This window comes from Thalassophryne amazonica, chromosome 8, assembly GCF_902500255.1.
Source record: "Thalassophryne amazonica chromosome 8, fThaAma1.1, whole genome shotgun sequence".
In the NCBI taxonomy this organism is placed as follows: domain Eukaryota; kingdom Metazoa; phylum Chordata; class Actinopteri; order Batrachoidiformes; family Batrachoididae; genus Thalassophryne; species Thalassophryne amazonica.
The window spans coordinates 57,648,893-57,720,981 of NC_047110.1; the positions used below are offsets into that span (position 1 = coordinate 57,648,893).

Here is a 72,089-nt window from a genome sequence, read left to right on the forward strand (position 1 = left end):
TGCAGCAATTAATCCACAATCCATGGCACACATCAAAAATAAAGACAACACATATACATTTGACATCGTTTATGTGTACTAAACTTGAAGCAGTCCGTCATCCGAATTGAGGCAAAGTGGGTGAAGGCTGCTGCAACTGGAGTTGCGCCGCCCAGCTTGGGGGGAACGGGGACCTGCCGCAACTTAAAAACCGCACAGCCCCTGGAGGGGGAAGGGGTGGCGTGAGCGGTGGCCGGGATGGGGTAAGTGATGGGGGGAGCAGGAAGGGAGGTAAAGGGAAAAATGGAGCATGCTTCAGTCTTGTCCATGTGTAAGTCTGTCAGTTTATTGTCTTTGTGGGTTGAGATAAGGAGGAGCCGAATAATCTCACCAGAGCCTGAAGACATTCCTCTGGAGGAAAATATTGGGCAATTTGTCCTTGAGGCTAGATAAGCCTGGAGTGTTGTGGTTGAGCATTAAAAACACTTTTAACAGTTCCACTTGAACAACCAAATCCCAATTACGAATTAAGAATATTCCCAATTATGAATTAAGAATATTCACCGGCCTCCAAAACCTTCAGCTTCAACTGCAAGGCAGGTAAGTATATCTCATCTACATTAATTCTAAAATTTACCAGTAATAAAATTACAAAGATAGCTGAAGTTTTAAGAGTGGCCGTAATAAATATTTAAGAAACTTAAAGTTTATGAGCAACTTCACCTGTTATTGCTCAAGCACATTGTAAATATTGACACGATGGAGTTTGATGCGGAAGAGTATTGGAATGGTTTGATTACCATTTACAGTTGGTGAGGAAAGACTTGGGTGTTAACTTCGTGTTAAAGTCAGAACAAGAAGCTGCACTGAAATCTATCTGGAAAGAGACACATTCTGTGTGTTGTCGCACACTGAGCAGGGGGTGGGGTGGTGGTTTTCATCGGGCTGCCAGTCGCGGAAGTACGAATTCTCGCCTTCGGATTGGCCACTTCGCCGGATGGCTGCGCGTCAACCAGTTTTTTTTTTTTAATATAGTTTTCCGCTTGTGTTTGAATCACTGAACTCTACACTACGGTAGTGTAGAGTTCAGTGGTTTGAATGATGTTTTTTTTTTTTTAATTTTGAGTGGTTTTCCCACTTCCGTTTTGGTGTAAAATATGAATAAAGTTTATTCAAAATTACGTATTTTATTTTAACCATAATATATATATATATATATATATATATATATATATATATATATATATATATATATATATATATATATATATGTATATATATATATGTTACAGTCTATTTTTCAAAAAAAAAATCACATTATATATACATTACTAAATTGCAATTTATTTACTTATTTATAATTATTGCATTTTTTTTGGCACTTTTGCGATACACCCCCCCCCCCCACACACACACACACACACACACACACACACACACACGAGGACAAAGAAGAGTAAGCAGCGCCACCATATGGCCGAGCAGGAAGTGACAGTTACTGCACTGTGGCGAAAGTGCTCGTCCCGTCCTGAATTGAATCTTTGGCGGCGTTGGCAAACAGGCGCTCGTTCTGTTTACAATAGCAGCCGGAGAGGCGGGGTTTCAACATTGTTGATAAAACAGAAGAGCAGCCTCTTCCAGCCGGCGGACAGAGTAGAACAAAACGAACGCGCTGTCATGGGAATAAGGAAGTCATCTACAGACTGGACCGAGACCAGGACGGCTCGGAGAAGCAATTCTGGATTATTTTAATGTCCGTTTATGAACCACAGAGGTAACGTTATTATATTGGGATTTCTCAGACACCCAGATACTATTTAATGTTAAAATACTGAGACTATTTCGTAGCTACTGTGATCTGTTAACTGTATGTGGCTTCATGTGACAATGAAGGTCCTGAGCACGCGTTCATCACGCAGAGTCTGGGGTCCAAAGTGGACTAGAGGGATATTATCAGCTTCCATCAATGGAGAGAGACCGTGAAGAGGAAGCAGGCGTGAAAGAAGAGGATGGAGATGAGCCAGTCTGCTGGAGGAGAATCAGACTCTTCCATGGATGGTCTGGCCTGTGGAATCAGGAATGGACATCTTTCTTCATGTGAGGAGGAGTTAGGGATAAAAACACTGAATCGTGCAGAGGTTGTGGAGCCAGATGAGAGTTTGGTTGCTCCTTCTAGCCTTATGGACACCTTTGGTCCTTCATTATCAAGCCTCTCCTCCTCTCTGTCCTCCACTCATCATCATAGTACATTTTCTTCATCGTCTTCCTCTTCATTATCTCTGTCTCCACCGTTGCCTCCCTCTGTGGAGCTCTCGGCTGTGCTGACTGATACCAGGCTGACCCTAGATGTGTACCAGGGAGGGACAGCAGCCGTGCCGCTGCTATGGGAGTCCATCCCCGGCCGGCTGAAGGCCCTTCAGTATGTCAGGCTGGGCTCTGAGGAGAAAACCGGGCTCGATGGTGCACTGGAAGTCATACCACATCTCACACAACTCTGCTCGCTGGCTATTCGAGGTTAGTGTTGTTCATTTTCCTTAACCATTCCATTATGTAATTTTCTTAGTAAATACTGTACTTTTTTTCCTCTGATGTCTTCCAACTTGATGCTAATTTCTTTGCTTTTGTCTGTGTTTGCCTTTTGTAATTCAAGGTCACCGTTTTTACAGTGCACAAGGTGACCCTTTACCTGGACTCCTCACCACTTTACCTGGGTCCATTTCCTCCCTTTCTCTTCTGGTGCACCTGGACCTCTCCTTCAACCAACTCACCTGCCTGCCTCCCTGCTTGCTCAGATTGCCAGTGCTGTCCTCCTTGCTTCTCTGTCACAACTGCCTCTCTTCTTTGCCTCCTGATCTGGGACAGCTGTCCTCCCTCACAGATTTCTCTCTCCTTGGGAACCAGCTGGTCTGTCTCACTTCAAGTGTTGGTCAGCTGAAAGCGCTGCAGAAACTCGATGTTTCATATAACCTCCTTGAGCACCTACCTGATGAAATTGGATGTCTGGGAGATCTTATTACACTGGAGTTGTCTCATAACAAAATGAAGCGGCTACCAGAGACCATGGGTAAGTGTGTGAGGGTGAGTAGGAAGAAAGTTCACTGCTTGGTTGCGAAAGTCCAGGGAGGACTTGTATGGAAATTTACCAAAGTCAGTCAGTGATTCAGATTCTTTATTGTCATTGTAACAAGTACTGCGAAAGGTAAGGTGCAAGCCTTTCAGTGCAAATGTAAACCACACGGAGACTTAAAAGGTCTGGGGGAGAAAAGAAAATAAACATAAAATTTAACAGAGTGAAAAGGTGTGTTCAAAGCGCAAATAAAAAAAAATATAAATACATAGTAGCAAAAAAGAGATCGTATATAAAAAAAAATGAAAAGTATGTACAAAGCTGTGGATATTTCTGTGGCAGTGATTGATTGTGTCCACAAAATTTTCATCATTAATTCTGTAAAATCTATTGCACTACTAGTACTTCACATTAAAGTCTAAAATTTTGGATTTGGAATCTGATAGATACATGACATAATAATTTGTAGTTATTGTATGATATACATACATTTTCAACTGCTTATGTGGGATTGGGTCGTGGGGTATTGTATGATATATTTGTTAAAAATAGGAATCTTGGCACAGTGGCACATGTCTGGGCTTGTTCAGGAACATGTAAAGTAGTCCTTTTCTTTGCATATGATTTATGGCCATTGTTGCTTGTCCCAAGGTCATGGTAGCCATTGGGCCGTTGTTGTTTGTTTTGTAATTACCTGTACAATTACACATGTTCTCTTTAATTGACCAGTTTGTTACTTCATATACTTGTATATCATCACAAAAGAATTACTACCACCAGTATATAATATATGCAAACAACTAGTATGGCAAAATGGGGAGTTTGTGGGCTTGTTTGCATATCTATTATTTTGTATGACGTTATTAATGCAGCATTTATTATATGTTGTGCAGGCTCTCTCCTTTCCCTCAGGGAACTCATTGTCCACAGCAATGACCTGCGCCTGATGCCACAGTGCCTGAATAAACTGCCTCTGCTGAAAATAGACATGCGTAACAATCCTTTGGGACAACCCCCAACCCCTCCTCCTCTCCCACTCACATCAGGTGTGCATACAAAAAAAAAGGCATTATAGGTTAAGTAATTATCTTATGCAGTATTGATATTAACTTTAGCATACTTTCAATTACATTATTATTATTTCTTATATATGTATATTTTACAGATAAAACAGAGACAAAAATCCCAGAGTTGCATCTTGGGTTTAATCAGCACAGGTACAGTACGACGTTTTGTAAGGTAGCACGTATTTTTCTAATTGGTTATGAATCATGGCAATGAAGGCTTTGATTAGATTGAGATTAAAGACGTCATTCATCTTTTGCTCCTTAGTTTCTCTGTTTCGTCTGCTGGGTGTCATGTGTTTCTCCCAGGGGGGGCTGAGCTGCTGTTCCCCCCAGGGTGCCTGCTGACGACTACAACGCTGGCATGGGTTGAAAAAACGCCAGAACGGAAGTGGGTGCGACTAGAGGAGCATGACATCTTACTGAGTCGTCCACTGGAACTTCGTCCTCATGGAATTACATTCTTAAAGGTTAAAAACAATATTATAGCATATTTGTTGCAGATTTTCCACATCAGTTTCAATTAATTACATGATATATTTATTACAATCACTATTGTACATATAACGTTGAGCAGCTGTTGCAGTGATTAGATAATTCATTGACAAAGATTAGGAAAAAATCTTTCATTTTAAAGGATTTATCTTTGGGGTTTTGGACTGTTGCTTGGAAAAAACACTAATTTGAAGATGTCAGTCTTGACTCTGGGATATATGTATGCTACATAAATAATAGGTCTGCAACTAATGATTATTATTGTAATTGATTAATCTAATGAATATTTTCTTGATTGATCACTTAGCTATGGATTTTTAAAAAGCTATTCTATTAATTATTTTGTGATTTGTCATTTATCTTTTAGTTATTTACCAGTAAATCATAACCATAAATTCTAACTTTCAGCTTTCCTTCAAATGTTTTGTCATAAAAAGCATTTATTTTAGAAATTAATACCAACATTCCCAACATAAGGGATATGTATCGCAAAAAAATGAAAAGGCAGTGATGGAAAAAATATGGCACAAAATCTTGCATGCAGCTTTGCATTTTCCTGAGACACAAAAAGACAGAAAATCTGACTGGAACATTTCACCAGGCTCCAACTAACAGTCATTTTATCAATTAATCTGTTGATTATTTTCTAGATTAATGCATTAGTTAAAATGTCATAAAATGGTGAAGAATATCAATCAGCATTTCTAAAAGCCCTAGGTGCCATCATCAATGTCTTCTTTTGTCCACAGACCAAAGTTATTCAGTTTACCATCAGGTAGAAATAAATAAACCAGAAAATACTCACATTTAAGCACCTGAAATCAGAGAAATTGGAGATTTAAAAAAGACTCAAAATGATTAATCGAATACCAAAATAGTTGGTGATTAATTTAGTCATTTATTAAGGTAAATCATCTTAACGTTGTAATCATTACAGCCAGTGGAGGTGTGTGTGTCGTATCATCGGACCAAAAAAGGAGAGGTGGTTGTGCGGAAATTTGATGGCCAGTCATGGAACACCCTTCCCACTGTGCTCAGGAGAGGAAGTCAGAATCATAGCTGCCATCCAGGAGGACACCCGGCCAGGGTGAGCATAAAACCTGTCATATAAAGCATTTAGTGCAATACCAGTGGATCTTTTCATTGACAGAACGAATGGAAATATTGGACATGATGTTCATGCTGAAAGAAATAAAATCACCTACTTTGGTTTACAGCTGGCCTGCTGCTCGGTGACCCAGTTCTCATGGTTTATGGCAGTGTCCCGCCCAATCAGGGACAGTTGCTCTGTTACACCTTCGGGGGCATTGCTGGTGTCCAGCGCCGATCCTGGTATTAAACTTCACTTCCCTCCACATGCTACTGTGCAAACGCGTGTTATAACTTTACAGGTAAACAATGATAAGCACGACTGTACCTTTACAGTGTCGGTCTGTTGTTGTGAATGCTGGTCTGCAAAGCTTTGCATGGATTTTCTCCAGGTGCTGTGCGTGTCCCTGTCAGAGGTACAGTCGCTGTGCGGCGATCCTCACGCTAGTGTTAGTCCTCTACTCTGCCTCTCTCAGACTCCCAGCATACATTTCCTGCAGCCTGTCAAGGTTCAGGTGCCTTTGCCGTCTGGAGTCACAGGTAAAACATGCTGTCTGTCCTCCAACGTGTTTCTGGCCAAAGGTATAAGCGTGTTCTTGACATGCATGTTGATTCTGCAGGCCATACAGTTGATAAGTCCTGTTTACGTCTTCTACATGGTGACCCCACTGCCCAAACCTGGACTGATATCACATCACAAGTGTCTCTCTACATCACCCACTTGTATGCCATTTTCTACATTACACACTTCTCCTGGTAAGATTCTCTTTTTGGCTCCTAAGGTACAGTACCTGTGATGTATATTTGACATATCCATAGTATTACAGTGTGGCATTGCGTGTCCTCTTATACAGGTACTGGCTGTGGTACACCACTCAGCGCTGTGTTAGCGGGGCTGTCAGGAAGGTTTATCAAAGGCTAAAACAGTTTAAAGTCCAGTTTGTTGTCCTCCAGCGGAAAAGTGATCCTGCACAAGTTCTCCTGCAGTGTTTACCTGCTAATAAGGTTTGTAACAATTAACAAACAGGCAACACCTTTACAGCAAAGTTTCTTGATGACTCAAGATAGTACATTGAAGAAACAGCATTAATGATTGTGAGATATTTAGAAAAAATCAGTACTGGAATCTAGTGATTGCTGGAAGCTCTGTGTAACACAACAGAAATTTCAGCGGGTTCCCTCCCTCCTTTTCTCATGGGTCCATTCATGTGTCTTATGTTGTCATTGGTGTGAAGGGAAAACATTTCCCCAACTTTGGCGTCAGCCCAATTACCAGCCATTACAAAAACCTGTGCACTACAAAGTTTGATTATATTGGAAACATGCACAATGCATGTTATTAGGTTGTCTGTACTTTTACCAGCAATGTCAGTGGGTTCATACAGAACATACATGTTTTGGACATGATGGTTCTGAAGCATGTTCTTGAGGGTAATAGTTCAAACATGTGATGACCAGGGTGGGATGAGGCTCTGAGGTTGCTTTGGGCTCTCCTGAGGCAGTGGGTGCAGTAAATGGCCTCGAGAGTGGAGAGGGCAACCACTGAGGTTTTGGGTGATGTTCATGATCCTTTGGAGTGCTTTCCTCTCAGCAGCAGTGCAGCTGGTGAACCACAGCAAAATGCCATAGCTCAGGACTGATTCGATGGAGCACTGGTAGAAAGACACCAACAGCCTCACTGACACTTTTTTCTTCCTGAGAAGTCTCGTTAAGTACAGTCTCTGTTGAGCCTTTCTCAGGAGTGCAGTGGTGTTTGCTGTCCAGGTCAGGTCCTCCTTGATGTGGGTACCCAGGAACCCGAAGTCTGAGATCCTCTCCACATATTCTCTGTTTATGCAGATTGGCTGAATATCTGGTTTATTTCTCCTGAAATCTATTGTTAGTTCTTTGGTCTTAGAGGTGTTGAGGATCGGGTAGTTCTCTGCACACCATACCGACAGCGGCTGGACCTCCTCCCAGTATGCAGTCTCCTCCCCTCCTGAGATAAGCCCTACCACAGTTGTGTCGTCACCAAACTTCATGATGGCATTACTTGGGTGGGTGGGGGTGCCGATGTGAGTGTAGAGTAGGGGGCTCAGCAGACAGCCCTGGGGGGATCTGATGGTGAGGCTCGGTGCTGAGGAGAGATGGGGTCGTACTCTGACTTGCTGAGGGCGATCTGTCAAAAAGTCTCTGATCCAGTAGCAGATATGTTGAGAGAGTCTCAAGTCCAGAGGTTTTGTGACCAGTCTCTTTGGTATGATGGTATTAAAAGCAGAGTTGAAGTCTAGAGCAGTCTGGCATAGCTCCCCTGCTGTTCCAGGTGTGTTACTGTGGTGTAGAGGGCTGTAGCTGTTGCTTCCTCTGTGGACTGGTTAACTGATGTGGGTCAAGTGTGGATGGCAGGCTTGTTGTGATGTGACTGTGAACCATGAAGGAATTATGGAAATTTTTACATCCAGTTCTTCCATTTTCAGAGGCCATATGTAATTGGATAAACAAAATATAAAGACTGTTTTTAATACAAATTATTACTTTTACAGCCAGGTATCATTAGACAACTCAGGGGATGTCTATCTGAACATTTCTGCAACTATGTCTTTTACTTCATTTACACCAATTCACCAATTATTAAGATTAAGGTATGGTAGTGTTTAGAAAATCTGGATGGAGCAGGCACATCTCAAAAAGCTGAGCGATTGTGCAAGAAGGAAACTACTGAAGGAAGACAGCCATGACAACTCTGAAGGAGTTACAGGCCTCTGTGACTGTAGGAACTGTGTGTAATGCAACTTTTGTCTGTTGCATCAACAATGTGGTGTATAGAGGAATGAAGAGGTAAGTCCTTGAGATGACAACACCACCTAGAGGAGATTCCAGTCTGACTCTGGTTAGTTCACCAGCCAAGGCTAGTACCCATTTACAGTTGGGTGGACTGAGACAATAAAGATTGTCTTGTTCAAGGATGCAGATGGGTAATGTGAGTGGACTTTGAAACCAGCTCCTTAGCCACTGTTCTACCTTGTCATTGTCCAAATACTTATGTACCTGGCTATGCTTTTATAAAATTTTGTCCACAACTTTTGCAGACAAACAGTGGCCTCAGTGGCGACTAGGACACTGCAATTAGCAGCAACTTTTCACAAGTAACATGATAGGCCTGTCTGGCTTTATGTTATGTTATGATGATTTTGCATACTGCATGCCAACATGGCAAAAAATTAAATAAAAAAAAATAGTCTTTCATTTTCACTTTTTCCTATCATAATCCAAAATGTCAGAAGTGAATATGGAGTAGTTTTTCCAGTTATTTAAGGAAATTTTGCAGACCCACTCTGACTGACATATTGATTAATGGAGGTTGTCATTGACAACCTCCATTAATCCTATACTTATCTTGCTGATCGCAAGGAAAAAGTTGCCTCTAACTTTCAGGTCATTGGGTAGTTCATTAAGTACATCTCTGAAAGGGGTTTGGTCTTTGGATTCAAGCGGTTGAATGCTGGAGCAGCTAATGCGATGCTTCATGTCCAGGTGGACACCAGAGTGCAGACTTTATCAGCGCAATATGATGGACCACAGCCTTCTGACCTGTGTGACCTGCTAGAAGGAGAGCAGTTCTTTGCTGGATTTGAAAGGGGTTTAGATATCAGCGCAGGTTTGTAGTAGTCCTGGGGGATGTATCGTAAATTTAATTTCATCCTCTGCACACTTGTGATTTGCATTTTGTTATACATTTTATAGATTAAGTAAGAAGTCTTGAGATGATATCCTGTTTTCTCCAGACAGACCCGATTGTGTCGGGGGGAGACTGTGTTTTGTGTTCTACTCCAGACTGAAGAATCTGAAGGAAGTGTACATTTGTCCAGCTCAGGGTCAGAAGGTTCCAGTGAGGGGACAAGTAAGAGACACATTATATTAAATGTCAAAATATCAGAAAACAATGGCTTCTGCAGCATTGTTTGTGTATGTATATGGTGTATGTATGTACAGTGTCTTTTATACGTAGGAACTAATAACTGTCATTGCATAGTATGAATAATAACAATAGTAATGTAATAATTATGAATTATTACATTATAATGTTTATAATGTATATAATTATTATTACATTATAATAATTATTATAAATATGTGTATACCTCGGATTCTGGAATTGGCAAGAGTTCATGACTCCCGCTGGATGGGGTGCCATCCATTGCAGGTTAGTTCCCCAGCCAAGGACACTACCTATATATAGGCCAGTGGACTGGGACAAAGCAGATGGAGTGTCTTGTTCACCGACACAGATGGATAGTGTGACTGGAAATTGGATTCAGGTCGACATGTTGGTAGCTCAACTCCTTATCTCACTGCGCTACCTGCTGTGCAATAATAAGTAATTAAGTAACTAAGTGACCAAAGGGGTGCACACAAAGTAGATAAAATAGTAAAAGAATTAAAAACATAAAATGGATCATAAACACAATAATATTAAAAAGAACAAGAAGGCACAAACACAAAACCACAGAATAGGACAGGAAATGAAAAGATTAGGGGATTGGAAAGGGCAGAGAATACAAATAGATTTTAACCTAGATTTAAAGGCAGAAATGGTGGGGGCACATCTGACAGCTGGAGGCAGCTGGTTCCACAGTCGTGGGGTGGCGACTGCAAAACCTCAATCACTTCTCTGAGCCATGACCGTGGCGCATGGAGAAGACCTTTGCCTGAGGAGCTGAGAGACCTGGGGACTGAGTGGTGCTGGACAAGTTCAGAAATATAACCAGGGGCCAGTCCATGAAGAGCCTTAAATACAATTAATAAAACCTTGCGCTAAATTCTAAAAATAACAGGGTGCCTGTTGAGAAAGTGAATGCACGGACCCACGTTAGGGGGCGTAAATGAGCGGTCAATAGGAATACCAATAAATAATTTATTATGCAAAAGTGCAAACAGGTTACAAATATGCTGAGTCCAATTAATAACAGAAAATGGTGACACGTGGGCAGGCCCGAGGGTAGGAGACGCCTATCCAGAGAAGAGCCGGAACCCACGAAGTTCCACTGCCAGCCGGAGGCCTGCAATACACCAGAGCCACCAAGTCCTGGTACCCCAGGTAGCCACCGCTCGAGGCTGTTGGACCGGTACTGCTGGCAGGAGCAAAAACAGATTAGGTGGGTGTGTGTACACCCAGCAAACAGTCAGCAAAACTCAGTAATCCTCCTGAAGGAATAAATCCAAATACTCCCAGAGTGCAGAGGAAAACTGGAAAACGTGCAGTGTCAATTGAAATACTTAGCAAGTAAGAAGTGAGGAGTGGAGACGCCAATTCCTCCAAACTTCCCACAAACCCGGCTATGAGCTGTAAGTATATAAATCACAACTGCAAAGATTTCAGTAGCAATGAATGTGCGTACGGCACAAAACGGCTGAGTAGGTTTACCTGTGTGGTAAGCTGATAACTCGGCAGAGTTATGGTGTCTCTCCCAGGCTTTTATGGATGTGGTGATGAGTGATGACAGACAGCTGATGACGGCCTAACGGGCACACCTGGTGATACCAAAAAGGCCAGTGCCCCCTCTAGATGCCCAAATGCTGCCAACATGGCAGAGCGCCATCTGGTGGTGGGCCAGCAGTACCTCCTCTTCAGCGGCCCACACAACAGAGCCATTGTAAGGGGCCAGGATGGGGGGGTGATATGTTCCCATTTCCTACCACCAATCAGCAGTCTGGCAGCAGCGTTTTGTACGATCTGCAAATGTGTAGGTAGGGACTGAGGAAGGCCAAGGTAGAGAGAGTTGCAGTAATCCAGCCATGATGTAATAAAGGCATAAATTACTTTCTGTAGATCATTACCTCCGCCAAGGAGATTATGTTTTCGGTCGAGTTTTTGTCTGTCTGTCTGTCTGTCTGATTGTCAGCAGGATAACTCAAAAAATTTTGAACGGATTTTGATGAAATTTTGTGGAGTGGTTGGAAATGACAAGAGGAACAAGTGATTAAATTTTAGTGGTGATCCGAATCACGATCCGGATCCAGGAATTTTTTAAAGGATTCTTCACCATTGTGGGATAGGGGGAATTTTGACATTCTAGTTTCTAACTCCATAAAAAACAAGGCAGAAAGGCTTGAAAAAAATTAGGGCATAACATAGTCAAATATTCTATCAAACAACAAAGTTTGGTGACGATCGTATCCGGATTCCGGATCTGGTAGTCCAGAATATGCAAAAATATAGGGAAAATAGAAAATGTGTCAGTGTGAGGGGACGAATGAAGCTAGAGATGCACAACTAACACCAAATTGTAGCTGAATCTGTACTGATTCAGTAAGGTGTCATCAGATTTGATGTAGCTTCAAATGTTATGGAGCTAGATCCAGAAGAACACCGGCATTACCGAAAAATCGTTTTTATACAATAACCTTTGAACTAATAAAGACATAAAAGTGATTCCAAGTTCTAGTGGTATGTTTTCATGGTCAAGGATGTCAAATATAAAGGAAAGAAAAGTGTATGTATCATAGTTTTGGTTGTAACACTGAATTGTTGAATAGATCACTGTGCCAAGGAAGGAATCTCTTTAGGGTCAGTGACCCTATGGCCTTGTGTAGCACATGCAACACTTAAAAAATAGTTCTATTTCAGAATTTACTGTTATTTATTTAGAGAAGTGTTTCATAAAAGTTAAAAAATTAATATATTTGCAGTTTTGTTGAATAATAAATTGAATTTTGTCTCTTATTTGTTTTTGTCTATAAGCACATGCAATATCAATATCAGTGCTCAGATGACAGTAGCTTCTGGGAAAGGTGCAAGTTGCAATAAACTGTGATGCCAAGCGCTAAGGATACATGCTATCCAGTCACAGCAGATGAAAGTTTTTTACTCATGAGCAAACATCATTGTTAGACTTTTTTAGGTTCAATGATTCCACGGTGTGTAGATGTTATGGCGTCAGTGACCCCATAGCCTTGGCGGAGGTTTGCACTCTCCGAGTGCTTCTAGTTAAATAATCAGAAGGTTTCAAACGAGAGATAATTCTTAACTGATAAAAACTGTTCTTAACAACAGTTTATATATCTGTCAAAACAGAGCACCGAGTCAAGAATGACACCCAAGTTTTTTGCATAAGGTTCGACGTACGAGGTGAGTTGAGCTAATTTATCAGTAACAGTGCTTCTGGATTTTGGAGGACCAAAAATGATAACTTCTGTTTTATCACTGTTTAAGTGGAGGAAGTTACTTGCCATCCAGCTATTAATGTCTTCAAGACAGTTGAGAAGAGACTGGAGTTACTATATTTTAGGGGGAGGTACAACTGTGAGTCATCTGCATCATCTGTGAGACATTATACTTTCTGATGATGTCCCCTAATGGGAGCATATACAGGCAGAAAAGGACTGGACCCAAGATGGACCCCTGAGAGACCCCATAGGAGACAGGAGCAGAAGGTGAGGAAAGTGACCAGTGGACACGGAAAATGTCCTATGCTTCAGATAAGAGCAGAACCAGAGTAGTGCTGTCCCCGTAATGCCAACCCACTGCTCAAGGCGGTCGAGGAGAATCTTGTAATCTACAGTGTCAAATGCGGCGCTAAGGTCCAATAAAATCTGGACAGTGTTATCAGTATCTAAAGTGAGTAGCAGGTCAGTTGTCACTTTAAGCACGGCTGTCTCAGTACTGTGGACGGCCCTAAAGCTGGATTGAAAAGTATATATAGTGAGTGGACAGGAAGGGAAGCAGCTGTAACAAAACAGCTTTTACCAACACAGTGGAAATGAAGGGAAGCCTAAAAATGGGACGGTAGTTATTTAGGCATTTAGCATCCAGGTTGTGTTTCATAAGCAAGGGTTGGACAACTGCATGCTTGAAACATGCAGACCCGGTACCAGGTGAAAGACATGAATTTATCTTTACTTGAATGCTGTGGCCAACCACATCAAAGGCACCCTTTATGATGTGGTAGGGGACATCAAGAGGAGATGATGTAGGTTTCATATGCAGTACTAAGTCCTTAAGACCAGTTAGAGAAATAAGTTGAAATTGGTTAAAGGTGGTTGTAGCACCTGAGCAGGTGGTTGTAGCACCTGAGCAGACAGGTAGAGTGACAGGTTAAGTGGAGCTAAACACAAATCTGATATTTTCAATTTTATTAGTTAAAAAAACTTCAAAAATTTATCAGGTGTCGATGGAAACTTCAGCTACTGGGGAAACTGAAGGGTTGATGAATGAGTTTTTTTTTTTTTTTTTTTTTTGTACTAAACAAAATTTTGGGTCTATCAAAAATGTTTACTGATTAAATCAGACAAATATTTGACTCTGGCCTTTTTGGCTGCTGCCTGAAAGGAAACTATAGAAGATTTAAAAATTTTCAAGGAGACTGTAAGCTTAACACCAGGCCTGCCTAAGTGAGTGTGTAGTCTCATCTAACCAGTACTGAGATTTGAGTTTAGGGCTTTTGTATCTAAGAGGAGCTACAGAATCCAGTATGGATAAGCGGGATGAATAGAATAGGACAATTAATTCATCAGGATGAGAGGTAAAGTTGATGAAATTGCAGTTTCAACAGCCTTGCTCTGAAAACTGTCAAAAAACTAATGCAGTAAGGGAGTTAACATGATGGGGATAGCAGTCTGAGGCTCTGGCACTATGCAGGGGGTTGGAAAGAGTGACATCAAATATAATAGTACTAACAATAATAACGCCAACAAGAGCAATCAGAGATTTCTGATGTCCACCAGTCGTGATCTGGATCACCTCCAAAATGCAGTGGAGTCTTGAGAATCCATGAAGTGGTTTTGACGAAATCCTTCAAAACATATATGAAGTGAAATCTTGATCCAGAATCCAGATCCAGATCACCTCCAAAATTCAGTGGAGTCTTCCATACCCTAATATGTGTCTGGTGCAAATTTTGTGAGTAGTTTTGAAGTAATCCTTCAAAGTCTATATAAAATGAAATCTTGATCCAGAATCTGGATTGGGATCACCTCCAAAATTTAATGGCGCCTTCTTTGGGCTAATATCTATCTGTGGTAAAAAGTTTGTCAAAATCCATGCAGTAGTTTTGATGTAATCCTGCTACCAGACAGACAGACAAATAAATAAACAGAGATGATTTTATTACGTCCTTGGCAGACGTAATTAAAAAGAAGACTACACACTTTTTCACTGCTTTAGGGCAGCCTTTCTCAAAGATTGGTCGGTGGACCATGAGCAACTCCTATTGGTTTGTGAGCATATTGGTAAAATATCGCATTTTAAAACTGATATCATATTCCTCTCATTTAAAGGAGAAACAGATATAACAGAACAATGCTATTTGTTTGTTGTTATTAGGTTGTAATTTGTAATAAGTTGGAGTGGTAAGGAGAACTATTGTTTTTAGATATTTGGGAAGTTAGATGGTCTACGAGATTTTTTTTTTTTTTTTTTTTTAATTGGGGCAGCACAGTGGATTAGTGGTTAGCATTGTTGCCTCACAGCAAAAAGGTCATGGGATTGATTCCCACCTGTGACCTTACTGTATGGAGTTTGCATGTGGCCTTGCAATAGACTGGCATCCTGTTCATGTCCTGTAACTGCTGGTATATGCTCCAACCCCCCGTGACCTTTAATTGGAGTTACCGGGTATAGAAAATGGATGGATGATCCTTGGTGTGAAAAAGTTTGAGAAACACTCCCTTAGGGATGTTCTTCTCTGCAGTTTACCTAAACAAGTCACAGTTATACAAAGGAGCAATATGCAGCCAGTGAGCAGTCCCCTGGTCCCAATTTCAGATCTTCACATGCTCTCATGGTCATGAGCTGTGGAAGGAGCACAAACCTAATGTGCATATTTTACTGGTGGGAGCAAGCACACACACAAACATAGGAGGACTTGCAAACTTCATGCTGAAAGGACCCAGCTGAAATCAAACCTGGGCCCTTCTTGCTCTGAGACAAGAGAACATACCTTGTTACACATTCTGATGCCTTTCATCCTTAGACTTAGATGACTTTATTCATCCCACCAGGGGAAATTGGTTTCAGCAGCTTGCGTACTGACACACAAAAACACAGTAACCACCCAATACAAAAATACATAGAAAATAAGTTAGCCAAAAAAAAAAAAAAAAAATAGAATACCATGGGATACATTGTCATCACAACCATTTAATATATATATTAAAAAAACCTTACAAAGAGTTAAAGAGACGAATAGCAGAGGGAATAAAAGATTTTAACAAATGGTTCGTCTTGCAGACAGGTGAAACATAGCAACGACCTGAAGGCAACAGGGAGAATTCACCTGCCAGCACATGACCAGGAGAAGACAAAATACAATTTACCTGGCCAAGGGGAGGATTTTCCCTTTGAGCCTTGATCTTTGATCTTGCTTTCTTTATTTCTTATTCTGCGTGTGTGTGTGTGTGTCTCAGTTGTTGGATTTTAAGTAACTTTATGTCAGTAAATAGGGTAACAGTGATTTTGAGTAACTGATAGATTTCAAGAAATACTAACTGTTTAACTTGACAGTAACTGACTGTAACTAGGTACCTGTAGTGGAGAAAATTATATGTAGAAACTGAATGACCAGCTTGACATAAAAGTAACAAATTCACTAACTTAGTGGTTGTAGGTACAGTGGTATGTAAAAATCTGGGCACCTCTGATGATTCCAGTGATTTTCCTTTATAAATCATTGGTTGTTTGGATCAGCAATTTCAGTTAAATATATCATATAGCAGATGAACACAGTGATATTTGAGAAGTGAAATGAAGTTTCTAGTATTTACAGAAAGTGTGCAATAATTATTTAAACAAAATTAGACAGGTGCATAAATTTGGGCACCCTTGTCATTTTATTGATTTGAATACATTTAGCACTCATTATTGGAACACAAAATTGGGTTGCAAAGCTCATTGACCCTTGACCTCCTTACACAGGTGAATCCAATTATGAGGGTATTTAAGGTGGCCATTTGCAAATGTTTCTCCTCTTTGCTTCTCTTCTAATGAGTGGCAACATGGGAGCCTCTAAACAACTCTCAAATGACCTGAAAACAAAGATTGTTCAACATCATGGTTTAGGGGAAGGAAACAAAAAGCTATCTCAGAGATTTCATCTGTCAGCTTCCACTGTGAGAAACATAGTGAGGAAATGGAAGACCGCAGGCACAGTACTAGTTAAGGCCCGAAGTGGCAGGCCAAGAAAAAATTCAGATAAGCTGAAGTGAAGGATGGTGAGAACAGTCATAGTCAACCCACAGACCTGCTCCAGAGACCTACAATCTGATCTTGCATTTTGCACAAAGAGATGCTGTAATGCAGAGGAAGCCTTTTCTGCGTAGACGCCATAAACAGAGTCACTTGAGGTATGCTAAAGCACATTTGGACAAGCCAGCTTCATTTTGGAATAAGGTTCTGTGGACTGATGAACTAAAACTGAGTTATTTGGACATAACAAGGGGCGGCATGCCACACCATTCCAAGAAAAACACTTGCTACCTACAATAAAATTTGGAGGTGGTTCCATCCTGCTGTGTGGCCAGTGCAGGTACTGGGAATCTTGTTAAAGTTGAGGGTCACATGGATACCAGTCAATATCAACAGATTCTTGAGAACAATGTTCAAGAATCAGTGACAGAGTTGAAGTTGCGCTGGGGCTGGAATTTACAGTACGACAATGACCCTAAACACTACTCAAAATCTACTAAGGCATTCATGCAGAGGAACAAGTACAGTGTTCTGGAATGGCCATCTCAGTCCCCAGACCTGAATATTATTGAAAATCTGTGGTGTGATTGTAAGCGGGCTGTCCATGCTCGGAAACCAACAAACTTGAGTTGTTTTGTAAAGAAGAATGGTCCAAAATACCTTCAACCAGAATCCAGATTCTCATTGGAAGCTATAGGAAGCGTTAGGAAGAGGCCATTATTTCTGCAAAAGGAGGATCTACTAAATATTGATGTATTTTTGTGCCCAAATTTATGCACCTGCCTAATTTTGTTTAAATAATTATTGCACACTTTCTGTAAATACTAGAAACTTCATTTCACTTCTCAAATATCAGTGTGTTCTCAGTGTGTTCGTCTGCTATATGATATATTTAACTGAAATTGCTGATCCAAACAACCAATGATTTATAAAAGAAAATCATGGAAATCATCAAGGGTACCCAAACGTTTGCATACAACTGTATCTTGGGAAATAACAGGTACTGAGTGACCTACAGTAACTAAGGGACTTAGAGAAACAGAAACTGAGTGACACAAACTCTGTACTCTTCACTGAATTACAGTAAAAGCCTCCATTGATTGTGATCATGGGGTGGATAATGTCTTTGATCTTTGAGCTTTGCTCTTTTGTCCTGATTCAGTTGATCCCAGTTACACACTCAAAGTATTTAGGATATAAGTTCGGCAAAAACAATAAAGGAATGATCTGCCTCTTGATTCTGATTCATTGATCATGATTACAGGATCAAAGCAAGACAGACATAGAGAAAGAAAGGTGGTAAGAAAAACAGCATCTCCTTAATGAAGTTCAAAGCTCGGGATTAAATGTTGGCTATCAGGATAAAAGGCCACCAGTCAGAAACAAATATCAAGATTAAACGTCAATGATCAGGATTAAAAAAAAAAAAGATACAGCAGGCATCAGAGATAATTGACTCACCATACAATAGAAAAGGGTAAAACCAAAATGTAAACAGCTGTAAGCAGAGGAATTTGGCAAAGATGCATTCTGAGTGTCCTTGTAGTTTGCTAGATTATTTGCTGAGTTGCTCAGACCACATGATGTAATGATTTTTTTTGTCTGCCTTTCCCTCAGGTGTCATTCTATCGAGGTGAAATTCCAAGTAATTTACCACCAGAAGTGGCAAGAAAGAGGAAAGGACTGGACAGCCAGTGGTTTGCAACCCTACCGCTGAGACTTCCTGTCAGTTGGCAGTCCTTCATGTATAAATATAAAAAAATGTGTGTGTGTATGTGTGTATATATATATATATATATATATATATATATATATATATATATATACAGTAGTGTTCAGAATAATAGTAGTGCTATGTGACTAAAAAGATTAGTCCAGGTTTTGAGTATATTTCTTATTGTTAAATGGGAAACAAGGTACCAGTAGATTCTCACAAATCCAACAAGACCAATCATTCCTGATATGCACACTCTTAAGGCTTTGAAATTGGGCTATTAGTAAAAAAAAAAGTAGAAAAGGGGGTGTTCACAATAATAGTAGTGTGGCATTCAGTCAGTGAGTTTGTCAATTTTGTGGAACAAACAGGTGTGAATCAGGTGTCCCCTATTTAAGGATGAAGCCAGCACCTGTTGAACATGCTTTTCTCTTTGAAAGTCTGAGGAAAATGGGACGTTCAAGACATTGTTCAGAAGAACAGCGTAGTTTGATTAAAACGTTGATTGGAGAGGGGAAAACCTATACGCAGGTGCAAAAAATTATAGGCTGTTCATCTACAATGATCTCCAGTGCTTTAAAATGGACAAAAAAAAAAACCAGAGACGCATGGAAGAAAACAGAAAACAACCATCAAAATGGATAGAAGAATAATCAGAATGGCAAAGGCTCACCCATTGATCAGCTCCAGGATGATCAAAGACAGTCTGGAGTTACCTGTAAGTGCTGTGACAGTTAGAAGATGCCTGTGTGAAGCTAATTTATTTGCAAGAATCACCCACAATGTCCTCTCTGTTAAATAAAAGATGTGCAGAAGAGGTTACAATTTGCCAAAGAACACATCAACTGGTCTAAAGAGAAATGGAGGAATATTTTGTGGACTGATGAGAGTAAAATTGTTCTTTTTGGGTCCAAGGGCTGCAGACAGTTTGTGAGACAACCCCCAAACTCTGAATTCAAGCCACAGTTCACAGTGAAGACAGTGAAGCATGGTGGTGCAAGCATCATGATATGGGCATGTTTCTCCTACTATGGTGTTGGGCCTATATTTCGCATACCAGGTATCATGGATCAGTTTGAATATGTCAAAATAGTTGAAGAGGTCATGTTGCCTTATGCTGAAGAGGACATGCCCATGAAATGGGTGTTTCAACAAGACCATGACTCCAAGCACACTAGTAACCAAGCAAAATCTTGGTTCCAAATCAACAAAATTAATGCCTCGCAGATGTGATGAAATCATGAAAAACTGTTGTTATACAACTAAATACTATTTTAGTGATTCACAGGATTGCTAAAAAGCAGTTTGAACATAATAGTTTTGAGTTTGTAGCGTCAACGGCCGATGCTACTATTATTGTGAACACCCCTTTTCTACTTTTTTTTTTACTAATAGCTCAATGTCATAGCCTTAAGAGTGTGCATATCATGAATGCTTGGTCTTGTTGGATTTGTGAGAATCTACTGAATCTACTGGTACCTTGTTTCCCATGTAACAATAAGAAATATACTCAAAACCTGGATTAATCTTTTTAGTCACATAGCACTACTATTATTCTGAACACTACTGTATATAAATATCTACACACAACCCCAATTCCAATGAAGTTGGGACGTTGTGTAAAATGTAAATAAAAACAGAATACAATGATTTGCAAATCCTCTTCAACCTATATTCAATTGAATACACCACAAAGACAAGGTATTTAATGTTCAAACTGATAAACTTTATTGTTTTTGTGCAAATATTTGGTCATTTTGAAGTGGATGCCTGCAACACATTTCAAAAAAGATGGGACAGTGGCAACAAAAGACTGGGAAAGTTGATAAATGCTCAAAGAACACCTAATTAGAAAAGGTGAGTGTCATGATTAGGTATAAAAGGAGCATCCCCAAAAGGGTCAGCCATTCACAAGCAAACATGGGCCGAGGATCACCACTTTGTGAACCACTACGTGAAAAAATAGTCGAACAGTTTAAGAACAATGTTTCTCAAAGTCCAATTGCAAATAATTTAGGGATTCCATCATCTATAGTCCATCATATAATCAGAAGATTCTGAGAATTTGGAGATCTTTCTACATGTAAGCGGCAAGGCCGAAAACCAACATTGAATGCCCGTGACCTTCAATCCCTCAGCATGCACTGCATTAAAAACTGACATCATTGTGTAAAGGATGTTACCGCGTGGGCTCAGGAACACCAGAAAACCATTGTCAGTTAACACAGTTCGTCGCTATAGCTACAAGTGCAAGTTAAAACTATACCGTGCAAAGCGAAAGCCATACATCAACAACATCCAGAAACGCTGCCGCCTTCTCTGGGCCAGAGCTCATTGTAAATGGACAGACGCAAAGTGGAAAAGTGTGCTGTGGTCTGAGTCCACATTTCAAATTGTTTTTGAAAACCATGGATGTTGTGTCCTCTGGACAAAAGAGGAAAAAGACCATCCAGATTGTTACCAGCGCAAAGTTCAAAAGCCAGCATCTGTGATTGTATGGGGGTGTGTTAGTGCCCATGGGATGGGCAACTCGCACATCTGTGATGACACCATCAATGCTGAAAGGTTTTGGAGCAACACATGCTGCCATCCAAGCAACGTCTTTGTCAGGGACGTCCCTGCTTATTTCAGCAAGACAATGCCAAGCCACATTCTGCATGTGTTACAACAGCGTGGCTTCGTAGTAAAAGAGTGCGGGTACTAGACTGGCCTGCCTGCAGTCCAGACCTGTCTCCCATTGAAAATGTGTGGCGCATTATGAAGCGCAATATACGACAATGGAGACCCCGGACTGTTGAACAACTGAAGTCGTACATCAAGCAAGAATGGGAAAGAATTCCACCTACAAAGCTTCAACAATTAGTGTCCTCAGTTCCCAAACACTTATTGAGTGTTGTTAGAAGGAAAGGTGATGTAACACAGTGGTAAACATACCACTGTCCCAGCTTTTTTGAAACGTGTTGCAGGCATCCATTTCAAAATGAGCAAATATTTGCACAAAACAAAGTTTATCAGTTTGAACATTAAATATCTTGTCTTTATGGTGTATTCAGTTAAATATCGGTTAAAGAGGATTTGCAAATCGTACTCTTTTTATTTACATTTTATACAACGTCCCAACTTCAATGGAATTGGGGTTGTGTGTGTGTATGTATGTGTATATATATATATATATATGTGTGTATATATATATATATATGTGTGTATATATATATATATATATGTGTATATATATATATATATATATATATATGTATATATATAAATTACACAGTGCATCCAGAAAGCGCTGCACTTCCACATTTTTTATGCCACAGCCTTATTCCAGAATGGATGAAATTCTTTTTTTTTTTCTTTCTTTCTTTCAAAATTGTACACACAATACCCCAGTTTTTTGGTGATTTTTGTAAATTTATTAAAAATAATAATAATAATAAAAAAAAACTAAGTAATCACATGTGGATAAGTATTCACAGTTTTTGCCATGAAGCTCAAAATTGAGCTCAAGTGCATCCTGTTTCTACTGATCGTCCTTGAGATATTTTCACCGCTTAATTAGAGTTCATCTGGGGTAAATTCAGTTGATTGGATATGATTTGGAAAGGCACACATCTGTCTACATGTATGGTCCCATAGTTGACAGTGCATGTCTATTTACATAGACATTTTTATTAACATTTCTGAAAGTAGATAAATGTTCAAATACTTTACTTTGTTCATGGCAGTTTTAAATTGCCACTCTATGAATATTCAAAATTAGAAAATGCAAGCCTTCCTTCACATTCTTAATTTATTTTGTTCCTTCTTAAACTCATCTGTCAAAATATTTTTTGTGCATGTTCCTTTGGATATAAACCTATTTTAGTAAAGCACCAGCTTAGGCTGCCTATTGGTACAATGAACAAACGGCACTGCAGTGATGTACTTGCTCTGCTGCCTCCTACAACTAATGTCGCTGCCTTACCACTGCAATTGTTGCCTCATTGTTTTTGCCTTTAGGCTGTAAACACTGACAATAGTTACAACTTGGAAGAGCTTCAATATCCTCCTCTGAACCTGGGTGACCCTGAGAGCGGCTACCTAACAGAAGCCAACTTGCTGTCCATCTCTCTTCAAATAGGACAGGACTGGCGCATCATTGGCATCAATCTTGGTTTAAGCTATGAGGAGCTGGACCGCATCCAGTACAAGTTCAGGTAGGTGTAACAGACAATGTAATGGTCATTGAAAATGGTTTGATGGAATCCATACTGATTTGCTATTCATTGATCTGAAATATATCTTTGGTTTGCCTTTTTTTAAACAGTTGTGTTGTAATGGTCTCATGCCATAAGAACTAGAGCCTGACCAATATAGAATTTTTGAAACATTAATCATTTTTTTCATTAAAAACAAAAAACAAAAAAACAAAACGTCTGCAGATCACTTACAAAGTGCAAACATAAAGAGAGTGCAATCAAAATACATAAATTTGTCACACGTGAACCTTAACAAATACCCAACACCAATATACCAACCATAGGCCCTCCAAAATAATAATTAAAATAAATAAGGAAATAATAACAATAATTAAAAATCATGCTCCCATGACAATCATTTTAATCAGGTCCATGATTAAAAAAAATGCATGGCTGCCACACTTTCACAAACCCATCAGCTCTCCCACTAAGACTAAACTTGATTGTTTCAAGTTTTAAGAAAAACATATCTTTCAACCATAAAGAAATAGATGGTGGATATGGAGCTTTCCAGAATAATAATATTCAGCGACATGCTAGCAATGAGGTAAAGACAGTTGCATCCATCTGTGAGTTAGTAAAGGACACAGTGGGGACTCCAGGAACTCCAAAAACAATGATCAGCAGACAGGGCTCCAGCCTGATGCCAAGAACGTTTAGAGATTAAATCAAAATACAAAATCCAATATGACTCACATTTGGGCCAAAGATAAAGCATATGACTTAAGTCACAAGGAGAGGAGTTATATCTATCACACAAATCAGAAACAATGGGCTAAATCTTGGCTAATTTGGACTTTGAAAAGTGCAGCCTGTGTGTTACTTAAATTGAATTAGGGAAAGTCTTGCACAAGATGGTGACGTACAAATTCTATCAACAACCTTGTCCCAGAAACCTTCCCCAAACTCCAGACCCAACTCGTGTTCCCAATTACAGATAGTTTTATTGACTGGATGATTGTCCATTGAAAGAACAAGACGATATATCAGTGACAAAAGAGCTTTCTTATGGGGCATAAGTTCAAAGAGGTCCTCCCATGGATGTTTAGGGGTCTGAGAGGGGACTCTGGAAAAATAGTAGATTCACAATGTCTAATGTGAAAAACTAAATAAATGAGATGAGGGTAGGCCATATAAGGAAGACATGTCAGTAAAATTCAGAAAAATAGTATCCCTAAAAATATCACAAACATTTAATGCCTTTCTTATCCCATAGATGAAATGCAATGTCTAAGAAGGAGGGAGGAAAGAGGTGATTATTACATAATGGGCTAAGAGCAGAAGCAAAAACACATTTGAAGTAACGTGGAAATTGATACCGTATTTTCAGAGATGCAAGTACAACAGGATTATCTGTGTACTGAGACAGGGACACAGGGAGAGACAAAAATAATAAGGATGAGACAGAGGTAGGCAAACAAGACTGAGCTTCTAACTGACAGCAAGTTGTATTGGGATCTATTGACCAATAAATATATTTTTGAATGTTAGCTGCCCAATAATAAAGCATCAAATTACGTAAAGACAGCCCTCCACTAAGTCAACATTTTTGTAGTAATGATTTACGAACCCTGGGAGTTTTACCTCCGCATATAAATGAGAAAATCATTTGATCGATAGGGTTTTGGGTAAGAACAGAGGAATACACTGAAAAAGGTATAAAAACTTGGGTAAAACATTAATTTTCATTATAGTAATCCTACCTAAAAGAGATACTGGTAAATTAACCCATCTTTGAAAATCTGACCTTATATTTGACAATAAATGAGTAATATTGCATTAATAGAATCAGTTGAGGAGATTACAAACGCCATAGACCACAAATTAGATTCAGTTGGAATATTTATAGACCTTAAAAAGGCTTTTGATACAATTAATCATGACATATTAATCAATAAACTTGAACAGTATGGGATTAGGGGGTTGGTGTTGCACTGGGTGAGAAGCTACTTAAGTAACAGAAAACAGTTTGTGAAGTTGGGGGAATATACATCATCATGCTTGGACAATGCTTGTGGCGTCCCACAGGGGTCGGTATTGGGTCCAAAACTGTTTCTAATTTATATAAATGATATTGTCAATGTTTCCAAAATATTAAAATTAGTATTATTTGCAGATGACACGAGCATTTTTTGTTCAGGGGGGGATTTGCAGGAGTTACTGAGGAGGATCAGTATAGAAATGGGAAAATTGAAAATATGGTTTGACAGAAACAAATTATCATTAAACTTAAGTAAAACAAAATACATGTTATTTGGCTATTGTAATACAGACATACAGGTTCAGTTACAAGTCGAGGGGGTAGATATTGAAAGGGTACATGAAAATAAGTTTCTGGGGGTGATAATAGATGATACGATAAACTGGAAGACTCATATAAAACATATACAAAGTAAACTGTCAAGAAGCATTTCAGTTCTAAACAAAGCGAAACATATTCTGCACCACAACTCACTCCGCATTCTTTACTGCTCACTGGTTTTACCATATTTACAGTACTGTGCAGAGGTATGGGGTAATACTTATAAAGGTACAACACAATCACTATCAGTAATGCAGAAAAGAGCTATAAGAATTATTCATAATACTGGCTATAGAGATCATACAAATCCACTATTTTTACAATCCAAATTCTTAAAATTCACAGACTTGGTTCATTTTCAAACAGTACAAATTGTGTATAAAGCAATAAACAATTTACTTCCAGCAAATATTAAAAATATGTTTTTTAACAGATCAGGGGATTACAGTCTGAGGGGGAAATTTAATTTAAAGCATCAGTGGGCACGAACAACATTAAAAGGTTTCTGTATTTCTGTCTGTGGGGTGAGGATGTGGAACAGATTGGGAGTGGGGCTCAAGCAATGTCCAAGCATGAACCAGTTCAAACAGCGGTACAAAAATATGTTTTTTTCTGGGTATAGGGAGGAGGAAGGGTAATGAGGGTTAGGGTGTTTTTGTTTTTTGCTTCGGCTTGTAAATATATAGTATTTTGTATGTAAGTAGGTATGTGTAGGTGTATATTTATGTTTGTGTATATATATGTGTATATATGTATATGTGTATATATGTGTATGTATATGTGTATGTATGTTGATGTGTGTATGTATATATGTATGTATATGTGTATGTGTATGTATATATATATATATTGATATCGGTTTAGGTGTGTAGGAATCTATGTGTATATGTGGCAAAGGGTATTACTGGTTGTGGGGAAGAAGGGGTAGGGATAAATAAGCTGATGCTTCACCCTACCCCTTTTCGGACATGTTGGGTACACAGTAGGAACTTTTTTGTTGTTGTCTTTACTGATCTATCTTGTAATTGTTGTTGTATCAAATGTTCGAAATAAACAGTTTTCATTCATTCATTCATTCAAATATTTGCAGCACGCAGAGCCTGAGGTGAATCAGTTGCATTCAGTCCCAAATACCTAAAACCAGGATGTGTCTGTTTCTTTTTAATTAGCATTTATCTCCTATTATATATATACCAGTATCAGCAGTGGCATGGTGACCCAGTGGTTAGTGCACTTGCTTTCAAAACAGAAGGTGCTCTGTTCAAGACTACCCATACCCATTCTCGTTGTACTGTGGAATTGCATCAGGAAGGGCATCCGGTGTAAATTCTGTGCCAAATCCAAATACAGATTTGTACTGGATTCACTGTGGCAATCCCACGAAATTGGGAGCAGTTAAAAGTACAATAAAAATATATATATATACAGATAGCAGTTTATCAGCAAGTAGCTCATATCGGCTGATTACATTGGTTTGCCCAATTATTGGTGAGGTTCTAAAAAGTACAGTCAGATTTTCATACAAGAAAATAGATCAACCCTAGGTTTGTGTCTCACATGTGCTTTCAGAGAAAGTAGCTTAAATTTCATGTCTTCTTTTGAAGAAAAGCCTTCTCTCTTCTGTTCCAATATGATGGATTCTGTATGCAGAACGGCACCTCGCGCAAAAGAGCGATTTTGCAGAAATAAACGGACGAACACAAAGTTAAAAGTGGGATCACGGTGTAAAAATGACTGTGTTTAAAGCCAGGGAAAAAATAAAGCCAGCAAGCCATGGATGGAAAGGAAGCCAGTGAAAAGGAGCACAGAGGCGGTTGTCCAGGAATGGAGAACAGCAGTGCGCACGCAAAAGAGCAGTTTTGCAGAAATAAACGGACAAACATAAAATCTAAAGTGGGATCATGGTGCGTGTGTTTAAAGCCAGGGAAAAAATAAAGCCAGCGAGCCACGGAGCCAGCAAGGAGCACAGAGGTGACTGTCCAGGAGCCCTTGGTTCAGTTCTAGCTGGTCTGGTGCATTACAGGTGGACAGCAGCCTGGCGCACAGCGCACAACTGCGGGACTGTCCTGGAGCGTCTATTTTTGGACTGCATTTAAAAAATGTGACATCTTTAAATGCTGCTGTGAATCTGTGAATTGAAAACCCAAACTTTAAAGGGACCAGGTGCTCATTAGAATTAAGGGCTAGAGGTTTTGACCAAACCCATCATGCCTAAACATGCGCCAGCGTCGCATTATCATGGCGCTATCACTGCGTTACGTGGCTTAGCGTGGCTGATGCGAGCCATTCGAGGCTCTAATGACAGGTCGGTCATGGCTCACTAGAGGCTGCTACATGGCACATGTGGGGTACAGAGAGGCACATAGAGGTACCTTCATAGCGGATACATGATAGATGAAAATGTGGGTCATTCGAATAATCGCTGACACACCCATGCGTGGCTCATTATTCATGGCTTATTATTCGGTGGGACCCAGGCTTAAGAAGAAAACTGGCAGTAAAATGTATTCATTCATTTTCTATCCTCGTTTATTCCACTTAAGGGTCATGGGGCGGGGTGGCCAAGAGGTGGGGTACACACTGGACAGGCCACCAGTCTGTCGCAGAGCTGACACATGTACCATACACACGTCACCATTTCACCAAACTCGCATGTCTTTGGAAGTGGGAAGAAGCCGGAGCACCCGGAGGGCATCCACACAAAACCAGCGCAAACATGCAAACTCAACATAGAAAGGACCAGGTCAGATTTGAACCTGGGACCTTCTCACTGTGAGGCAGCAGTGCTAACTATTAAGCCACCGTGCTACCCTGTAAATGTGATTGAAAATAAATTGTATATTTAATTTGTTCAGTTAACTGTGCACTCAGAAATGGACAAATTGTGTAATCAGTGTCCAATTACTTATGGACATCTGTGTTCATTTTTACATTTTCCCCATAATTTCCTTATCACATCACAGTGCAAGTTGTAACGTAAGTGCCCCTAAAGGTGGATTGGAAGTTTGTGAATAGCTGGGTCATACCTACAGTATAAAGAAGTTTCATTGCCATAGTGAAGTTGGTGGAGTTCTTTTACATGTTTGTGATAACCCGGCAAGTCTGTCCCTGTCATCCATGAGTTTACATAGCAGCTGTTTAATAGAATAATCGCTCCAGCTGCACACATCTGCCTCTTTGTCCACAGATGGCATTGACCCATGTGTCTTCTTCAGGGGTATTCAACCTCATTCTTCCTCATTCATACACACCTGACCTCCTTAATCTACCAGGAACAGTTTAAGACAGAAGGAATGGGACACTACAGTACAGTTATATGAAAATTGTTGCTCCCTGACAGTAGAATCACTACTTGAGTAAATGATGTTATCTGTGTGTTCACACATTCATTAGCATATTTAAGGTCTCTGGTACATGATGGAGTGAAATCTAACATCAGTGAAGCAAAACGCAGCCGGAGAGAGCTGGTAGAGCATTTTGATGGTTTTAATCTGCACTGTCAGCCACCGCTGATCCATCTGGGACACTGCAGGAGATTATACACAGATTCTCATCTGGCCCTCTCCCTACTGCTCATGCATGGAAAACATCTGTGCAGAAAAAAATACAGTCTATGATGTGCATACATATCGGGCAGATTATTTTCTGTTTTAAGAGTAGGAATACACAGTCACAGCAATAGAAATCACTGCATTAATTCTAATGAGGATGTTTGATGGATGAAAATGTTTTCTTTGGGAAACAGGTGGTATTTTTTAAAAATCTTATTTTTGATGCATGGCTTTCCAGAACCAATACAAGGTCTGGCTTTCAGCTGCAGGGAGGTTCTCAGCTGACTGTTTTGTAAAACACATCTTGGTACAATATCTTTAGGTATTTTGAATTAAAATGTAATTAAAATATGCAGTATTCTGTGTTTTAAATCAGTACATTTACGTCATTTATCTGTGCATGTCTGTGTAGGTCGCTGTGAGTGGTAGTAATTTTTTGATGCAAAAGTTGTTCCATTGTCTCCATCAGGGACAACCTAGGAGGATTGGTTCTAGACATGCTGTTCCACTGGGCCCGGGGACAAAGGGATGCAGGAGCAGTATCAAGACTGGTGGCTGCAATGAAGGAGAGCGGCAGGAAAGACCTTGCAGATGAGATCGAGGACATAATTAGTCTAGGACGGAGAAAGTACACGGAGTCATTGAAGAGAGTGGGTCTGGAATCTCAGAGCTCTGCCCTGTGTGGAACACAGCAGGAGATAAGCTCATGTTTAATGCACGTGGCTGACTAAACACTTGAGTGACCTGTTTACGGTGTGTCCCCATCATCCCAGTTTTCTATAGAACTGTGTCCTGGAGTATTAAATAACCAAAACAAATTAAAGGCAACGTTGTTGTGATTTGGCGCTATGTAAATTAAATAAATTAAATTAAATCCTCGATCAACACAGTTAATAAGTCTCTTGGGTGTCATCATCTGGCAGTTTATTCCTGTGTTCTCTTCATCCCACAGCACCAGTTCTACTTACCAAAAGTGGCCCACTAGGCAGTTTGCATTCCACACCTAGCTCCAGGCCAGTGGTGGGCACCGTTCCGCTAATTCGCTAACTGCTAATTATCGAAGCTAATGTATTCATTATCGGATTAGCTTTTCAGATAACTTTGAAAACCATCATTGGACCAATTATCTTCCGATAAGTTTTGGTCCGATAACTTTAAGCTGCTAACATATTTTTGCAGGCGTGGTGAACAAAGTTGAACAGTTACAGTTATCTAGTAAGTCTAACATCAGTTGAGTACCTACCTGTTAAATGTTTTGTAGCAGATGTGCAATTCTGTCTTCTGCAGGCAAAGGAGAACTGGTCACAGTAAAGAAAAAAGCTCATTTCTTTTGACCCCATGCTGTTACACTGGCAATATCACCCAAGTTATCCAGAGGCATACAGTTTTAACTTTAACTAATTTTAGTTTTAACTAAACCTAATTTCAGACAAGTTATTTAAATTAACATCAGGTCTGAAGTTTTCTAAAATGAAAATATCAGATATTGTTTTAGTTTTAAAATAATGCACTAATTTTGAAGGTTTTAGTGTGGACATGCTGTGTCCAGGTGCATTATGGGTAATCGCAGTACATTCACAACAGAAGAAATCCATTTGAGACACTCTGATCAGGCTCCACATGGACAACAGCATTAAACTCTTTGTATATTGTGCCTAAAACTCTCATGAATATATTCTCTGGGTTTATAGATGTTATTGTGTTTGTTTTATGTAAAAATGCCAGAAGAAACCCAGGTTGCTTCTCCATTTTCAATTGGAATCATTGCAATTGATTCCTGTTTGCTCTTTAGAGTCCTGCTTATGTCAAACACTGTCTGTCGTCTTTGTTCCAGAGGAATATATATAAGATGTGTGAAATTCAGTTTGTGTTTATTAAATTCCACACATCTTAAACATAGCAGACACGGATTACCTGGAGTTTTGTTTTGGCAAGTTTTCACAGTCTCTACTGCCATCTACTGACCAGTAGTGTTCATGGCAGTATGAGTGTCTGGACGCCAGTAGATGGCAGTGTTCTATTTATTTTGACCCCGGTTATATCAGACGGTTGTCAAATCAGTTCACAACTTGACTGTCTGGCTTTTTGCAAATGGCTTTTTTTTTACCAATAGAAAAAGGCATATTTTACAAAAGCACATTTATATGTAAACACCAACACACACACACACACATACACCTCACATTAATGTGTTGGTTTTTACATAGAGTGTTTACAATCAGTGTTAGCGAAGGCACCTTTTACCCATAATCCCTTTGGCATCTGGCTGTGTTTGTTACAAAACTCCAGAATTAGTGCATTATTTAAAATGAAAAGATATGTTATATTTTAACTTTGTGCAAATGACAGAATTGACATTAATGGAGTTATTCTATCAGTATTAATTTTATTTATAAATCAAAACCATAAGTCAGCACTGCTTTATTTTCCAAGACCTCCACCTCACGACGACACTATTGAGTAGAGAGTTGAGCTTCGCTGCTCCTCTGAACATTGCTGCAAGTTATGTAGTAAATGGGAGCTTCCAGCAGTGGGCAGGGCGCTCAAAGAAAGAAAGGCTGACTCAATGTTTGGGTCTGTGGTCGCCTTTGATGCTGCCAGAAGTGACCGTGATGTTAAAACTCAAAATCAGCTTGTTAGTAGTTGTAAGTGTACCGGAGACAATACTAGAAGTTATCGGTTAGCTGTAGCTTCCGATAAATTTTGGGATGGTTTATAGGATTAGCTTTATAAAAGATAGATTTTCAGTTGGCCGATTATCTGTTATCGAAGCTAACTTTTTGGTTAGCTGTGCCCACCACTACGCTAGGCTAATGAACCAAGCTTTTTAACAACCATTTAAAGTGGGAGCATTTGTTGCAACTATGTGAACCCCAAGACCTTAGATTATTTGCCTTACCCGATAAAACTGAGCATCAAATATGTAGAGAGAAACAAAGTCATGATAAACACCCACATGATGGTAGTAACTCTGAAACAACCTGGGCCGGTTTCATAAAGCAATCTAATTTTTCAGTTTGTTAAACTTAACTTAGTCAACTACAGTTAGTCGCCCAACATTATCCGTCTAATCACCGTTTCACATCGACAGCTAAACTTGTAGATTAGCCATCTTACCTTAGTTGATGGTTTTCACAGGCATAACGGCCTCGCACATGCCGTTGCCAAGAGACGGCTCCAATGTGCAACCATTTTCTTTACTTCCAGGTTGGCCGTTGTCATGAATTATCCAGCCTTTGTTTCATTAACTGGCTTTATTAACATTTACGGACCCATACGAACAGCAGAATGACTTGCTTAAGCCCCTTTCACGCTGGCGTATTCATAGAGCTGCGTATTGTGGTGTATTGTCTACGCTGAGTTGAGCAGCTCTCCGCCCACTTTTAGCAGCTCTACGTCGAGTTTTTGCTCCCTACACAGCAGTATGTTAAGGGCTGCACACGTAGGACGGAAAAAATGAAATGTTTAATTTTCTTTGGCGTAGAGCGCTGGACACAGTTTTAAGCAGGTCTGCTGCATCCAGAATGATTCAGCTGGAGAACATGAGAACAGGATCACACTGCCCACAGCGCCTGTGTGTGCTCAGAACAGGGAATCAAACGTCAACTCAGAAATCCAGAAACAGCAGGTCGGTCGCTCTCTCTGTCTCTCTGTCACGCTTTCTCACTCTGTCTCTCTCTCTCTCTCCCCCTCTGTCACTCTCTCCCTCACTCACTCTCTTTATTGCGCTCTCTCTCTCTGTGTGTGTGTCTGATCAAACAATAAGCACTGTGACTTTAAAATAAAAGCCTCGTTGCTGCATGTCGGTGCGATCATCAAATGCCCTGATCGATCAGGTCTGATCAAACCTGAAAAGAGCTGTGACTCTTTAAAATAAAAGACTCATTGCTGCATGTCGGCGCAATCATCAGATGTCCTGATTGATCAGGTCTGATCAAATCAGCGGACCTGATTGGAGCAACCGGAGCTTTAAAAGTTTAGAGTCACAGCGCTTCATTCACAGCAGCTTTTACCACAGCCAGCAGCATCTGTACACAATGAAAATGATCCACCAAGACAAATAATAAAATAAAAAAATAATAACAATGTTAAATGACTGTGTTTCTGACGTGCACCACACCGTGCAGTAGAGAACAGAGTGCACTTCCACAGGGGCAGAAAATAGCGGCTTTGGCTACATACGTGGCAGTAATGCAACTGTAAAAACCCTCATGATACAGTCCACTGTTTTCTAAGTGCAGTGATGTGTTCTGCACAGCCAGCAGGAGTGAACTGGGTTTAAATAGCAGCAAGGAACACGCGACTGTGCACACATTAAAAAGCGAACACACGCGGCTGCAAGCAGATCTACAAACACAGAAAAAGGCTGAGTATGCGTGCATTTCGGGCGTATCCATCCATCCATCCATTTTCTTCCGCTTTATCCGGAGTTGGGTTGTGGGGGCAGCAGCTCAAGCAAAGCCGCCCAGACCTCCCAATCCACACACACCTCCCCCAGCTCCTCCGGGGGAACCCCAAGGCGTTCCCAAGCCAGCCGAGAGATGTAGTCCCTTCAGCGTGTCCTGGGTCTTCCCCGGGGCCTCCTCCCAATGGGACGTGCCCGGAACACCTCTCCAGCGAGGCGTCCAGGGGGCATCCGGAAATGATGCCCGAGCCACCTCAACTGACTCCTTTCGACGTGGAGGAGCAGCGGCTCGACTCCGAGCTCCTCCTGAGTGACCGAGCTCCTCGCCCTATCTCTAAGGGAGCGCCCAGCCACCCTGCGGAGGAAACTCATCTCGGCCGCTTGTACTCGCAATCTCGTTCTTTCGGTCATGAGCCAAATCTCATGACCATAGGTGAGGATCGGAATGTAGATCGATTGGTAAATCGAGAGCTTTGCCCCCCTACTCAGCTCTCTCTTCACTACGACGGTCCGATACAGTGACAGCATCACTGCAGATGCTGCACCGATCTGTCTCTCGATCTCACGCGCCATCCGTCCCTCACTCGTGAACAAGACCCCGAGATACTTAAACTCCTCCACTTGAGGCAAGGACACTCCACCGACCTGAAGAGGACAAAGCACCTTTTTCCGGTCGAGAACCATGGCCTCGGATTTGGAGGTGCTGATTTTCATCCCGGATGCTTCACACTCGGCTGCAAACCGCCCCAGTGCACGCTGAAGGTCCTGATTTGAAGAAGCCAGCAGAACCACATCGTCGCAAACAGCAGAGATGAGATTCTGTGGTTCCCAAACCAGACCCCTCTACACCCTGGCTGCGCCTAGAAATTCTGTCCATAAAAATAATGAACAGAACCGGTGACAAAGGGCAGCCCTGGCGGAGGCCAACGTGCACTGGAAAAAGGTTTGACTTACTACCGGCAATGCGAACCAAGCTCCTGCTGCGGTCGTACAGGGACCGGATAGCCCTTAGCAAAGGACCCCGTACTCCTGGAGCACTTCCCACAGGGCGCCCCGAGGGACACGGTTGAACGCCTTCTCCAGATCCACAAAACACATGTGGACTGGTTGGGCGAACTCCCATGAACCCTCGAGCACCCGATGGAGCGTGTAGAGCTGGTCCAGTGTGCCGCGACCAGGACAAAAACCACACTGCTCCTCCTGAATCTGAGGTTCGACCATCGGTCGAATTCTCCTCTCCAGTACTCTGGAATAGACCTTACCGGGGAGGCTGAGGAGTGTGATCCCCCTATAGTTGGAACACACCCTCCGGTCCCCCTTCTTAAACAGAGGGACCACCACCCCGGTCTGCCAATCCAGAGGCACTGTCCCCGATCGCCACGCGATGTTGCAGAGGCGTGTCAGCCAAGGCAGTCCCACAACATCCAGAGACTTAAGGTACTCAGGACGGATTTCATCTACCCCAGGAGCCTTGCCACCGAGGAGCTTTCTAACCACGTCGGTGACTTCGGCCTGGGTAATGGATGAGTCCACCTCTGAGTCCCCAGTCTCTGCTTCCTCTTCGGAAGACGTGACGATGGGATTGAGGAGATCCTCGAAGTACTCCTTCCACCGCCCGACAACATCCCCAGGGGCATTTCGGGCATATTTAAATGAAATTCAATGCCACAATACGCAGCTCTACGAATACGCCAGTGTGAAAGGGGCTTTAGGTCTTAGCTTAGCAGTTTCACTCTTCAGTTTCTTCTTCTACACTTCCTTCAAGTGTTTTTGCGCACACAACATTGCTCGTTGTAACGACGCCCAGTGGCTCATGTGAGAACTGTCACAAACACATCATGACAGTCGTCTGTTGCAACCATGACCAAAATTAGAGGAAGCACTCGTTTTGGAGGAATATGAGTGACATAGGGGTGCGCTTGAATGTTCCAGCAAGTGGTGGTATATGATAGCTGCCGTTTTTGAGGTAAGACACTGATGTTTTGTAGACTAAAATAAGCTTAGCCTCATCTGTGCCAGGCTGATAACTTTAGTTGTGTAATGTGAAACTTTATCCAACTAAAAGCTTTGTGCAATGACTAATGTAAAAAAATCAGTCAACTAAGTGAGTTTATTCGACTAAAAAAGATTAGATTGCTTTCTGAAACTGGGCCCTGCTGATGAAATGGTGAATGAACTTTATAAAGGCGACTGCATCCGTGTCTACCTAACTAGGTTGATTCAGGTCAGGGGGACTTTTAGTTCTGATAGACTTTTCACCCTCCATCCAGAAATGCTTAATCAGTTCTGATCAGAGCTGGTGGCTGATGTTCAGCTTCCAGTTGATAGTCCAGTCAAGTTATTCAATTTAAGGCTCCAACCCACCACTAACTGCAAAAAAAACAAAAAAAAAACAGTTTCATGTGCGATTCTTCTCTGATATACCCCAGCAATAACATTAAAAATAGAGAACAATAGAAGGGGTGAAAATGCCCAAAATATGCTAATTTATGTTAATTAGGTACAAACATCTAAGGAACCACTTGAATAACTGGAAATCTTGTATCTGTCATCAACAGAAGGAATGAAATGCTATCCAAATTCACCTGTGGTGTTGTTAGAAATACTAGAAACTGAAATTGGGTGCCCTTTTGGATAATTAGCTATTTATGTAGCCATACTTGTCACCCCTGTTGAAAAAAACAGCAATTTTACCATAACTTTTAGAACTTCACTGAAACCTAAAAATACGAGGTCTATTAGAAAAGTATCCAACCTTATTATTTTTTCAAAAACCATATGGATTTGAATCACGTGTGATTGCGTCAGCCAAGCTTGAACCTTCGTGCGCATGCGTGAGTTTTTTCACGCCTGTCGGTTGCGTCATTCGCCTGTGAGCAGGCTTTGAGTGAGGAGTGGTCCACCCCTCTCGTCGTTTTTTTTCATTGTTTAGTAATGGCTCAGAGACTGCCGCTTTGCTTGATCAAAATTTTTTCAGAAACTGTGAGGGACATCAAAGTGGACACCATTCGAGAAATTCAGATGGTTTTTGGTGAAAATTTTATGGGCTTCAAAGAGATTACGGAGCGTTACTGTCGCTTTAAGGACGGCCCAGAGCGACTGGTGGTGCTCCGTGCTCCGAAGCCGCCATCGACAGGCTGAGCGACCATTTCATTTCTAAACGGATGGCTGTATGGATCCATGACCATCGTGTGCAATTTCTCTGGTTATCACAAGAGCTGGACATCAACAATTTTCCGGCAGATTTCACTTTTAACAAGAGATTTTGTCATGGAAAACCGAGCGGAGGCTTCATGCGTCGCGATGGATTCGCTACTGGAGTAAGACAAAACCACCTCCGTTTTGGTCTCACAGGTTGGCTTTGAGATGGCGTTCAGACAGCTGTTGGTGGTTTTTCCATCGAGTGATTATCCGAGAAATTGTGGATGTGCCTGGACATGCCAGAACATGTCCTGTGAGGCTTCATCACGGCGTTGCTTTGCACCATGCGGCACCGCAGCGACGCGCGGAATTCCTCCGCACGTCTGTCTCAATGTGCCGAAAAAGTGCTGATGTCCACGTCTTTTCACAATTCTTGTGCTAGCCAGATGACATCCCGGATAAAACACAGCGTCCAGTTTGGAAATGAACGGCACATTCCACTGTTACAGGAGTTTTTGTCATGGAAAGAGGAGCGGAGGCTTCGCGCGTCGCAGCGGTGCCACATGGCGCAAAGCAACGCCGTGATGAAGCCTCTTGTGATAACCAGAGAAATTGCACACGATGGTCATGGATCCATACAGCCATCCGTTTAGAAATGAAATGGTCGCTCAGCCTGTCGATGGCGGCTTCGGAGCGCGGCGCACCACCAGTCGCTCTGGGCCGTCCTTAAAGTGACAGTAACACTCCGTAATCTCTTTGAAGCCCATAAAATTTTCACCAAAAACCATCTGAATTTCTCGAATGGTGTCCACTTTGATGTCCCTCACAGTTTCTGAAAAATTTTTGATCAAGCAAAGCGGCAGTCTCTGAGCCATTCCTAAACAATGAAAAAAATGACGAGAGGGGTAGACCACTCCTCACTCAAAGCCTGCTCACAGGCGAATGACGCAACCAGCAGGCGTGAAAAAACTCATGCATGCGCACAAAGGTTCAAGCTTGGCTGACGCCAATCACACGTGATTCAAATCCATATGGTTTTTGAAAAAAATAATGAGGTCGGATACTTTTCTAATAGACCTCGTAAGCCAATTTGATCCTGTTTTATATCCTTTCTTCCATGTCTTGTAAAGGCAAGTAAAAGATGAAAACGAGTTTTCTTACATTAGTAGAGTCCATTATTTCCAGATTGATTCCTGTAGATCACTCTTATTTGATGCAGAATTTTGTATGGTGAATGTAGCTATTTGTAGCATATGCAGGTGAGTTCTTAGAAACTAATTATCTATATCAATCCCAATTGAGCCTGCGTGCCTGTGTAGGCCTTCTGGCATGTGCTTCTGCGGGGTGCATTTATTAAAGTAACTGATCAGATCAATCAAGAAAGGTGATCTTTCATTTTCACAATGCTATGTAACATTAACTGATGAATAAAAAATGTATTTAGTACATAGAGATGCAAAACCTCTTGAAAAAGGCATTATCTCATTTTCATTATTGAGCAGGTCTTAATGCGCAGTGTGAAAAGTTGTGGTGGTCTTACTCATGGAAGAGGGTTCACTGAAAGCCAATGAGCACAGTGGTTGCTGTCAATGCCAGTCTGTTCAGAGGTAAATTTTGCCATGCAGACACTCTCAGGGGTCACATATGTCACAAGAACAGCATAAGGATGTAACCAAGGCGTGACAGAGTAAAGATGTTCATGACATGTTTAAGTTACTCAACACACTGACGCAGCTGGATCCTTTTGGTGGTGACATGTCATTGCGTAGCCTAGTTAGTGGAGTCGTCGCAAACAAGTTGGTTAATGTTGACAGTGCCAAACAAGCAGGACAGGCAATACTTGACAGCATGGTTGGAATGAGCATCAGTGACTTATCTTTTAAGTGAAAAACTGAAGCTGTCACCCTTGCTGTCAAGACATCGACGACAACTAAGGATGATCTGTTGGGAAAGTGTAGGTACACGGACCCACAACAGGGGGCGCAAATGAACGGACAATGGATGAGGTCAAATAACACTTTACTGTTGTGAATGGGCACAACAAATACAATCAGATTACAACAATAGACAAAAGCCAAATCACAAAAGGTGTCGTGTGTGCAGGCTCGAAGATAGGAGACGTCTGTCCAAAGCAGAACCGGAACCACACGATTTCCTCCGCCACCAGACCCCGGGAATACTGGAGCCGCCAAGTCCCGAACTCCCAGGTGGCCACTGCCTTCGCGTGTCGGACCTGGTACTGCTGGCGAGGAACAAAAGAACAATTAAATGTGGGTGCGTCTGCACCCAGGAATCCGCACGGCAGGAAAACTACCTCCACCACTCGTTGGAAAAGGAGTCAGCTAAACAACTCACAAAAGTCACAAAAGATCACTGTTAACCAGTCAGCTGAGCACGTTACCTTCCAGGTAGAACGATATCTCGGCAAAGAGGTGGAGGCGTTGTCCTGCTGATATTCCCCTGCTGATCAGATGATGGGTAACAGCTGTTGCAGGTGATGCGTGACAGCTGTCACCCTGGCTGCTCCTGTGAGGCGACTGCGCCCTCTCGTGCCTGAAGCCCGCACTTCAGGCAGGGCGCCCTCTGGTGGTGGGCCAGCAGTACCTCCTCTTCTGGCGGCCCACACAACAGGACCCCCCCCTCAACGGGCGCCTCCTGGCGCCCGACCAGGCTTGTCCGGGTGGCGGCGGTAGAAATCGGCCAGGAGGGCCGGGTCCAGGATGAAGCTCCTCTTCACCCAGGAGCGTTCTTCGGGGCCGTACCCCTCCCAGTCCACCAAATACTGGAAGCCCCGGCCCATCCTACGGACATCCAAAAGCCGGCGTACAGTCCAAGCCGGCTCGCCATCGATGATCCGGGCAGGAGGCGGTGCCGGACCCGGAGTACAGAGGGGTGAGGTGTGATGTGGTTTTATTCAGGACACATGAAACACAGGATGGATCCGCAGTGAGGCCGGAAGCTGAAGCCTCACCGCGGCTGGACTGATGACCTTAAGGATCTTAAATGGGCCGATGTAACGGTCCTGTAGCTTGGGGGAGTCCACCTTGAGGGGAATGTCCTTTGTGGATAACCACACCTCCTGCCCTGGCCGATACGCAGGGGCCGGGGCCCGCCGACGGTCTGCATGGGCTTTTGCCCTCGTCCGGGCCTTTAGCAAAGCAGAACGGGCGGCACGCCACACCCGACGGCACTTCCGTAGGTGGGCCTGGACCGAGGGCACACCGACCTCTCCCTCAACCACCGGAAACAACGGGGGCTGATACCCCAGACATACCTCAAAAGGGGAGAGGCCGGTGGCTGAAGACACCTGGCTGTTATGAGCATACTCGATCCAGGCCAAATGGGTACTCCAGGCCGCCGGGTGCGCGGCAGTCACGCAGCGCAAAGCCTGTTCCACCTCCTGGTTTACCCGTTCTGCTTGCCCGTTGGTCTGAGGGTGGTACCCGGACGAGAGACTCACCGTGGCCCCCAGTTCCCGGCAGAAGCTCCTCCAGACTTGCGAGGAGAACTGGGGACCGCGATCGGAGACGATGTCTGTTGGAATCCCATGCAGCCGGACAACGTGGTGGACCAGGAGTTCCGCTGTCTCCTGGGCTGTTGGGAGCTTCGGGAGGGCCACGAAGTGGGCCACCTTGGAGAACCGGTCCACTATCGTGAGGATGGTGGTGTTGCCCTGGGACAGCGGGAGGCCCGTGACAAAATCCAGGCCGATGTGGGACCAGGGGCGATGAGGCACAGGCAGCGGCTGGAGTAGGCCTGGTGCCCTGCGATGGTCAGCCTTGCCCCTGGCGCAGGTGGTGCAGGCCTGGATATAGTCCTGGACGTCGGCCTCTAGGGACGCCCACCAGAAGCGCTGCCGGACAACTGCCACGGTTCTTCGCACCCGTGGATGACAGGAGAGCTTGGAGCCGTGACAGAAGTCCAGGACTGCAGCCCTAGCTTCTGGTGGGACGTATAGTTTGTTCTTCGGCCCAGTTCCGGGGTCCGGGCTTCGTGCCAGGGCCTCCCGGACGGTTCTCTCTACGTCCCAGGTGAGGGTGGCCATGATAGTGGACTCCGGGATGATGGGTTCCGGTGGATCCGACAACTCCGCTTTGACTTCATCTTCATGTACCCGGGACAAGGCATCCGATCTCTGGTTCTTGGTCCCGGGACGGTAGGTGATCCGGAAGTCAAAACGGCCGAAGAACAGTGACCAGCGGGCTTGCCTGGGGTTCAGCCGCTTGGCGGTCCTGATATACTCCAGGTTCCGGTGGTCAGTGAAAACCGTGAATGGCACGGACGTTCCCTCCAACAGATGTTTTCCATTCTTCAAGAGCCTCTTTCACCGCAAGGAGTTCTCGATTGCCGACGTCATAGTTCCGTTCGGCCGGGGTCAACCTGCGGGAAAAATAGGCACACGGGTGAAGGACCTTACCGGTCTTCCCGCTCTGGGAAAGCACAGCTCCTATCCCTGAGTCCGAGGCGTCCACTTCAACCACTAACTGGCGACTAGGATCGGGCTGCACCAGAACCGGTGCAGACGAGAAGCGCCGTTTCAACTCCTTGAACGCGGCATCGCAACGATCCGACCAGGTGAAGGGGACTTTTGGTGAGGTCAGGGCTGTCAGGGGGCTAACTACCTGACTGTAGCCCTTAATGAACCTCATGTAGAAATTTGCAAAGCCGAGGAACTGTTGCAGCTTCCTACGGCTAGTGGGTTGGGGCCAGTCTCTCACCGCCGCAACCTTGGCCGGATCAGGAGCAACGGAGTTGGGGGAGATGATAAACCCCAGGAAGGACAAAGATGTGCGGTGAAACTCACACTTCTCGCCCTTCACAAACAGCCGGTTCTCCAACAACTGCTGCAGGACCTGACGTACATGCCGGACATGAGTCTCAGGATCCGGAGAAAAGATGAGTATATCGTCTAGATATACGAAGACGAATCGGTGCAGGAAATCCCGCAAGACATCATTAACTAATGCTTGGAACGTCGCGGGGGCGTTTGTGAGGCCGAACGGCATGACCAGGTACTCAAAGTGACCTAAGGGGGTGTTAAATGCCGTCTTCCACTTGTCTCCCTTCCGGATCTGAACCAGGTGATACGCATTTCTAAGATCTAGCTTAGTGAATATTTGGGCTCCATGCAGGGGCGTGAACACTGAATCCAACAGGGGCAACGGGTATCGATTACGAACCGTGATTTCGTTCAGTCCCCTATAATCAATGCATGGACGAAGTCCGCCGTCTTTTTTACCCACAAAAAAGAAACCTGCACCCATCGGGGAGGTGGAATTCCGGATCAACCCGGCGGCTAAAGAGTCCCGGATGTAGGTCTCCATTGATTTGCGCTCAGGTCGTGAGAGGTTGTACAGCCTGCTGGACGGGAACTCAACGCCTGGAACCAAATCAATGGCACAATCGTACGGACGGTGGGGGGGAAGGGTGAGCGCCAGATCCTTACTGAACACATCTACAAGGTCGTGGTACTCCACCGGCACCGTCCCTAGATTGGGTGGGACTCTGACCTCCTCCTTAGCCTGGGAACCGGGAAGAACCGAGGAACCTAAACATACCCGATGGCAGGTCTCGCTCCACTGAACCACTACCCCGGACGGCCAATCGATCCGGGGATTGTGTTTTAACATCCAGGGGAACCCTAGTATCACGCGGGAGGTAGCAGGAGCCACAAAAAACTCGATCTCCTCCTGGTGATTTCCTGACACCACCAGAGTTACTGGTGGTGTCTTATGTGTGATTAGAGGGAGTAGGGAGCCAATGTAGTGCCCGCACCTGCACAGGCGAGGTAAGCGCCACTAGAGGGAGCCCTACCTCCCTGGCCCATCTGCTGTCTAACAGATTCCCTTCAGAGCTCGTGTCCACCAGTGCTGGGGCCTTCAGGGTTAAATCCTCATAAAGGATTGTCACTGGGAGTCGTGTGGCAATATGGGTATGTCTCACGTGAATGTTTTGGCCCACCCCTAACCCAGTGTCTAGGGGCGGGCGTTGGTGTTTTAACCGCTCGGGGCAGTCCCTCACTTGATGCTCTATTGAGCCACAAACAAAGCACGCTCCGCGGACCAGTTTCCTCTGTCTATCTGGTGCCCTAAATGTGGCCCTGCTCGTGTCCATAGCTTCGTCAGGAGGGGGAGCTGTCACCACACGGAGCGTAGAGGCCGTGGAGCGTGGGGAGGGCGGAACTCGGTCGGAACCGGAAGGGAGAGGAATGGCGCGTGCCCGGCCACGCCCTTCGTCTCGTTCCCGACGGCGTTCTTCTAACCGATTGTCTAATCGTATAACGAGATCAATAAGCCCGTCTAAATCCCGCGGTTCGTCCTTGGCCACCAGGTGCTCCTTCAGAACTAACGACAGTCCGTTTACGAAGGCGGCGCGGAGGGCAGTGATATTCCAGCCGGACCTCGCAGCCGCGATGCGGAAGTCGACTGCATAAGCAGCTGCGCTCCGGCGCCCCTGTCTCATTGACAGCAGCACGGTTGAAGCGGTCTCTCCTCTATTTGGGTGATCGAACACAGTTCTGAACTCCCTCACAAACCCATCATATATCAGAAGGAGCCGCGAATTTTGCTCCCAGAGCGCTGTAGCCCAAGCGCGTGCCTTGCCGCGAAGCAGATTAATCACATAAGCTATCTTACTAGCGTCAGTCGCATACATAACGGGACGTTGTGCGAAGATGAGCGAACACTGCATAAGAAAGTCCGCGCATGTCTCCACACGCGCATGTCTCTGGAGGGCTTTTGTATGCTTCAGGGGAAGGTGGGAGGGGTCGTTGAACGACCTGTGGAACGTCACTGTTGCGCACAGGATCGACAGGAGGGGGAGCCGCAGCAGCGCCCTGAGGACGCGCTTCCACCTGCGCGACGAGAGCCTCCACCCTGCGGTTAAGGAGGACGTTCTGCTCGGTCATCTGATCCAGCCGAGCCGTAAAAACGGTGAGGATTCGCTGCAACTCACCGATCATTCCTCCTGCAGACGCCTGTGCGCCCTGCTCTTCCATTGGCCGTTCAACAGCCGGTTGACACCCCTCGGGGTCCATGACGTTGGCCGAGATATCCTGTTGGGAAAGTGTAGGTACACGGACCCACAACAGGGGGCGCAAATGAACGGACAATGGATGAGGTCAAATAACAACACTTTACTGTTGTGAATGGGCACAACAAATACAATCAGATTACAACAATAGACAAAAGCCAAATCACAAAAGGTGTCGTGTGGGCAGGCTCGAAGATAGGAGACGTCTGTCCAAAGCAGAACCGGAACCACACGATTTCCTCCGCCACCAGACCCCGGGAATACTGGAGCCGCCAAGTCCCGAACTCCCAGGTGGCCACTGCCTTCGCGTGTTGGACCTGGTACTGCTGGCGAGGAACAAAAGAACAATTAAATGTGGGTGCGTCTGCACCCAGGAATCCGCACGGCAGGAAAACTACCTCCACCACTCGTTGGAAAAGGAGTCAGCTAAACAACTCACAAAAGTCACAAAAGATCACTGTTAACCAGTCAGCTGAGCACGTTACCTTCCAGGTAGAACGATATCTCGGCAAAGAGGTGGAGGCGTCGTCCTGCTGATATTCCCCTGCTGATCAGATGATGGGTAACAGCTGTTGCAGGTGATGCGTGACAGCTGTCACCCTGGCTGCTCCTGTGAGGTGACTGCGCCCTCTCGTGCCTGAAGCCCGCACTTCAGGCAGGGCGCCCTCTGGTGGTGGGCCAGCAGTACCTCCTCTTCTGGCGGCCCACACAACATGATCAACAGCTTTGAAGTATGAACTCTACAGCTACCCAGCAGCTCTGTTCGAGTCAACTGTCTTCCTCAGAGAAGCCAACAACCCTGGCTTTGCAGATGCAATGTGGGAATATGTGAAAGAGTCGCAGCCAGATTATCTGCCTTCTTCTGTCCTTAACTATGTGCTCGATAGGGGATCCTCATACAGAGAATTCCTTGGCCAAGACAGGATTTGATTGATCAAATCTGTCAATTACACGTGGTCTATGTTACTCAAAGGTACTCAAAAGCAACCATTGTATTTGATGGCTCCCCTGCAGGACTGTCAACTATGGATGTTACTCACTTGCGCAGGACAAAGGGTTGCTACAGTCCTGAGGTACACTTTTCTGGCACCACTGCTATTTCCTTCAAGGAAGTGGACTTTTTGTCAAACCCAGTAAGCAAGCAGAGGTTCAGAAACATTTTGAGTGATAAACTGGAGAGAGTAGGAAGTGTTGTCCATCATGCCAAGGGAGATGCTGATACACTAATTGTCATGACTGCAGTGAAATTGCCTCAATTTGTTGACACTGTTCTAGTTGGAGAGGACACAAATTTATTGGTTCTGCTTTGCTATCATGCAAAGAATCTCCCAAAGGCAGTCTATTTTTGACCAGAACTGAAGTTAAATTCAAAGAGCTGCAGAGTATTGGACATACAAAAGGCAAGGGATATCCTTAAGGAACCTGTATGTGAAAACATTCTATTTGCACATGCCATTTCCGGTTGTGACACAACCTCTAGACTGTGGTGTTGGGAAATGTGTTGTGTTCAAAAAGTTGCTCAATTCCTCTGAATTCAGGAAACATGCAGAAATTTTTCTGACTGGCTCAGATACCGAATATGATCGAATTATTGATGCTGGGGAGAAGACAATTGTGTCCCTCCACCATGGAGTTAAAAATGACAGCCTCGACAAAATTAGATGACTGCGAGAAAAGATTGTCAGGTGTTCAAAAGACATTCGGGCAGAGGTTTTGCCACAAACTTCAGGTGCAGCAAAGTACCGCTCACTACATGTCTTCCATCAAATATGTGAATGAAAAGGAGAAAGCCTAAATGCCACTGAATATGGGTAGAAGCTGTGGAAACCAAAATGGTAAACATTGCTTTTCTGTTAACTAAATGTTGTTTGATCGCTTGTAACCCCATGCTTAGTATGAAAGGCATCTGATAAGATATTCCTTCAGCATTGCAGCACATCTGATAAAACATCACACAAATCACCTCTGAGTGACACAACCTGCTGCAAGCAACTCTGATCAGTCAATACAAGAAAAGACACTGTCTTAAATAAAGACAAGTTTCACAGTTGGACATTGGTCATAACCTCCAAATGACCCCTGATCCGCACCATGATAAAAAACATATGCGCTCAGATGAAAGGGACTCTGATCATCATAGCACTGTGAACCACAAACACTGTGACAAAATCCATCATTCTTGGTCTTTGTTTTAACAACCTGTTTCTTTTTAATTAACTCTGTGTTTATGTTTGACAGATGCATTCTTTAGATACTGTACGCGGAACTGCCCTCACGCCCCTCTGCCCTGACATGTGGATAAAAGCAGAGCCCAGAAAGCCACACTTTACACTGTTCCAATCAGAACACCCTGTTTGGTACAGTGTCCAAAGCTTTGTATTAACGAGCCTGTTATTTGACAAACGGTCAATGTCTTGATTCTTTCTTTCCATAGACAGCCTGAAAATCCTTCCACCTCGACAAGTTGGTGTCAGAAGTGGGATTCTCTCGACCAGTGGACCAGATCAGACAAATGGCCAAACAGATCCAGTGATCTGCCTCGTACCCTGCTTAGGCTTTAACGGACGGAGGAGGACCGACCGGTTGAATCATCAGTGTTGTGTGGGCCGCTGAAGAGGAGGTACTGCTGGCCCACCACCACCAGAGGGCGCCCTGCCTGGAGTGCGGGCTCCAGGCACCAGAGGGCGCTGCCGCCTCATAGGAGCAGCCAAGGTGACAGCCGTCACCTATCAACTGAGACAGCTGACATCCATCAGCGGAGGGGTATATCAGCTGGACGGCATCTCCACCTCATTGCCGAGATATCGCCCTACCAAGGAGGTAATATACTCAGCCAATTGTGTTGTCTTCTTGACGTAATACCTTGTTACTTTTGCGCAGATAGCGAGTGGAACAGCAGGAGACTGTATTGGACCTTATTGATAAGTACACACATTCCTGCACTAACCAGTGTTTTTCTGACGAGAGGTGGAGGTGGTTTTTCCACCCTACGTGTTGCTGGGTGCAGCCGCACCCACATCTGACTGTCTCTGTTCCTCCCTTTCTGTAGGAGCAAGGAACATTCTTTGACTCTGAGTTTTGTAGGAAATACTAACCGCTGCGATGTTATTTCTGAGCTTGTAGGAAATAAAAGTCATTTTATTTATGAGTTGTAAAAAAACACACACAAAAAAAATATATATATAATTATTTTTTAAATTATTTTCTGAGTAAAATGGAAAATAAATCACGAAAAGGAAGCAAAAAAGACGAGGCTGCTCTTACAGACAGAAAGTAGACTTTGATGAATCTGCGTGCGCAGCAGTCAGTGCCTGCGGGAGAGAAAAAAGCTTGAGTATCGATCTTTTTACACGAGTATTGTTCAATATCAATACCAGCATTGGTATCGATATTATCTATATTAGCATCGATCTGCCCACCTCTACTCAACACACAATTAGACTGATTAGGCTCTGTCTGTAGTGGCAAGGGACCCAAAGTTGGGCTTTTTATGGGCTTACCTTGTCTTGGGATAATTCAGGGGTCTCCAGTGACCTCGCTTTCCCCTTTATCTCTTATCCCGCACGTCTGTTGATTTGAAAGAAGGTTTTGACCAGTTATTTAAGTTTGAACATAATTACTCTGAGGGCTAGACCAGCACTCAGAGATTTATTTAACAGAATTTAAATGTCACAGAATTTAACAGAATGCAAGTTTTACAGAATGAATGAGCTCATACCAAGAAGTTCTGAGGGTCCCAGGAGCTGAGAGCTTCCAACCAGGCGTCTGGTGTTCCTGCAAGCGACGATCTCACCCGTCTGGTCACAAGGTCGAGTCTCTGGCAAATACACACTGTGTACTCCAGTCTTAAATGCCACCATGTTCCATTCCATTGTAGATGCACCACAGCTGTGAGTCCTGACGAGCCGCAGGTGATCAGGGTGAGGTCCTGATAAACTCAGCTACACAGCCACTCAGTCCCAAATGCAAGCCACCTGGAAGGAAAAACAAAAGACAGAAACAAAAAGGCAGCCAGGCCCCCCAGCCATACAACAATTAGCACATCTCAAAATTGCACAATATTCTAACAAACAAGTCTAATTATACCCGGGTATCAGGTTTTATCTCCTTATCTAACTGGTCAGTACTGGCGTCCTGTTCCATATGCTGTTTCTGTAGGAGCAAGGAACATTCTTTGACTGAATTTTCTAGGAAATACTAACCGCTGCGATGTTATTTCTGAGCTTGTAGGAAATAAAAGTAATTTTATTTATGAGTTGTAAAAAAACAAAAAAAAAAAAAATATATATAATTATTTTTGAAATTATTTTCTGAGTAAAATGGGAAATAAATCACGAAAAGGAAGCAAAAAAGATGAGGCTGACTGCTCTTCTCCAACTGTACAAGTAATGAAAGGAAAATATGGTGAAGAATGTATCTCTCATTTTAAGTTATGGGTGAGAGCAATTTTGGGTTCCCAACAGGAGGTAGCTTAAGCAGAAATCAGTTAGTTTAAAAGAATCCATGGATAAGAAAAAGGGGAAGGTCATGTCACAAACAAGGGTAAGGCCGGTGGATGTGGCAGATATATAGAAGATTGTTATGCCACATATAAAGTCAACTGAATGTGATTTAAGAAACAAAAGACATCCATCCAATTCCCTATATCTGAGTCTGGCTGTGCCAGACGTTAAAGGTCCAAGTCTGCGAAGGGATGACTGGTGTCCTGTGTTTCGCCAACCTTGACCACAGCTACCAGATCAGCAGCCTGTCACTGTCCAGCCAGGTCTGTCAGCTCCATCACAACATGTGCCTTTACAACCATCTCCATCAGATGATCCACCAGGCAAATACAACCCCTGGCAAAAATTATGGAATCACCGGCCTCGGATGATGTTCATTCAGTTGTTTAATTTTGTAGAAAAAAAGCAGATCACAGACATGACACAAAACTAAAGTCATTTCAAATGGCAACTTTCTGGCTTTAAGAAACACTATAAGAAATCAAGAAAAAAAGATTGTGGCAGTCAGTAACGGTTACTTTTTTAGACCAAGCAGAGGAAAAAAATATGGAATCACTCAATTCTGAGGAATAAATTATGGAATCACCCTGTAAATTTTCATCCCCCAAACTAACACCTGCATCAAATCAGATCTGCTCGTTGACACTAACCCTATGCCATGACATTGACCCCATGTGTCTTTTTGCAAGGAATGTTTTCACAGTTTTTGCTCTATGGCAAGATGCATTATCATCTTGAAAAATGATTTAATCATCCCCAAACATCCTTTCAATTGTCCAAAATATCAACGTAAACTTGTGCATTTATTGATGATGTAATGACAGCCATCTCCCCAGTGCCTTTACCTGACATGCAGCCCCATATCATTAATGACTGTGGAAATTTACATGTTCTCTTCAGGCAGTCATCTTTATAAATTTCATTGGAACGGCACCAAACAAAAGTTCCAGCATCATCACCTTGCCCAATGCAGATTCGAGATTCATCACTGAATATGACTTTCATCCAGTCATCCACAGTCCACGATTGCTTTTCCTTAGCCCATTGTAACCTTGTTTTTTTTCTGTTTAGGTGTTAATGATGGATTTTGTTTAGCTTTTCTGTATGTAAATCCTATTTCCTTTAGGCGGTTTCTTACAGTTCGGTCACAGACGTTGACTCCAGTTTCCTCCCATTCGTTCCTCATTTGTTTTGTTGTGCATTTTTCAATTTTTGAGACATATTGCTTTAAGTTTTCTGTCTTGACGCTTTGATGTCTTCCTTGGTCTATCAGTATGTTTGCCTTTAACAACCTTCCCATGTTGTTTGTATTTGGTCCAGAGTTTACACACAGCTGACTGTGAACAACCAACATCTTTTGCAACATTGCGTGATGATTTACCCTCTTTTAAGAGTTTGATAATCCTCTCCTTTGTTTCAATTGACATCTCTCGTGTTGGAGCCATGATTCATGTCAGTCCACTTGGTGCAACAGCTCTCCAAGGTGTGATCACTCCTTTTTAGATGCAGACTAATGAGCAGATCTGATATGATGCAGGTGTTAGTTTTGGGGATGAAAATTTACAGGGTGATTCCATAATTTTTTCCTCAGAATTGAGTGATTCCATATTTTTTTCCTCTGCTTGGTTAAAAAAGTAACCGTTACTGACTGTCACAATCTTTTTTTCTTGATTTCTTATAATGTTTCTTAAAGCCACAAAGTTGCCAACAGCACGCACAACAGCAAGATGACTTTGGCATGCTAATGATTGAGTTTCCTGGTGCCAACGGCGAGAATGTCCACACCATATGTGGCCTGAAATGTTGTCAGCGGCAAGAGATTACCTCCTTCCACTCACCCGGGGAAGTGAAAGCTTTGCTGCAAAGTTGAAGTCATTTTGTCATGCCTGGAGACTGACAAGTGAAGAATTAACCAGCCTTCTGAAAAGTCTCATTCCAGTCCAGCTGCACAAAGACTGAGACAACAGACCATCGCCTGGAATGATCAAGGCAACTATGAAGTCCATGTGTGGCGTGTCTGTGATGAAATTAAAGCTAAATGTCCAGCTACTGTGGACATGGCAGCAATCCAAGCCTGCGAGCAAAAACCTGATGAGACTGTGACAGGCTTCGTTGTCCTGCTAGAGAAACAATGCGATGCACACAGTGGACATGAGACTTGATGGAGCTTACGATGCAAACAAAGAAACACCATTTGAAGCTGTTCTAAAGTCCTGCCTGGTCCCTGGTTTGAGACCTGAAGTCCGTCAGGAGGTCGAAAAAACCTTGATTGGAGGTTGGGCTGACAACCATGTGAAAGAGATTCTGAAACATGCATGTCATGCTGAAGCAAGAGAGGTGAGGAAAGCCACCAAGGAGAAGGACAGTGGTCATCATGTCATGATGAATGCATTAGAGACATGTGCGGCTGCTCTCACCATGATGTCGGTTGGGAGAGGACGTCCTCGTCAACATCACCGACAGATCTTTGATCGGAGGCCGAACAACAGAACCCAACCCAGAGATACTGACGTTCCAGACAGCTGTTTCGTATGTGGGGAATCTAACCACTGGTCCAGGGAGTGCCCACAATGCCGACCAGGGCAGGGTCGTAGACATAGAAGATTTGATCATGGGCAAGGTGGCAACAGAGGAGGACCAGGACCAGTCCAGCGAAACCAGAACATCTTTACGGACTGACCATGACAGAGGGCCAGTTCAGCACACGGTGAATCAACACACATAACACAATCACATATGAATTTGAGAATAAAGTAAATTTGTTGGGCAGAGATATTTTGTACATTTGTAATGCAGTCCTGTCCTGCATGGGTAAAGGGATAACTGTCTCCTCCTCACTTGATTACCCAGACCTTAGTTTGTTGAAAAATGGGCTCAATGTGAACATGGCACATTACTCCTCCTTACCCACCTGGCTGGGGAGGGGCATAAGGAACAAAATTCCAGTTTGTTCAACATGAGGTGTCTTTCATTGGCCACTTAGTGTCAGCAGAGGATAAACGTTTGCGCTCCACACATGTTCAAGCCATCATTGATGTACCCCGCCCACAGACAGATTGGGGATGTGTTATTATTGCCAAAATTTCATACATGACTTTTCCTGCATGGAACCCCCATTGAGATCAATAGTGAAGCTTTCTGATCCTTCTGACTTGGAATGGTCATTTGATGCGGAGGCAGCTTTCACTGCATTAAAAAAGGCCTGACAGACTGCTCCCACGTTGGGCATCCCGGATCCTCCCAAACCATTTCACTTGTATATGGATGAACGTGCAGGATGTATGACCTTTGTTCTGACACAGCGTCATGGGGGTCGTAACCGCCCTTGTGGTTACTTCTCTCAAAAACTTGATCCTGTTGCTCAAGGATTTCCACCTTGTTTGCGTGTTGTGGCTGCAACAGAACAAGCTGTTTTGGCTGTTCGTGAACTCACGGGCTATGCTCCTTTGACAGTACATGTTCCACACTGTGTGTCTTCGATCCTGCATGATCAAAAAATGTCACACATATCTTGTTCCTGTTGGATGAAATATCACACAACAGTGTTGGGGTTGCCTGATGTCACCACCAAGCATTGTTCCACCTTGAACCCTTGACACTTTTCTTATCCCATCAATTGAAAGGATGTTTGGGGATGATGAAATCATTTTTCAAGATGATAATGCATATTGCTATAGAGCAAAAACTGTGAAAACATTCCTTGCAAAAAGACACATAGGGTCAATGTCATGGCCTGCAAATAGTCCGGATCTTAATCCAATTGAAAATCTTTGGTGGAAGTTGAAGAAAATGGTCCATGACAAGGCTCCAACCTGCAAAGCTGATCTGGCAACAGCAATCAGAGAAAGTTGGAGCCAGATTGATGAAGAGAACTGTTTGTCACTCATTAAGTCCATGCCTCAGAGACTGCAAGCTGTTATAAAAGCCAGAGGTGGTACAACACAATACTAGTGATGTGTTGGAGCATTCTTTTGTTTTTCATGATTCCATAATTTTTTCCTCAGAATTGAGTGATTCCATATTTTTTTCCCTCTGCTTGGTCTAAAAAAGTAACCGTTACTGACTGCCACAATTTTTTTTTTCCTGATTTCTTATAGTGTTTCTTAAAGTCAGAAAGTTGCCATTTGAAATGACTTTAGTTTTGTGTCATGTCTGTGATCTGCTTTTTTTTCTACAAAATTAAACAACTGAATGAACATCCTCCGAGGCCGGTGATTCCATAATTTTTGCCAGGGGTTGTAGTTGTTATCCTCGTGGTAGTGGAAAGGGAAAATGGCACATTGAAAAATAAATTGACGAAATGCACAGATGAAACAGGCCTAAATTGGGTTAAATGCTTACTCTTCGTCCTGATGCAGATGAGATTTCTCACACGACAGCGTAATAACCTGTCACCCTTTGAATTACTGTTTGGAAGACCAACCCACACAGGACTCCATCCCAAGGTGTTGATAGGGGAAGATGCAGTGTTTGTTGATCATAACCTTGATCATAACCATTTATATAGTGCTTTTCCGTCTGCATCAGATGCTCAACAATTATGCCTCACATTCACCTCGATGTGATGGTGCTGCCATACAAGGTGCTCACTACACACCGGGAGCAATACTGGATTAAAGACCTTCCCCAAGGGCCCTTAGTGATTTTCCAGTCTGGCTGGGATTTGAACCGAGGATCTTCTGGTCTCAAGCCAATGGCTTAACCACTAGACCATCACCTCCCCATTTCCGCCCATTTGTCTCTGTGTCTAGCGGAGTTATACAGCCGAGAGGCTCGTATGTTCTGATTGCAGTTGACCTAATCACGAGTAATATAAATGATATGCATTGACCACAAAACAAGTTTCGGGTAGTGCAAAAAAGACCTCCCAATGGTACTCTGTACCTGAAAATGTGGGCATATGTATCCGGATGTGACCCAGCTACTGCAGTTGTGATAGAGCAAGTGTTTGTGCCCATAACTCAGCCTACCATGACGCAGCATGGCCCCAAACTGTTTGATACCCTTCCCCAAGGAAAAGGAGTTGTGGCATATGACGCTGGCTCATTTGACATGGAAGAAACTGTGGCAGCAGAAACAGGTTACCATTCTTTTAATAGGTGATTGTTGTTAGCCCACCAAATTGCTTAACAATCTAACAAAAGTAACTGTATAGTTTGTGCAGGCCTACAACCTAATCTGAAAATTTTCCCATCATCACTAGAGTATGCAGGACAAAGTGGGTCAGTCTCAAATATGCCTAACATCGCTTGCATGTTAGACTTGATGTCCGCAGAGAATCCAAGTGCATCCTGCCAACATTATGATACGGTTTATACTCTGACCCTGCGAAATGCCACCCCACCTTATTTCTCTCGTAGAGTAGCGGGAAATTACATCTGCTTTACTCAGATGTCTAAAAGTAAGCCAAGTAAATTGATGGGACAGTTTCCCCATGATCATTGTTCCCGCCACGTTAACCAGACAGGAAATGTCATTGCAGACAAGCTAATTATTGCTAGAGCTGATATATGGTGGTATTGTGGTGGCAGAACTCTTAAAGGATGATTAGTTCCACTCTATGTGTGCTTTGATTTCTTTAATAACCCCCAGCTGCGATTATAGAAACATCAGACACACCAACAGCAGATTTGGCAACTTCTGCTTCTGTCTATTACTATCGTAGTAAACGCTCCATAGATCCACTGGGGAATACCCCGGTATACAATGATGCTATAGGGGTTCCACGTGGAGTTCCAAATGAGTACAAACTTGTAGACAGTGTGGCAGCAGGATTTGAATCCTTTCCACTTTGGTATGCACTGTTTCCTGTAACAGCAAACAAAAACATAGACAGGATAAATTACATACATTTCAATGTGCAAAGGTTGTCAAATTTTACTAGGGATACTATAGTAGCCATACATGAACAGTTAGCAGCCACTTCCCTTATGGCTTTCCAAAATAGGTTAGCTTTGGACATGCTCTTGGCAGAAAAGGGAGGTGTTTGTGCTATGCTTGGACAAGATTGTTGTATCTTCATTCCAAATAACAGCTCCAGATGGAAGCCTGACAAAGGCCCTCAGCAGACTGCGCGCTTTGTCAGTAGAGATGAAGGAACATTCTGGCACAAACTGTTGTGTGTTGGGGGGTGTGGCTGGATGTTTTGGTGTTCTTTTCTTTTCTTTGCTCCTCAGGTGGCATGGAAACTGATTTGTCTGTGGAGAAGGTGCTGGCTGAAGAATCCTCACCCTCATCAACATCATGTGAAGCACCTGTGACTGGTGCTCACATGCAACCTTAAAGACTTTCAGCTGAAGCAGATAATTGGATGGCGTTCTGCTTTTAAGGCATGTGTGATTCAAGCAGAACTGCCGGGAACTCTACCTTGTGATGTTCGTTTGTGAGACGCTGAGGACCGCACCTGGGTTTGACACATCGAGCCGTGAAGCAGGGAAGGGTGAGGACACATGCTGTCAGCACACATTAAAGGTAATTAAGTATTTGACTAATTGTTGATAGTAACTTGGTGTTTTGTTACACAGTATACTTGAATTGTGATGAGAATTGTGCAGCTTGCTTCTCACTGCTGTGGCGTGCAGGATAAGTGATCCTCCACTTGTTGTGAGAAGCTGCTCATTTGCATAAAGATAAAAAGTACAGACCTGAGTGTGTTGCTGATAGCGTGTGTCTTTTGAAAGATATTGTTGTAACTGCTGACTTACCTCACATCTTCTTTGCTTCACAGAGAGTCAGTTTGTCGTGTCCACCTGGGGGGTGTTTGTCTGGTGGTAGTGGGTCCAGGAGCGCCGGACTTCTCTCCTTGCGGGCGCTGGAGAGCGTGCCAGCAGTCACTCCTCCAGAAGGACGTTGGTTTTGGTTTTGTACATTTTATTTAGGCACAGGTGAAAAATAAATTGTTTTTGTTGTTGGAACCGCTTTCTGGTTATTTTTAGCGCTGGGTTCTGTCTGACGCAGGTTCGCTCCTCAATCCGCGTCGACACATAACACAAACAATCCTTAAGTAGGCCTGTTCGCTAACTTCTTCGGCAAATGGAGCAAGTTGATTGACAGTTCTTACGTCCGTACCAGTATTTTTGGCCCTATTTACAGTTCATGGCTGTTGCTGTATTCCATGCATTCAAGCTTTAACCTTACGATGCATTGATAAAGCAGTAGATGAACCTAAGCCCCCTGCATATATGCTTTAAATCCACAAGTATAACTGCACTGAATGAAGGAGAATCAGACTTGTTCCTATTTCCTCACTATGTGGATGATTCAGAGAGAGAAACTGGGGAGAATGACATATACGAGGTCTGTTAGAAAAGTATCCGACCTTTTTATTTTTTGCAAAAACCATATGGATTTGAATCACGTGTGATTGCATCAGCCAAGCTTGAACCTTCGTGCGCAAGCGTGAGTTTTTTCACGCCTGTCGGTTGCGTCATTCGCCTGTGAGCAGGCTTTGTGTGACACCGAATGGTGTCCAGCTGGACGTCTCTCACAGTTTCTGGAAAGATTTGATGCAGCAAAGCTCCAAATCGTTCAGACATTTATTCGCAATAAAAATCCGACGAGGGGGGTGGACCACTGCTCACACAAAGCCTGCTCACAGGTGAATGACGCAACCGACAGGCATGAAAAAACTCACGTTTGTATTTGGTCCAGAGTTTAGACACAGCTGACTGTGATCAACCAACATCTTTTGCAACATTGCGTGATGATTTACCCTCCTTTAAGAGTTTGATAATCCTCTCCTTTGTTTCAATTGACATCTCTCGTGTTGGAGCCATGATTCATGTCAGTCCACTTGGTGCAACAGCTCTCCAAGGTGCGATCACTCCTTTTTAGATGCAGACTAACAAGCAGATCTGATTTGATGCAGGTGTTAGTTTTGGGGATGAAAATTTACAGGGTTATTCCATAATTTATTCCTCAGAATTGAGTGAGTCCATATTTTTTTTCCCTCTGCTTGGTCTAAAAAAGTAACCGTTACTGACTGCCACAATTTTTTTTCCTGATTTCTTATAGTGTTTCTTAAAGCCAGAAAGTTGCCATTTGAAATGACTTTAGTTTTGTGTCATGTCTGTGATCTGATTTTTTTCTACAAAATTAAACAACTGAATGAACATCCTCCGAGGCCGGTGATTCCATAATTTTTGCCAGGGGTTGTATTCTTCCACTGCCAACATGTAGAGGTGATGCTGGGAACCATTAATAGTGTGGAAAAAAAAGAAGTCATCAGAGTGATGTGCACATCAGCGATAGACTGATGAGCAACTAACACACCCACGTGTTTGCAGTTATAATGGTGGATATAAAAGCATGCGCAAACTGATATGTAAAATGGCATTTACAATGCCTGCATTAACTTTATTAGAGGACCTTGCAAATGGTGCAATCTGAGGTGAGCATGTATTCAGGGAATGCAAAGGATTTTCTCGCAAATGACAACATTTTGTCAGCCCAGTCTCATTTGAGGGTGGGCGCTAAAGGGTTAAAATATGATGCAATAATCCTACATCTGGGGACAGCCCTCATATGTCCCCATCAGAAACATGGCATTTTCTCTGAGTTTTTGGGCAAATTGCATGGCAAACAATGAGAAAATGCAAACAAACAAACAAAAAACAAAACAAAAAACAAAACGTGACGATGCATTGGAAAGCGGACATGTGTTGCCGTTTGTTTATGACAATGTACGATACCACTATCGGCCGATCTTGTATTCATTTACTCATACTTGTAATCATAAAACATTTCCGATACTACATGACCTGATACCCCTTTACAAGAGTGTGATGTCAACCTCTCAGTGTGGGATTTTCATGTACATTCTCTGTAATTTCCATACTATAGACCGTTAATTTTCCATACGTTTTTAACACCGGGGCTTAAACAATGATGCAGCTAATTTATGGATTTTTACAGGCTTTCATGTACAACCACAATTCCAATGAAGTTGGGATGTTGTGTGAAATGTAAATAAAAACAGAACACAATGATTTGCAAATCCTCATCAACCTATACTCAATTGAATACACCACAAAGACAAGATATCTAATGTTCAAACTGATAGACTTTTTGATTTTTGTGCAAATATTTGCTCATTTTGAAATGGATGCCTGCAACACATTTCAAAAAAGCTGGGACAGTGGTATGTTTACCACTGTGTTATATCACCTTTCCTTCTAACAACACTCAATAAACACAGGGGCAGGGGCAACAAAAGACTGGGAAAGTTGATGAATGCTCAAAGAACACCTGTTTGGAACATTCCACAGGTGAACAGGTTAATTGGAAACAGATGAGTGTCATGATCGGGTATAAAAGGAGCATCCCCAAAATGCTCAGCTGTTCACACGCAAAGATGGGGCGAGGATCACCACTTTGCGAACAACTGCATGAAAAAATAGTCCAACAGTTTAAGATCAATGTTTCTCAACATTCAATTGCAAGGAATGTGGGGATTCCATCATCTACAGTCCATAATATAATCAGAAGATTCAGAGAATCTGGGGAACTTTCTACACGTAAGCGGCAAGGCCCGAAGACCAACACTGAATGCCCGTGACCTTTGATCCATCAGGCGGTACTGCATTAAAAACCGACATCATTGTGTAAAGGATCTTACCGCATGGGCTCAGGAACACTTCAGAAAACCATTGTCAGTTAACACAGTTTGTCGCTACATCTACAATTGCAAGTTAAAACTCTACCATGCAAAGCAAAGCCATACATCAACAACATCCACAAACGCTGCCACCTTCTCTGGGCCCGAGCTCATTTGAAATGGACACACGCAAAGTGGAAAAGTGTGCTGTGGTCTGATGAGTCCACATTTCAAATTGTTTTTGGAAATCATGGACGTCATGTCCTCCGGACAAAAGAGAAAAAAGACCATCCAGATTGTTACTAGTGCAAAGTTCAAAAGCCAGCATCTGTGATGGTATGGGGGTGTGTTAATGCCCATGGCATGGGCAATTTACACATCTGTGATGGCACCATCAATGCTGAAAGGTACATCCAGGTTTTGGAGCAGTACATGCTGCCATCCAAGCAACATCTTTTTCAGGGATGTCCCTGCTTATTTCAGCAAGACAATGCCAAGCCACATTCTGTACGTGTTACAACAGTGTGGTTTCATAGTAAAAGAGTGCAGGTACTAGACTGGCCTGCCTGCAGTCCAGACCTGTTGCCCATTGAAAATGTGTGGCGCATTATGAAGCGCAAAATACGACAACGGAGACCCCGGACTGTTGAACAACTGAAGTCGTACATCAAGCAAGAATGGGAAAGAATTCCACTTACAAAGCTTCAACAATTAGTGTCCTCAGTTCCCAAATGCTTATTGACTGTTGTTAGAAGGAAAGGTGATGTAACACAGTGGTAAACATACCACTGTCCCAGCTTTTTGAAACATTGCAGGCATCCATTTCAAAATGAGCAAATATTTGCACAAAAACAAAGTTTATCAGTTTGAACATTAAATATCTTGTCTTTGTGGTGTATTCAATTGAATATAGGTTGAAGAGGATTTGCAAATCATTGTATTCTGTTTTTATTTATATTTTACACAACATCCCAACTTCAATGTAATTGAAGTAATTGAAATGATGTAATTTTATGGGGTATTGTGTGTCAAATTTTGAGGAAAAAATGAATTGCATCCATTTTGGAATAAGGCTGTAACATAACAAAATGTGGAAGAAGTGAAGCGCTATGAATACTTTCTGGATGCACTGCATATGTAGACAGGTGTGTGCCTTTCCATATCATATCCAGTCAACTGAATTTACTCCAGGTGGACTCCAATTAAGTTGTAGAAACATCGCAAGGATGATTAGTGAAAACAGGATGCACCTGAGCTCAATTTTGAGCTTCATGGAAAAAGGATGTGAATACTTATGTACATGTGATTTCTTTTTATTTTTAAAAAATTTGTAAAAATCCAAAAAAAAAAAAAAAAAACCTATGTGTGATTTCTTAGTTTTTTGTTTTTAATAAATTTGCAAAAATATCAAAAAACTTTTTTTCACATTGTCATTATGGGGTATTGTGTGTAGAATTTTGAGGGGAAGAAAAATAATTTTATCCATTTTGGAATAGGGCTGTAACATAAAAAAATGTGTAAAAAGTGAAGCACTGTGAACACTTTCCAGATGTACCATAAGTATGTTTTTCCTATTTCAGACACATTGTATTTTCTCCAGTAAAAATGGTTTAAAAACCTGTTTTTGCCAAGACTGTATTAACAGGGTTCTAACCAGGTTATAACCATGATGTGTCAAAAACATCCCAACTCTAGTCTTATACATTACCATGTATAAAACCCTGTGTCTATTTTCCTGATCTCTGAAAGTAAAGCAGGACATGTTATATTCTTTAATTATCCCCAAAGAGTTTAATATTTTCCATCACGGGTCATAATAAGTAAATACATACAACAGTTCACAAAACCAAAAAAGTTCATAAGTCAAAATACATCCATCAATGCTGTCCATTGACTGACTGAAAGCTGCGGTCCATCATGCTGAGTAAATTCACACACAGAGTAAATAAAAAGTCTTACCTGTTCGTTTCAGTGGAATTCATCATCATACAATCCTGAAGAAAAATAATCCACACAAAGCCTCCTGAGTTTGTAAAACAACATCTGAAAATACTTTAATTCCTTGTATGGCTGAGGTTGCCCATCAGGTTAGTGAGTTTCAGCCCTTGGTGTGGGTGTTCAGGCCGATGGGAGACCTGCTTCTTCCGCTACAGGTGTAATCCGTTTGTTGAATGTCTGTGGTGCTGCATTCGGACCCTCCACTTCCCTCCACAAGCCACACTTTGGGTCCAAAGTTGAGTTACTGCGCGTCTCATTCATTATCGGCTCATTTACCACAGGCAATGGGCTATTCTGTCTGAATGCGAGGAACAACAGTGATTAAAAGTTAAATAATAGTGTGTAGAGTGAAACCCAGCAGGCACATGTACGTAAAATGTAAGTAGAAAGGACGCATCATAAGCTAGTTACGTATCCCCACGTGATATTTATGTAAATTCTACATATAGAGTAAATCAAAAACTCAATGCGAATTTTTCCTGACAGTGTTCACGTGTTTTCAACGTAGATTCTATGAGATGAATAATCTGCATAATTCGTATCATTGCGTGCAAGCATTACCCATGCATCTAAACAAATGACTGTGGCTGCCAGGAGGTAGAATTTTGTAGTCTTAGTGATCACTCACCAGCCTAAAAACTGAACTCAGTTTAGATAACATAACAGTATGGCAGCACGTTTTGTTTTCAAATAATTGCAAAAAGTAAAGCATTAATGCTAAATTAATAATTAATAAAAAAAAATTAATTAATTAATAAAAATTAATAAACTAATGCTAAAGGACAAGTTGGGACTTGCCTATCTCGGCTTTCAGTGCTTACCAGTCGAGTGAGTATAAGAGAAATTGTGGAGAGCTGGGCATGTCCCAACTTGTCCTTTAACACTCCGAAACGGAGGTGTTCCTTTGTCTCGCTTCATCAGCGAATCGGTCGTGATGCGCGAAGCCTCCGCGCGGCTTTCCATGACAAAATCTCTTGTTAAAAGTGAAATCTGCCGGAAAATGGCTGACGTCCAGCTCTTGTGATAACCAGAGAAATTGCACACGACGGTCCCGGCTCCACACAGCAGTCCGTTTAGAAATGATGTGGTTTCTGCCTCTCGATGGCGGCTCGGAGTGCGGCGAGCCGTGCGCCATTATGGGCCGTCCTTAAAGCTGTAGTAACACTCCTTATTCTCTGTGAAGCCCGTAAAATTTTCATCAAAAGCCAGATAAATATTTGAATGATTTCCAGCTGCCTATCTCTAATAGTTTCTGAAAAAATTCTGATGGAAAAAAAGCCCAAATCATTCCGCCATTTCCTCGCAATGAAACAACGACGAGAGGGGTGGACCAGTGCTCACTCAAAGCCTGCCCACAGGCGAATGACGCAACTGACAGGCGTGGAAAAACTCATGCATGCGCACGATGGTTCAAGCTTGGCTGACGTAAAAACATATGAATCAAATCCATATATTTTTTGCATAAAATAAAAAGGTCGGATACTTTTCTCAAAGACCTCATATGTACTCATACTTGTACTCAGTCTTGAAAAAAATGGTGCATCCCTAATAAATACAAATATACAATGTAAGACAAAGTGAACAATACTAGTTTACTAGCTACTGCCGTTGCTCTCATTTGCTCTCACCTGCACTTGGGAAGAAGCACTCTGTGGCTGAAGTTGTTGAAGTTGTTGCACAATGGCAGGCTGTCCCCGGAAGTGGTCATATCCTGTGATTATCATGCAGGGGTTCAAATGAGAATGCGCTGCCCCGTTAGCGCATAAGTCAATTCCGATTTCCAAGGCCAGTGTTACTGGAGTTACACGCAGAAGTGTGGCTGGCCCAGAGCACAGTACGACAAGGAGCCAGGGGTTGTCTGTGCCCACACAGGTGCTGATCACGTTGGGGTCCCTGGCAACAGCGGCATTCTAGCGGCAGCTTTCCGATCGGTCAGGAGTATGCCAGTCAACCTTGAACCGAGCCATGCCAGCTGTGTGGAATACAATCATCTGAATGTAATCCAGGTACATCACATTCTAACATTATAGCTCAATTTGCAGCAAGAACCGGTTTAGGCACCACCATAATATGAATTTGTTTTTGTTAACAGGAAACATTTCCATTCCGTCAATGTTCAAATAATATGTGATGCGGAAATGCATCTAACTAACATCATGGCTAGGTGGCCTGGTTCAACACATGACTCATTCATCTTGACTAACCATGGTTGGGGCAGCCCAGTCTCGCGTGTTTTTTTCATGCTCCCATCACGAAATGAGTGACATTTCCGTGACGCGGTGTTTTTTTTTTAATTTTACCATTATAACCCTAACCCCTTCTCCAAACTGTTGTGGAATTTTCGGGATGATGTCAGCAAGAGATGACACCAGTGAGCAAGGACCATCAGGAATCAATATACGATGCAGCGAGAATGGTTTAATTGCAGTTTAAGTACATAAACACATTAACAGATATATTTGGAGGAGACCCCGATGGACATACAACCAAACATAAAGCACAGAGTCTTCTGATCTTAGCAACCCCCAGAGCCGTCTTAAAGACTCCACAATACAGACATGGCCTTCAGTTAGTGTGGAAAACTATCAGATGTTTTGTCGTGGAATTGGAGAAGCAAAACCTGTTCTATCAACACAGCCAGCAGGTGATGGATAACCTTGGCCAAGTATGCAGACATTGGGGATCAACAATTTTTCACCAACACAAACCATAACCATAACGTAACTCTCTCCCTTCCCCTAACCCTAGCCATACCTCCCCTCTCATGGCACCCCCCTCGTGCCACCCCCTTAGGGGAATTCCGAGCTGCCAGGGCCTATTTACATGGATTTGCATTTTTAAATATTATATTCAAATATTAAGGTTGAATTTTTTTTAGCATCAAAATCAGAATTTGAAGTTGAATTTCTAAGGTTGAATTTGTTTAGCATCAAAATATTCAACCTCAAAAACTTCAACCTAAAAAAAATTCAACCTAGAAAACATTCCACCTCAAAAATTCAATCAAAAAACATTCCACCTCAAAAAATAGAAAAGCAGGGAGAAGCAATCGATCCCTGTTTCAATCATCCAACCTTCAACAATGTATCAGGGCTTCTTCTTCTTTCAGTTTGGTCTCAGTGTCAAATAAAAATAAAGCTAATGTTATTGGTAGCAGTTACAGTCAAAAAATAAGGAACAACTGATGAATAAAACATGTTTTCAATGTCATCATAAAACTGTAATGGCATCATTAAGTATTCGTATCGCTACTGATTGGCTGAATGTATTACGTCTTCTTTCGATTTGGTCGCGGTGTCACATGACCAATAGACCAAAACGTGATTGGCTGAACTTGGATGTTTGAGACAGGGATTGATTACTTCTCCCTGTATTTCTATTTTTTGAAGTTGAGTTTTTGAGGTTGAAATTTTTTTTTAACAGCACAGTTTCATGTCCATTATCTTGTTGTCTACAACCGGCTCAATCACACCAGAGTGGTCTTGGAACAACCGGATGTAGTAGGTTTGTTATTCAGGTATGAATCTGGAATAATCAGCTGGCCCTTCTATCTTGTCTCATTGGGTAGCAAAGGTCTCTTGGCACCAAGCTGGTTGTTGAGTCATGATGATGGGATGTGTTGTTTTCTGAAGACCTTAGTGAGATACCGTACATCCATACATAGGTCTAACTATGTTGTTGTATGTACCATATTTGTCACAGCATATTATATTTGTGCATCCAGAAAATGTTCACAATGCTTCACTTTTTCCAGATTTTATGTTACAGCCTTATTCCAAAAAGGATTAAGTTCAGTTTTTCCCTCAACATTCTACTCACAACACCCCATGAGAGCAACATGAATTGTTTTTTTAAATTTTTGCAAATTTTAAACACTAAGAAATCATGTGTACATAAGTACACATGCATAGTACATAACCCTTTGCTCGGTAGCCTACTTTGTTGATGCACCTTTGGCAGCAATTACAGCCTCAAGTCTTCTTGAATATGATGCCACAAGCTTGGCGCACTTATCTTTTGGCAGTTCGCCCATTCCTCTGCAGCACTTCTCAATCTCCATCAGGTTGGATGCAGATCTCTCCAGAGAGGGTCAAACGGATACAAGTCTGGGCTCTGGCTGGCTGGGCCGCTCAAGGACATTCACAGTCGTCCTGAAGCCACTCCTTTGATATCTTGGCTGTGTACTTAGGGTCATTGTCCTGATGAAAGATGAACCGTCAGCCCAGTCTGAGCTCAAGAGCATCCTGGAGCAGGTTTTCATCCAGGATGTCTCTGTACATTGCTGCATTCATCTTTCCCACAATCCTGACTAGTCTCCCAGTTCCTGTCATTGAAAAACATCCCCACAGCATGATGCTGCCATCACCATGCTTCACTGTATGGATGGTGCCTGGTTTCCTCCAAACATGACACCTGCATGCACACCAAAGAGTTCAAGCTTTGTCTCATCAGACCAGAGAATTTTGTTTCTCATAGTCTAAGAGTCCTTCAGGTGCCATTTGGCAAACTCCAGGTAGGCTGCCATGTGCCTTTTACTAAGGAGTGGCTTCCGTCTGCTCACCCTACCATGCAAGCCTGATTGGTGGATTGCTGCAGAGATGGTTGTTCTTCTGGAAGGTTCCCCTGTCTCCACAGAGGAATGCTGGAGCTCTGACAGCATGACCATCAAACGCTTGGTCACCTCCGTGACTAAGACCCTTCTCCCCGAATGCTCAGTCTTGACGGCTGGCCAGCTCTAGGAAGAGTCCTGGTGGATCCAAACTTCTTCCTTTTACGGATGATGGAGGCCACTGTGCTCATTGGGACCTTCAAAGCAGCAGAAATGTTTCTGTACCCTTCCCCAGATTGGTCCTCCAGACAATCCTGTCTCAGAGTTTGTCATTATGGGGTATTGTGTGTCAAATTTTGAGGAAAAAATGAATTGCATCCATTTTGGAATAAGGCTGTAACATAACAAAATGTGGAAGAAGTGAAGCGCTATGAATACTTTCTGGATGCACTGCATATGTAGACAGGTGTGTGCCTTTCCATATCATATCCAGTCAACTGAATTTACTCCAGGTGGACTCCAATTAAGTTGTAGAAACATCGCAAGGATGATTAGTGAAAACAGGATGCACCTGAGCTCAATTTTGAGCTTCATGGAAAAAGGATGTGAATACTTATGTACATGTGATTTCTTTTTATTTTTAAAAAATTTGTAAAAATCCAAAAAAAAAAAAAAAAAACCTATGTGTGATTTCTTAGTTTTTTGTTTTTAATAAATTTGCAAAAATATCAAAAAACTTTTTTTTCACATTGTCATTATGGGGTATTGTGTGTAGAATTTTGAGGGGAAGAAAAATAATTTTATCCATTTTGGAATAGGGCTGTAACATAAAAAAATGTGTAAAAAGTGAAGCACTGTGAACACTTTCCAGATGTACCATAAGTATGTTTTTCCTATTTCAGACACATTGTATTTTCTCCAGTAAAAATGGTTTAAAAACCTGTTTTTGCCAAGACTGTATTAACAGGGTTCTAACCAGGTTATAACCATGATGTGTCAAAAACATCCCAACTCTAGTCTTATACATTACCATGTATAAAACCCTGTGTCTATTTTCCTGATCTCTGAAAGTAAAGCAGGACATGTTATATTCTTTAATTATCCCCAAAGAGTTTAATATTTTCCATCACGGGTCATAATAAGTAAATACATACAACAGTTCACAAAACCAAAAAAGTTCTAGATTGTCTATTTTTTTAAACTATTACTTTCTGCTTCATGCGCTGTGAACTCATCTGTTACTGCGTGCTTGGCACCTACTCACTTTAGATCAACAGTATTCTGCTACTCAAGGTCATCCTCTTGAAAATAAACGTCATTGTGACGTCACTCGCGTCCTCACCCCCACCATCATAAAAAAACCCCTGCACTTCCCATCAGACACCACTAGAGGACCTTTACATCTCTGATAGCCCGACAACCGGCCCGGCTATGGGCCGGGCCTGGCCTTCATTTTGGAGTGAGATTTCTCACTCCTCAACGACCAATAGGAGAGCAGCGCTCGCACAACACCAAAGTGAGGCTGACGTCAGCGTCTCGGCCGCCAACCAATCACAGGCTAGGAGAGAGAGGCCAGTATCTGGCCCAATCAGGGCTGGTTGTCAGGCTACAGCTCTGACAGCTCTATTCTCCTCCCTCCACTCCCCCATCGCCAGTTTTCTCTCTCTCCCTCCCTCCATCCCTCCCTGCCTCGCTCCACCTCCCTTCGGTGGACGCGTATGCTAGTAACACCGGTAGGTTAGCGGTTGTAGCGCTGTCTGACACGCAGGTTTTGATTTGAAGTCCTCCATACGGGATAGCGGACGCGGCTCGATGCGGTATGTAAACGCTGTGTTGATGCACATTAACATTAGCATTGTCTGTGCTGCGTGTCTGACTCGGAAAATATGCTGGAAAGCGTAAAAAAAATGTACATACCTCGGAATATTGTTTGGACATTTTGTTGAAAAGAAAAAAACGAATGTGGTGATATTGTAAAAGAGCTAGCCAGTGTTTTGAGACAGGAATATTATTGTTTATTTTTTTATTTTTATTTTTTTTAGCGTCAGCTCGCGAGTGAGTGCTGCTTAGCGGCGTAGAGCTCTAAATCATTTTCCGTTATGTGGCAGGAATTCCAGCTGTGATGATAGCGCTGCTTTCTCATCACATGAGGGTGATTAAGGATGAGATTTAATCCATCTACAGTCATATTTATTTGTCCCTGTTATATGTCGTGAATACATAATGGTAGCTGGCTTGTATACCTTTATTATTTCTTGTATTTGTCAAAACGAGAAGCAGTTGAGCAGTTTTCGTATGATGTTATTTTTTCCCACTTTGTTCATTTGAGATTTTATCTTTGACTGTTATAAGCGATGTAGATTCCTCCTTTTCTCCAAAACACCTGCTAACAGGTGTTACACCGAATTTTGTCACCCAGCACATTTTGTGTCCTCAGCAGGAAATGCAGCCAAATGTTTTTGTTTCTAATTTAAACATACATGACTGCATATACTGTCAGGAACGTAAGTATGGACGGTGACACAATCAGGTACATAAGAATTTGGACAGTTACACAATCAGGTACATAAGTATTTGGACAGCAACTGTCATTTTGCCTCTTTACACCACCGTAAGATGTGGAAGAAGCATCTGTGGGTTCTGCCATAGACATAAAGTTTATTTTTTTATTGATCTGATACATCAAAGTTAACCACTGTTACATCACTTCACCCTTGTTAGCTGATCTTTTAATCTGGTGAGTTACAATTTGACATCATTTATTGTTTTGAGTTATTGCTACACAATGCTGGAATGAACAAACCCACTCAGCAGATGTTTTTGCTGTGGATGTCCTACACAGTTATCAGCACAGATACATATTATATAAAATAACAGACCTTTTCATACGAGGTCTGTTAGCGCATGTCAATGGGACATGTTGACATGCCCAGCTCTCCATAATTTCTCGGATACTCACTTGACTAAAAAGCCACCGAAAGCCGTCTGAATCTTCTGAATGGTGGAAGACATGTCCCGTGAGACTTCCAACACGGACTTGCTTTTGTTCTACGTCATTGCGGCTTCGTCCCGACGCGCGAATTCCGCCGCATGTCTTTCATTACAAAATCTCCTTTAACAGTGGAATGTGCCTAAAAATGGCTATGCCCACCTCTTCCGCAATTTCTCTGGGTCACACGACGTCCTGGATCAACACAGCCTTCACTTTGGAAATGATCTGGTCATTTCAACCTGTCGATGGCCGCTCGGAGCGCGGCGCGCCCTCAGCCACTGTGGGCCGTCTTTAATCCGGTTGTAATGGTCCTTAATCCTTGTGATGCCCATAGAATCTTCACCGAAAGCCATTTGAATTTTCCGAATGGTTCCACCTGGCTGTCTCTCACAGTTTCTGAAAAAATTTGATGCAGCACTGCTCCAATCATTCAGACATTTTCCTGACAATGAAAATCCGACGAGGGGGGAGGACCAGTGCTCACTCAAAGCCTGCCCACAGGCGAATGACGCAACCGACAGGCCTGAAAAAAGTCACGCATGCGCATGAAGGTTCAAGCTTGGCTGATGCAAGCGCACATGATTCAAATCCATAGTTTTTTGCAAAAAATAAAAAGGTCCGTTACTTTTGTAACAGACCTCGTATTAAGTAAAACCATAGAGAAAATCCTGCTTTATATTTTTGTGATTCCACAAGGACAATAAGGATGGGACAATGATCAATGTGTTATTAGTGTGACCATATCTCACGCCATTTTGTTATGTCATTACGAAAATTAAATCTATTAGTTTGTGATACTGTCATGAAAAGTGACGCATTTTCATAACGAGTATGAAATGCAGGGTGACGGGTTCGGGGGTGGAGTTTTTGGGGGTTAGGGGAAGGGAAAGGGTTAGAAATTTTAAAATAAACTAAAAAAAACCACATCGTGAAAATATTAAAAAACCCAAAGAGTTTGCACTATAAAATAAGATTAAAGGATTATTAACCGAGTGTGAGGTCTGTACGGGGAAAATATTTTCCATACAGACCTCGCAAGCTTGGTTAATCGTTTATTATATGGCTGTTTTTTAGCTGTGTTGATAAAATTTAATAGATATTTATGGAATATGTTTTTTGAATTGTGTTTTTAGCTTTCTAATTTGTAACAAAGATTTCAATCTGTTCTTGACTGTTAGGAGCTGTGCTTTCATCTTGTTGGTCTTCATTTTGCATGTCCACTTCCTCCAATTCAAACTCGTTAGTGTAACAAAATTCTCTCGGAGAATGGTTTTCTTCGTTGCTCATAATTTCTTTCTTTACTTTTTGCTTTATTTTGCTTTTAAATTTCTTGTTTAATGAGGGAAAATGTCAGATTTCGCGCTGTGAAAATTGTAAACAAAGTAGCAAATCTGGTATGCAATACGGACCAATTGTCATGGTAACGGTCTGAAATGGGAAAATGTCAGACTGGAAATCAGCCATTCAGAACGTGCATACTATCATAGCCATATAATAATAAATCCTTTGTTAGTCCCACAAAGGGGAAATCTGTGATGTTACAGCAGCAAGGGGATAGTTACAGAAAATTGTGCAAGTTATGATAAATACAATAAAAGAAAAATAACTATCAAAAAAACACTGAAGGCAAGTATTATGCAGGAATAACAACAATTTATACAGTAAAATACAGTATTTACAAGCAGAAAAAACTCAACAGCTAAAATTAATGTTTGGTAACATTGCACATACCTTTATTTTGTTAAAAATCAGAAATTCTGTCCATATCAGCATGGCTATAAAGGCTTAAAGGCTTGAAGCACTGCTGAGAGTGGGAGGCAAATATTCATGTAATAATAACGTTATTTTGCGTAACACTTTCAAGTTCATGGGGATAAAATTCAAAATGCCTTAAGGCAAGAGTTGCATAGCAGTTTTGTTAATACAGAATTGCAGTTCAGATGATTAATTTATTTTCGGCATGCACTTACTTCAGTTAAGGGTCAGGTGGGGCTGGAGCCTATCCCAGCAATCACAGGGTGAGAGGCAGGATGTCAGTCTATCTCAGGGCCACATGCAGTCAAACAAACTCATTCATTCACACTCACACATCTACGACCAGTTCAAAGTTTCTAGTTCACCTAACCTGCATGTCTTTGGAAGTGGGAGGAAGACGGAGCGCCTGGAGGGAACCCACGCAAACACAGTGAGAACATGCAAACTCCATGCAGAAAGGCTCAGGTGGGAAGCGACCCCACAACCTTCTTCCTGTGAGGCACCAGTGCTAACCATCAAGCCATTGTGCTGCCCGCAGTTAAGATCTCTTACAAAAAAAAAAAAAAACAATCACTAAGCATACTGTAGAAATAAATCTCTCTCTATGTGTATGTATGTGTATATGTATATACAACCTAGTGAAATTACAGACGATGCATTACTTCTATTCCATATTTAATAATAAATTTAAATATTTTTAAACATTTTGCACTCTTTGAGATAAATTATTTGATATTAGGAGATTTTTGTTTTGCAGCATCTTCCGTTTATACGAGGTCTGTTAGAAAAGTATCGGAACTTTTTATTTTTTGCAAAAACCTGATGGATTTGAATAATGTGTGCTTGCATGAGCAAACCTTGAACCTTCGTGCTCATGCGTGAACTTTTTCACGCCTGTCTATTGCATCATTTGCTGGTAAGCAGCCTTTGTGTGAGGTGGTGTGTAGTGCGCTTGGCGGATTTTCATTTCAAGGATTAAGACGGAACGACTGGAGCAGCGCCGCATCAAATTTTGCCAGAAACTGGGTGACAGCCAGGTGGAAACCATTCGGATGATTCAGATGGCTTTCGGTGACTTTTCAGTCATGTGACTATCCGAGAAATTGTGGAAGAGGTGGGCATGTCACAGCATGTCCTGTGAGACTTCAACACGGAGGTGCTTTTGCTGCACCGTCAGCAGCAGCATGAATTTCACCGCCACTCTTTTCATGGCCAAATCTTCTGTCACAGTGGAATGTACCGAAAAAGTGCTTATGTCCACCTCTTCCACAATTTCTCGGATAGTCACACGACAGTCCAGCATCACCACAGCGTTCACTTTGGAAATGATCTGGTCATTTCAGCATATTGATGGCCGACCGGAGCGTGGCTCGCTCTCCACCATTGTGCGGATGTCTTTAAACCGGTTGTACTGCTCCTTAATCTGTGTGATGCCCATAGCATCGTCACCGAAAGCCGTCTGAATCATCCGAATGGTTTCCACCTCGCTGTCGCCCAGTTTCTGGCAAAATTTGATGCGGCGCTGCTCCAGTCGTTCCGTCTTTTTCCTTGGAATGAAAATCCGCCGAGCGCACAACACACATCCCACACAAAGGCTGCTTACCAGGAAATGACGCAATCGACAGGCGTGAAAAAGTTCACGCATGCGCACGAAGGTTCAAGGTTTGCTCATGCAAGCACACATGATTCAAATCCATCAGGTTTTTGCAAAGAATAAAAAGGTCTGATACTTTTCTAACAGACCTCGTATATATATTTTTCATTTATTCATTTTTACATCAACTTTTTTCCTGCACATTTGTTTACTTGGTATACATTTTGTGTAACGAGTAAAAACACTGACAACATGTACTTAAACTGTGCACCCTTTCTTTTTCTTTGATAAAATCATGCTTAGCTACCCACCTCCTTATGCTCATATGTTCCAGCTAATTAATCAATATGCTGTATCACCTTGTTATCTACAGACAACATTAAAGTTATGCAAGATAGGAAATATTAAATCACATACAAGATAATGTATTTCATTGCTGCTGGAGGCTATTTACAATTTATTCCACTTTGTGTTACCTCCCATTATCTGACATTAGGCCTCAGAGTTCTATCTCACTCATGGGAGTATTTAAATGCCAAACAAGTTGTAGTATTACAAGCCTAGAATGTTTTAGGAAGAACCATTTTTTTTGCAGTCTGTTACAGGTTTAACCCCTTAACGCCCATTGTCGCATATATGCTGCAATCTCTGACTCAAATATGCAACTTACCAAATTGACCTGTATGCCCATTGTCGCAAATTTGCAACATACCATCATTATTATTATAACATTATAACATAAAGTCATTACCAGAATACCCAATATTACTATCTAGTTTTTGTGCAAAGGCAAAAACACACACAAAACATTTTTTTATATACAGCTATATAAATTCGGGCGTTAAGGGGTTAATAGTCTGGTTATGATGTCACAAAACAGTGTAATAAAGCATTTATGCAGCAATAATTGATGAGCTGAGCTATCCTTGAGTGTCGGGTGGCATCCTGTGCCTTCTAATGGAACTCATGTAGCTTCATGGACATTGTGCACAATGCATTGCATTGTTCTCATTCAGTAGAATACAACAGCACATTGCTCATTCTGTTTAACATTCATTTAATCTGCATGCCAGATACCATATAGACACTTAAGCATTTCCCAAAAGCTACAGTAAAACAACACAGACAAAGACTGCTGAGTGTCAGCAGTATAGAATTTAACTGAATTCTACTGCCCCACGACCTGTTCTTGGATAAGCAGTTGAAGATGTAGGTATGTGTGTGTGTGAATTCTATTGCATTTCTAATGGGAAAATGTTGGATTTGTGTGCTAGGAGTTAAAATATTTAATGTTCAAGGGCTCACTGTAAAATTTAAAATGCAACCAGACTTTTACAAGAAAGACATTCACTTTTGTGTCACATCTCTATGCAGACTAAGTAACCTGAGAGGAAGACAAAGGAAATGCCTGTGTGCATTTAGGAAGTGAGCCACCAGAGATACCTGTGGTAATATGGAGTTTCAGACACTGTTATCTGTGTGTACAGAAACCCCACTTTTTGTTGCCTGAGAAATTAAACTCAGGCTGTTACTGCAATCTATTGTTCATTAGTTTGTGAATGTTGTGTCACATCTACAAAGAAAATCAAATATATTATTTAAGCATTTTCTCTAGGCATACATGTTTTATCTATTATTAGGGGTGCAAATAATGATCATTTTTTAATGCTTATTTTTGCCATTGAATGATGCATGTATTTTTTGTTTGTTTTTTGATTAACCAATTAATCTAATGATTATTTTTATAAATCTGTTGATTATTTTTGGATTAGTTAATTATGCTTTGGCTAATTTACCAGTAAATCATAATCATAAATTCTACCAATAACTCAGCCTTGTATTCAAATATTTTGTCATAAAAAGTTT

General features: G+C 42.3%; 1 protein-coding gene and 1 long non-coding RNA gene across 3 annotated transcripts; both read left to right on the forward strand.

The window, feature by feature from the left end:
- The first annotated feature begins 1,627 nt into the window (after nt 1-1,627).
- On the forward strand, nt 1,628-29,669 carry pidd1 (p53-induced death domain protein 1). Of its 2 annotated transcripts, XM_034176356.1 has the most exons (16): nt 1,628-1,753; nt 1,873-2,493; nt 2,630-3,043; nt 3,940-4,092; nt 4,212-4,263; nt 4,379-4,580; nt 5,543-5,692; nt 5,823-5,996; nt 6,087-6,234; nt 6,315-6,450; nt 6,549-6,699; nt 9,208-9,331; nt 9,459-9,574; nt 18,473-18,580; nt 22,569-22,765; nt 29,130-29,669. In XM_034176356.1, exons 2-16 carry the CDS (start codon nt 1,989-1,991, stop codon nt 29,389-29,391), a joined length of 2,892 nt encoding a protein of 963 aa, XP_034032247.1. In that variant the 5' UTR covers nt 1,628-1,753; nt 1,873-1,988; the 3' UTR covers nt 29,392-29,669. The 2 variants fall into 2 exon arrangements, with proteins under 2 accessions (XP_034032247.1, XP_034032246.1); XM_034176355.1 differs by having other exon boundaries at nt 1,658-2,493.
- Nucleotides 29,670-56,644: 26,975 nt separating this feature from the next.
- On the forward strand, nt 56,645-59,304 carry LOC117515100. Its single transcript, XR_004562050.1, has 3 exons — nt 56,645-56,661; nt 58,096-58,100; nt 59,191-59,304. It is a non-coding gene; the product is annotated as an uncharacterized LOC117515100 (long non-coding RNA).
- The last annotated feature ends 12,785 nt before the right edge of the window (nt 59,305-72,089 follow it).

Excerpts from the sequence above, each read along its gene's own strand:
- pidd1 (XM_034176356.1), top strand. The coding sequence starts at position 1,989 with ATGGAGATGAGCCAGTCTGCTGGAGGAGAATCAGACTCTTCCATGGAT. Across the intron at positions 5,693-5,822 it reads CAGGAGGACACCCGGCCAGG|CTGGCCTGCTGCTCGGTGAC; the intron begins GTGAGCATAAAA and ends TTTGGTTTACAG. Across the intron at positions 6,235-6,314 it reads TTTGCCGTCTGGAGTCACAG|GCCATACAGTTGATAAGTCC; the intron begins GTAAAACATGCT and ends TTGATTCTGCAG.